The following is a 72,089-nucleotide window of genomic DNA, read 5'->3' as shown; positions in this document are numbered from 1 at the left end:
AATGAAAAAAGAAGAAAAGGGAACTCACCAGCTGGTTGATACCACTCTTAAGTAACATGTTTGATGTGGTCAAGTCACCATGGATGAGACCACCATCATGCAATTTTGCAATTGCAACACCAATTTGTAAAGCAATATCATCCAATCGCTCTTCAATAATACCATGTGACCCGAATTCAAGGAGTATGTCTTTGACAGAAGGACCCTCCACATACTCAAACGTTAGAGTGTGCAGCACAGGGTCCACAGAATACAACACTGGAGTAGAAACTCCAAGTCGTCTTGCTTTTGTCATGCACCTGGCTTCCTGTTTCAACAATAAATTTACAGAAGACATAGACAATAAGCAACACATTGATTCATTGATACTATGGAAGAAAGAGTGGAAGGTAGTCTCAAAGCAAGAAAAAAAAAAAAAAAAAAACTTACCGCATTTAAGCGCTTAAGAGTTATTTTAGAATCCAAAGTAGGATGCCTATACTTCTTTGAGAAACGTTCCTTAATAACAGACCGCCTTCCCACAAAATTTGACTCAAAAACTCTCTGAAAAGGAATGTCAAGATCAGCATAAAAATTACAAACTGCACATGGTCAAAGTTTCTCTTCTAATGGCTCATGCAAAAATGAAAAACCAGGCGAGTTAATTATTACTAGTGAGTGAGCTTTATTCAATTGAACATGGCAGAAATGCAAGGAACTTTGAGGGAGGGGGGTGAACCCATATTTTCCACACAAAATAGGGAAAAAAAATTAAGACGTATGTCTTCTTCTGTACTGGTTGTAAGTATGTAAAACCGACCAAAAGGCCTTGAGAAGTTTAAATTGTAGCTGCACTCACAGCTTCAGCTCCTTGCTTCAGCAGAATGAGAGAGCTTTCTTTTACATCTGTCTTAATCTCCATAATAAAAAACACCACAGCACCAAAATTCTGCACAGACAATTATCAGTTAGAAGAGGGGCAAAAAATCATAAAATAAAATCAGTTTCTTCTTTTGGTCTTTTTTAACATGATAAATAGAACATGACAAATCACAGGAAGCACTCAAAACACAATGAAACAATAATCCACTTGTGCCTCAATTGAGCGACCAAAGTAATTCTAGTCATGTACAAAAGACATGGTATGGAAACTGACAACAAAGTTATTTAAGTAATTTACAGAAGACATGGTATGGAAATTGACAAAAATATGTAAAGCATGGAAGAAAAAGTTTGATATCTAACTTCCAGTCAAAATGAGACCAATTTGACAACATAAAGTTAATAGATGAGACTGAGGTAAACTCATTGCATATAAACACCATAAGGTTTCAAACACCAACTAAAAATGAATGAGACTATAATGAACAGTTTAAGTGTCCATATACAAACCAATTACAATTTCTTGCATTCCAAACAAGATTCACAAAAGTCAAAGCCAACATAGAAAACACATAAAGAAACTGCATATTTAAAGTTCAAATGAGGAAAGTCAAAGACTTGAAATGAATGAGAGCCAGAACTTCCTTTGCTACCCTGGCGGTTTTTCTCTTTATAAGGAACCCCTATATTTTTATTTTTTATAACTCATAACAAATTTCATTTAAAAGGTGCAAAAATGGGAGCAACCTAACACACAGGATGTAAACTAAAAGTAACGCGCACAAAATTAACATCTTTTTTTATTTTTGATAACGTAGGGAACCTTTCTAAAGAAAAGCCCTATGAACTCGCCTCTAGCTAGTAAACCCAATGGGCAACCGACCCCACCTGCCACAAAATTAACACCTAAAATGCAAAGAATCTAACTATGTTTGGTAATAGTTTTTGTTTTCTGTTTTCAAAAACTTGTTTTTGGGAATAGAAAGAAAAAACAATTTTCTTGTATTTTTGAAATCAAAAACATGTTTGGTTAGTTGAAATAAAATAAAAATTATATATATAAATAGTTTTCTAAAGAAAAAATAGAAAATACTAAAATATGTTGTTATTAAGATTTGAACTCTGGCTCTAACTCATTAAATGAGACGGATTCATTAAATTAGACACGTATTTTCATTGGTTTTTGAAAACTATAAATTGAAAACAGTCTTTTGCATGTTTTCAATTTTTTCTCAAATTGAGTTTTGAGAATAGTTTTTGTTTTCTGTCTATTTTGGGTTACCAAACAAGTTTTTTAGTCCCAAAAATAGAAAATTATTTTTGGAAACAAAAAATAAGGAGAAAAATCAGTTACCAAACATACCCTAAAAATTCCAAAAAATTACAAATAGGCTAGGACCAAACGGCTTCAATCTTCCTATGAATAACTCTCTTCCATTAAAAGCAAGTCCACTCCTTTCTCTCTAGATATATCACATTAAACATAAAGGATTCACCTTCTACACTTCGATACATCTTTACCAAATTATCTCTTCCAACACACCAATTAGTCAACCACCCCGCTCTTGTCCTCAAACAAGCAAAACCACACAATTCCAATTCCAAACTACAAATAACACAGTGTAATAATAATAAACAATCCATCCAACTCCCCCCCTCTGAGTATGCACATACACCACAAATCCGTTATCATCAAACCCCAACAACAATTACAAACAAAGCCTTAGTACCAAAATTTTCGCAATTCTATACTATCCAAAATCATTCTCTCACTGTATCACAAGTGCTCATATGGGATTAACTCATTTTGGGTGATTTATTTGTATAAAAAAATTAAACTGGGTAAAAATACATCAGAAAAAGTAAAGCTTTAAAAACTTGTACATAAGCTGAATAAGCAGGAAAAAAAATTAAAAATATCTAAACCCACTTTCTCAAATATATATATGCTAAAAACGATTATTTGCAATGGTGCTCTGACTGGAACAGTTAAAGCTCTCAACTTTCTTCACCGGTTTCAAAGCTAAAACGGTAAATCGACGCAGTTAGTGTTTTTTTATTTTTTATTTTTGTTTTTCATGTAATTCAAACACTATCAAATATATTTCAAAATCCAAAATGGGAAAAAAGAACAAATCAAGGAAAAAAAAAATCAAACCTCTTGACCAAACCACAGGAAAACGGCGGCTCCGGCGTCTTTTTCCAGACTCCGGCGGCTTCTCTTCTTGGCGAGTTGGAGCAGACACGGCGGTTTCTCAGTCGGGGTTTTTAATTTTAAGGTTTTTTTAATTTTTCTGAAAGATTGTAGAGGTATTAACGAGGAGTTTGTCAAATGCTGACGTGGATTAAAATACATTTTTAGCCTTTATATTTTGGTTGTTTTTATTTTGGCCAGCAATGTTTTAAAATTTTCATTTTAATCCTTTATACTTTGTGTTTTCGTAATTTTCCTAACTATTAGGGTAACTGCAAATTTTTTCATTTATTTTACACTAAAAAACTACTTTTTCTATTTTACATTGCCACTTTTCCAAAGTACTCTACTCATATTAGTTCATCTATTTTACAATCCCCTCTATTTAAAAATTAATATTTTTTATTTTTATTTTTTATTTTTTATTTTATATTTTATATTTTATATTTTTATTTTGTCCTTATCTTTTTATCTTTTCTTTTGTACTTATCTTTTTTTTCTTTGTCCTTATCTCTTCTCTCGTACCAATCTTTTGTCCCTCTTCTATTTCTTCTTCTTCCTTCTACGGTAACTTCTCATTCTTCCTTTCAAGGTCACAATCAAATACCTCCTCCACAAGCATCTTCTTCTTCTTTTTCCACTTATAGTCAAATCACTTATCCACCACAAGCACCAATCTCCACCACAAGAACCACAAGAATCAAAACCCTCAAGCATGGACTACATCAACCTACAAGCATTGATCTCACCCACTAGCACCAATCCACAAGCATCAAAACCCATTCCCATTGACTTACAAGCACTGATCTCTGTCGCCAACAACAATTCACAAGCATCCAGACCCATTTTTGTTGACCCACGAACTCTAATCTAGCGCCACCAGCACCGATCCATCAATCCACAAGCAAACAACACCAGCACCAATTTGTCTTTTTGTTGGTTTGTCCATGCGGATGTGTTTGTGTATCTCTGTGTTGATTTGTCTATATGGATGTGTTTATGTGTAGGTGTGTTTATGTGTATCTGAGGAAAAAGAAGATGAGGGGAGAAGAAGTTTGAGACCGAGTTTGTTTTGCACGGAGAAGAGAGAGAAAAAAAAGATGCAAAATATGAAATTAATAAAATAATAGTATACACAGCTATAGTAACCATGTATATATATATAGTTACTATAGTAAATGTGTAAATATGCACAATTTTAGAATGCCTGGTGTGGAAGATTTTTGAGGCAAAATGTGTAAAATTTGTTACTTTTTGTATTTTGCAAAGTTTTACATCCACTGATACGAATGCTCTTAAGTGCTTTTAATCTTTATATATTAAAAAGATTCAGAAAGTTAGTTATGGATTCAAAAAATGTCAAAAATACCCTTAATCTAATTAGACAATCCTTATTCATGAAAAAAATTAAAATTAAAATGTGGTTAAAATTGTAATTCAACAAAATTCAAAAAAAAAAAATATTAGAGAAACTTTTTTCCTAAAAATAATCACACTCTCTAAAAATAATCACACTCTCTTAAGTGCTTTTAATCTTTATATATTAAAAAAATTCAGAAAGTTAGTTATGGATTCAAAAAATGTCAAAAATACCCTTAATCTAATTAGACAATTCTTATTCATGAAAAAAATTAAAATTAAAATGTGGTTAAAATTGTAATTCAACAAAATTCAAAAAACAAATATTAGAGAAACTTTTTTCCTAAAAATAATCACACTCTCTATTTAAATATATCTCACGCACGTTTGATGGTTTTTTTTTTTTTTTTCCTAAAAACTAGCATGCACTAAACCTTACTCAATTACAAATCCTAAATTTTAATTTCTTAAAAATTCCTTCCTATGTAACCTGACTAACAATAGTATATTTTATAAAGAATTTATTTGTTGTATGACAGACAAGTTATATTATTGACAAAAATGGACAATAGGACAAATATGATGTCCTTGTCATCCATTTTTGTAAGTCATATGACCTTTGTCAAGTGGAAAATTAATGTCCTCGAATGAAATATGGGGGGAGGGGGGGCAAGCTGAAACTCAACATTGGACTTTGAAATGATACTCAAAGGCTTTTTGGTATAGTGATAAGCCTATCCAAATAATAAATAAAGGTTACACCTTAGCAAGAACAACATTAAGGCGCAATAAAACACTTCATAATAGTTAATTAATAGATTAGAAGTCCTGTTACAACAATGCAAGAAAATAAAATTCTCCAGCAATAGGATAAATTAAATTGATGGTCCAGCAGTCAATTATGAAACAAGTTTAAGAAGGTGTTCACTTCAAGAAGTTCTTCTGTATCTTGGTCAAAAGGGTCTAGGGTACTTTCTGCTACTATTACATCAATTTGAGGGGAAAATTCTATTATTACAAACACATTATATCCTTTAATGGAAAAACAAAAAGTAAAGACCAATGGCTCCATTGTGAGAAGAAAGGGGTTATTTGGCATGGTGTGAAGGGAGAGAGAGATTCCAGCTTAGTACAAAAGATATTGAACCAAGATTCTTGTGGAATATGTATGTGGGGTATGAGTAGGGTAGTAAAGGCTATATTGAGTGAATGGGTGTGTAAGCTTGTAATAAGATGGTGAAAATAATGCTAAAACTAAGTCGATGAAAAGGTTTGTTTATGGCTGATTAGGGAGCATTTATGAACTTTGGATATGCAGAAAAGGAGAAAGGAATGCTTAAGGCTAGCTGGGTGTTGATTTGTATGGATTGAAATGGTTAATTTGTGGGTTGTTGGAGCTAAACTGCAAGTTAAAATATGGCAAAATGACAAGTGTGGGGCCCGGCCCAGAAATAATGGGCTACTCCAAATTCAGGCCCGTTCGAGGAGCGTCCTGTCCGAAGAGAAACCACATATGAAGCATTACTCAATCCCAATAAACGCCAAGGAAACCTGTCCGAGGAGTAACTCCTCCTCGGACATCACGAAGCCCAGACGAGGAACTCTCCCCAGCCATTTCAGTTCATCCTCCCAACATATAAAATGAATAAAATCCAAAATATCTCATGGAGAGCTACCACCACATTAATTGCGCCCCAACCACCCTCTTGGCCGCATTAATGAGGAAAAGACCCCTGAACAATACCGCCTTGGCCTCTGCAACTCACAAAGGGATAGATGAGGGCGTCTGATGGGACAGGTACTCAAGTAGATGCTTAGATGATCAACAAGTGTAAGGTTGAGATGAGAGGAGGGGAACTATATAATGTAGTGGAGTCCCCCAAAAAAGGGGACGAAGAAATTGTATTATGAACGGAAGAAATAGAATTACACGGGAGAGATCCATTCTTGTGCTTTTGTTTTCTGCAATAACACTGTCCATGTACCAGACCGAACAGGCTCACTGAGGCTAAGTTCTTTGACCCATCCTCTACAAATATTTATTGTGGGTTGCGCTTTGGACCAAGGCCTGATCAATAGAATTTGAGCCAGGAAAATCGTGCAACTACAACAAGAATGGCAAAATTTTTTAGAGGGTTTTGGTGTGTTTTTTGTGGGCTGGTGTGATTATCGTTTTATAGTAGAGTTTAGGGGGTGATTAGCAAGAATAAAAAAAAATGCGGGGCTGATCAGTAAGAAGAGGGGCGGATTGTTAACCATAGCATTTGGTTATAAATGGTAGATTTTCTTTTGGGTTGCCTTGCTTCTTTGGGCATCAAACATGGGTGAATATTTGGGTAATCTTGCATTGAATGTTGAGATTTCTGAGTTTGTATTCAGCCAATGGGATTAAGGTAGGTATTAAGGTAAAATCATGGTGTTGCAACTGAGATTTTGGCCCTAGGGAGTAGGATTCAGCACCTTAAGTCAAGTGTCAAATTTTGGACCTACTTCAAAGGGTTCTGCTAGAAATCCCTTTATGCCCTCCAAATTACATTTTCCTAAATTTTCCCCTGTAGGATTCACGGGTTTGGCATATGAACCAACTTTTGAACATTTTTGGCATTTATAGAATTGATTTGTTAAGATTTGAGTAACTTGGTTATGGCTTCCTTTCTCTGGAGATAAGGCTTTGAGGAAGATGATGAAATCCCATTGCCCATTAGACTTTAACTGCTAGTACAACATCTGGGCACTGTTCACATTAGGGAGATAGTGGCAGAAAGTTGATGGGACAACTCATAGTTCATTCTTAGAGATTTGATTGTCCCTTGAGGAAATCTCCAGCTAAACCTTGGTCAAGAATGAACAAGGAGGAAGTTGGCTGACTAGTTCAGTCCTCTGCCTTAGCTAAAACTTTGGATTGGGCTTGTTCACATAGGTTGGACCCTTTGGCTAGGCTATGCTTATGCCCCTTTTTCACTTGGGCTTGTTCTCCTTTTATCACACATTTGGACCTACAAAATGGACATCTATAACACACATTGCCATGGGTTTTCATCCCTCATGGACTCTTATTGTTAGTGAATATTCAATATAGTTTGGGTTTTGATAGATATCTGTAATGGATTTTTGGGTAATGAATGTAATATAATAGCATAAGCTTAATTATTTCAAAATGCTTTGTAAATAATATTTACTATTTTGAAATGATGAATTTCATATCATAAGTAATGTTTATGGTTCCCAATAATCATGTCATAATTTAAATGACAAGCTTTGTAGGATGAATAATTATCATAGAATCAAATAATCATAATTTCCGATGAATTTGGAAACATATGGGCATTCAAACTTCTTAAAAACAATTTTGGTTATGGGCATATGTAATTTAATCATATGGTATTTCCCAAGTATTAACAATATTGGATTTTTCACTAAATAGTACCAATATGAATTGGGCTTTTTGATGTTGCCAGTGAAAACTGAGCTTTTAATATTACCAATGAGATTTGAGATTTTTGATATTGTCAATGAGAACTCAGTTTTTTGATATTGTTAGTAAGAACTGGGTTTTTAATATTGCCTATGAAAATTAAGCTTTTCAAATATTGTCAAGTATAAGTATTCTAGGGCTTTAAAAAGAATGAGATTTGAACTCATTCAATAACTTAATTTGGGAATAAGTCTAAATTATAGGCGTCACAAAAATATTGGGCCTTATAACGTTTTATATTTGTAGTCCAATTTTGTGGTGGCAAGAAGAATAGTTTTGGGCCAGCATAATAATAGGGCAAAAATATTTGGAGAAGCCCAATAATTTGTAAGTGATGTTTGAAAATAAATGGGTGGTATTTAAGTAAAAATAGGTGTAAAAAAAAATGTACCCTAACAACCTTTAATTATATATTTAACAATTTTATGAAAAATACTAACTCTAAAATGCCTTGAATATAAGAATTTCATTATTGTGGGTTTTATTTAGCTCAACCGGTAAAGTCTCTGATAGTTGAATAAGAGATCTAGAGTTCAATTTTTATTTGCACAAAAAACTAATTGGTGTCTTAATCTAATGATAAAAGAACTATCATCAGGAATAGATACCATAAGTTGAAACTCTTAAAAAAAAAAAATACTTACTAATGCAAATAGATAGTCAATCCACCAAATGGGCGATAGATATGGACGGTCATATTACTAATTTCATCAACGATTTTTTTCCCAAGTCTATTGATGTTTGATTTCTTCAAGAATGTGCATTAATTTTGTGAGATCATTTCTATCAATAATAATTTCCCAATAGAGAATGATGAATGTGGCTTTCAATCCTATAATAAAAAACATTGATAGAATATATCTTTTAGTGATGTGCAGTCCTTTGAAAGTAGCCAATTGTCACACTATACTCCCAACTATGTATATGAAAATTTTGATATGCCTATGGTGATTTTTTTTTTTTTTTTTTTGGGTTCAATATGAAGAAAAAGGAGGAGCAAGATGCTTAGGGGCTATTTGGATTTTTGATTTTCTTAACTCATAACTCAAAAATTGTGGGACCCATGGCTGAGAAGTCCGTTTGGATTTTTATAACTCTGTTTCTAGTTTTTGTTTCCATCACTCAATTCTCTGATTTTTGAATGATAAGTTATGGAAACTGAAAACATATTTTAGGTGTTTTCAGTTTCCAAAACTCAGTTTTCAATGACTTTTTTGTAATTATACCCACATACATGGACCCATTGTTAGTGCAACACACGTGAGTGTTGCTTTTGATGCCTCTTCAACTGCTTTCTTCTCCACAAACATTTTCATCTTTCTCTCTTCTTTCTCTAGTCTACATTGCATTTTTCTTTCTTTCTTTCTTTTCATTTTTTTTTTTCACTTTCTCTGGTCTACACTGCACTGTTCTTTTTTTTTTTTTTTTTTTTTTTTGTTCCTTCTTCTTTCACTTTCTTTGGTCTACGTTGCACTGTTCTTTCTTTCTTTCTTCTTCTTCTTCTCTCTCTCTCTCTCTCTCTCTCTCTATTCTTCATCAAAAAACCCATAAAATGGTGCTACCACTAGAGATCGTCGCAGGTCCGATCTTTTTTTTTTTTTTTTTTTTTTTTTCGCCTTTCTAATCTTAGACCCATAAAAAAATCAATGATTGGGGCAACGAATTGGTTGTTGTGGGTTTGTGAATTTTCTGGGTGCTTTAAGGATGCTAATGAATTTTGTGGGTTTGAGCTTTAAGCTCAAAACTGAAGTGGTTGTTGTGGGTATTGGGGGTTGAAGGAAAAAAAAAAAAAAAAGAATGCCTGGGTTGAAGTCTCTAGTTTTGGGAGGAAATGGTGTGAGGCAGGTAGGCTAACAGGAATGCCTGACATATTGCTCAGGTATGAGTCCCACAAAAAGTAGAAAAAATTGAGTGATGAGAAATTGAAAACGTGTGCCAAACGGGTGGGTATAGAAAATTGGGGTATTTTAAGTAATGAGTAATGAGTGACGAATGACGAAAATTGAGTGAGGAGCGATGAGTGATAAAAAAATAAAATTCAAGCAGGGCCTTAAATTTCACATAATTGAATAAGGTTTTGTGTTAGGAATTTGTATTGTAAGGAACAATACATACCTTTGAATTGATTGTCGTGCATTGAATTGAAAGTTTGTGGTGGATTTGCGATTGTTGAAAGATTGTTTAAGTTATGGAGACATCTTCTATTCAAAACGAAAGAGAAAGCATAAGAAGAAGCAGCGAAAAGAAGATGTAGAGCCAAAACTAAGTTTGATTTTTTTTTTTTTTTCATTTGAAGTAAGAAAATAGATAAAGGAGGTGAGAAATATTTTATTAGATTGTGAACAGATGTATAAAATTTTAGGCTTCTAATTTTTTTTTTTTTTTTATTATTTTTTTTTTTTATATCCAAATTAGTTGAAAAACTTTTAAGTGGGTAGGATTTTCTTTGGTATTTTAGGACATCCAAAAGTTTGAATCCATGTCATAATATCCTCTTCTTATAATAGTATAAATTAGTCTAAAAAAAATCAAATACGGATAAGTCAGAGAGAATCTAGAGAATCTAGACAAATTTTATATGCAACCCAATTTGGAGGAATTCCTCCAATTATAAAGTTGACATGTGCTTTGAAACAGCCAAATTAACTTAAACCACTTAACCACAATTGGACACTTAACCTAAGTAAACAAAAGACCAGCCTGTCTTTCTCTGCCCGTCTCTCCTCTCCCTCACCCAACCCAAGACCACCACATCGATGGTGTTTGTGTGCTATCAAAACCCATTTTAGTCTTGTAAATCCCACATCACAAATCTTTTAAGCATACCAAATTTTCACCTTATTTATCTGATAACACCAATTGTACACGAAGACTACGAATCAAAACCTCACAAAGTCAATTACATATAAATAGGAAGTGAGATTAAAAAAAAAAAAATAATAATAATAATAATAATAATAATAAACAAAAAAATTCACTCAGCACAATATCAAAGATTTGAACAATTAAAACAAGGCCCACTTAGGAATTTGGATTTTATTATTATCTATATATATATATAAAACCGAAGCCTCTGCTGGCACCACAATTTTCCACGTCAGCACAATATTTAAAAAATAAAAAATAAAAATAAAAACATTATAACTCCTCAAAACCCTAGCAACCTTACCCCTCTCTCAAGTTAAGAAATATAAAGCCACGGTTTCTGCAAACTCTCTCTCTCCAGCACAATTTTCCACGTCAGCATAATATTTAAAAAAAATAAAATAAAAAATAAAAACATTATAACTCCTCAAAACCTTAGCAACCTTACCCCTCTCTTAAATTAAGAAATATAAAGCCACGATTTTTGTAAACTCTCTCTCCAAACGCAGGAAGCCCTAAACGCACGGTATAGCATTCAAGGTTAGTTTTGTTTATATATTAATTAATACATAGTACTTTGCTCACCATTGAATACTCCTATAATCAATTTCCAATTCAGTGTTCAAGAACCAAAATTCTAACTGCGCTATCATAAAATATTATTAGTAGTATGAATTTTATGGAGTTGCGGTGTTCAAGAATTAAACCAAAATTCTTTTAAATTATCTATAATATTTTGTCCTCCGAAAATTTTCTCTCTTTAATTTTATTATCTATTATATTTTGTCCACTCTTATGGACTAAATCAACTTATTCTCCAGTCACCATCATTAATAAATGAGAAATCAAATCAAGGTTATAGTTTTTCTATTTGGTTGCTAGGGTTTTTGTTCATGAAATTGCTATTTTCTATTTAAAAATTGCACCTGTGGATCAATAATTATATTTCTTACCTTGGCATTTTGCACTTATGGCTAAAATTTGTGTGGATCTTTGGAAGTTCAAAAATCTTTTCTCCATTCACCATGGTTTTTCATTGAGTAATTTCTTTCTCTCTTACTCCTCTTGACGAGTTTTGTTTTTGACTAGAAGAAAACTTTTTTGCTTTGAAGGTCATGCAGCACCTGTCTCATTTTATTTGTCCTCACCACAAGGAAAACATCTAGGTAAGGCAAATAATCTATTTTAAAGTTTGAATGGAAACTACCAAGTACAAGAGGTAAATCTTTAAGGGATAAGCTTAATTGTTTCTTATTTTCAATAATAAATCATTTTATTGCAATACCGGTAATTGTTTGAGAAATCCAATATGTTCATATCTCTATAGAATAGAGATAGTAGAAGCCAATTTTATTACAACTACTTAAATTGAGTTGACTTAATTCCGTACAATTATAAAGTATAGCATGAAAGATAATGGAATTAATTGTTGTAATTTTTATTTTCTTTCCATGTTTTGAATTTCCTCTATATTATTATTACAACTGAGCAAAGATTGAGAAAGTAACATTACTACTCTAATTTAAAGTTTAATGCGTCCTTCTCAAGTCATGGTCTTTATTTATATATTTGCAGTTTATATTTCTAACCGTTGATGAGAAATTAAGGCTCAGTTGCACAATATGTGTAAATTCTTCAGAAGGCTACTTTAAATAGTAAGTCAATGTGTCTCTTACATTTGTGTATTAGTTAGAATTGTTTTCAAATGATTGTACCAATAAAAGTGAATGTGTATAAATTTTGTTTAACTATCCCGTGCATCGCACGGGTTAGCGACTAGTTATTTTAAATCCCAAGTTTCAATCAATCATCCAAATTACTATTTTAGCACATAAATAAAATTGCGTATCAACACCATAATTGAACTTTTTTTTTTTTTTTGAGAAACATAACATTCTTTGTTTTGGTGGTTCAATTCAGGGCTATGGTGGTCCTGGGTTGGGTGAGGGAGATAGATCGACAAGGAGAGAGAGGAGGGGTAAGGGTTTTGTTTACTTGGGTTAAGTGCCTAACTGTGGTTAAATGAGTTTTTTTTTTTTTTGGAAAAAAAATGAGTTATATTTAATGGGTCAATCAAGACACATGTCAATTTCATAATATGTAACTTAATAAGAGTTAAATGATTAAATTGAAGTGTTAACAACATAATTTATACTATTATTTAAGTGGCTTTCTCGTTTGGTTTTTTTTTTTTTAATATTTTTTTAAATGCCCCTATATTTCTATGTTTAAATAAAGACAAAATTAAATGATAATTCGGTAAAAATACAACTCCAACTCTCACTAAAACATTATCTAAATAGTAAGATCATTTTCTTACAGATTTTCAAATTTTTTTATTCACTTATAAATTAAATTCTTAAAATAAAAATTATATATATAAAATAAAAACACAGTTTTTTTTTTTTTGCTACAAAATAGGATCACTAAAAAAAATGGTTTTATCGTATATGCAAAACGCGTGTGAAACGATACTAGTTAAATTTTAAGAAAAGTCAGAATATATTTTATAAGCCAGCATTTCAACAAAACAATACCCCAAAAGAGAAAAAGTCCACGTTGATTTGGACATCAATGAATTTTCATTTATGGACTTGTTTTCCTCTCAAAAAATTTATGGACTTGTTTTGTGAGACGTAACAATCTTAACCTTGTAGTATTTTATTACCAGTCTTAACCTCTACATGTTAACCACCTAACACATGTCACATGTTAATTGCACGTTGCAACATCCCGAATCTTCTAGACTTCTTCATTCAAAAAAAATCATATATATAATAATTTCCCAAACGTGGGGATATCAAATGTTGACTCCTCCAAGATCTTCGTTGGCATATTCTTGGCGCGTAATCTCACGCTCACTTAAAACCTCAAAAAAAAAAAAAAAAACCCACTGACTGTGTTCCTCGTAAAATAGTGCCACTACACTACTCCTTAAAAAAGCAAAAAAACAAAAAAAAAATCGAAAGGGGATAAGACAAAGACAGCCCTCCGCGTCACCACCAAATCAAACCACACACGTGTCCTCCTACCCACAACTGTCCACGAGTCAGTGACTCACCTACAATGACTAATCCCCAAACCCCCTCCAAAATCCCACCAATCACAGCCCCGTAATTAGATCTTCCTAACTCCTAACCTTTGATAACCGACATCCTCCACCCCATTCCCCAAAATACCCCTACTAAAAACCAAATATCCCAACACTTCCACAGCCACAAAAGAAATCCAAAAACGGGACAAAACCGTCATTTAGACCAAATAGTGCCCAATCTAACAATTCTATGTGACTGAATTAGCAAAAACAATAATTATCATCTTCCTCTACTGCCCATTCATTTTTTTTTTTTTCTGAAGCTTTCTATTTTTCGCTCTTCCTTCTTTTTCATCAATCCCATTCAAAATCTCTGTGTTGGTGTGTTTTTACCATTTTGCCCCTACTCCGCAACCTACCCTCTTCACCCCTAGATCCATCAGATACTAATTTAGGGTTTTTATACATATTTACCAAACTCCTCCTTGACCAAAAAATTTGCTTTCTTTTCTCTCGCTGATCGAATTTGCTCACCAACCTCTCCTTTTGGCAAAACCCTAGATCCTCGATCGATCCCAGTTACTATCGAATTCAATTTTCACAATTTTGAGTACCGTTGACTCAATTTTCAAGGATTTGGAGGAGACAGATTTAAAAAGGGGTTGGGTTTTGTTTTTGGTTTGACTATCTCTGTCTGACGTGGCGGTTTCTGATTGGCTGTTGGACATGTTGGGTACCGGGTTGCAGTTCGGGCGGGCCCGCGGGGAGGACCGGTTTTACAATCCGGCGAAAGCGCGTAAGGCCCACCAGAACCTGAACCGGCAGAGCGAGCAGCTCCGTAGAGCCCAGAGTGACGTCACGGCCAGCCATTCCCATTCCGTTCGCGAAAAGTCGTTGCTGAGCCGTGAACCGGAGAACCGGACCGGGTCAAATGAACCGTCCGAGCCGCCGCCGAGCAATCTGGAACGGTTCTTGAAGTCGATCACGCCCTCCGTTCCAGCTCAGTATCCCTCGAAGGTTCGTTGAATTTGATTGGACTCAGCTTTCTAATTTCGAATGCTGATTTTGCTGTTTGGTTCCTGAGAAAAAAAAATTGAAAAGCGTAGTAATTAACTCAATTATCAGTGATTAGTAATATTTGGCTTAGTGGGAAATGCAAATAAATATATAAAGAATTGTGTAAAGTCTGCATTTTTGTTTTGTTTTGAATTAATGGTAGTTTGAAATGTGGATTTGGTGGCAGATGAGGAGAGGCTTTAGGCCTTGTGATGAAGAGTGTCAGCCGTATTTCGAGCTGGGTGATTTATGGGAGTCATTTAAGGAGTGGAGTGCATATGGTGTCGGAGTGCCGCTAATATTGAATGATAGTGACTCCGTTGTGCAATATTATGTTCCGTATTTGTCCGGTATACAGATATATGGGGAGCCCACGAATTCATCTACAAAGTTGAGGTATTGATATTACTGTGTTTTTTTTTTTTTTTTAATTATTTTGTCAAATGTGGTGGTAAATGTACTTAATTGGTGCATTTTGTGTATGATTATTAGTTTTTATCGGCCCCCATTAAGTGGTCTTTGATATCGATGCAATGTTGGTTCCTTTCAGTTGAAGTATGCTTTGATATCAATGCAATCTTTTGTTCATTGGAGAGCAATTCCATTCTTGAAGGAAAATTTGTTATTTGGAAACATTAGATGATAACTTCAGGGAAAAATAGTGATTTTAAAATTATCAAGAGAATCAACTGTTACTCACTAGGTTTATGCTATGATAATTATCAGACTGAGGACCATATCTCCACTCTTGATATTTATACAGTCACAGGATAGGAACTTCCACTGCCTCCAATAGTGAAATTAATGGACTGGAATTTTTCTGTACCAACATGGCAAGTTTTGGAGCAGATTGTTAGGGCCATAGGGACTGGGGATTAGCAGTTGTTTCCTCACACACACACACACACACACACCTGTTCATGGGCCATTTTCTATGAGATTTGTGGCCCTAGATCTATTTTGTCACCTCGCAGTTCCTGATGCTTTGCAATGTATTAAAAAGATTGATCGTCCTTATGGTGCTGCTCACATTAGCATATCTTGGAGGTTAGTAGTTGGTTGTTATTGAACATGTTAGGTGCTGTCTTTTATCGGGTGATAATGTGATATAGCTAAATGATTCCATAATATTGCCAAAAGTCATATTTAGGTGCTTGTAAAGTTTCAGTTGGGCTTTCTCACTGACATCATTTAAGAGGGCAGTACTATTTCTTTACATGAGAATGGTTTCTGTTGAAGTTGTCCACTGATTGCAAGATGCAGCTCTTTTTTGGTTCTTATTGTTTGTCTTAAAAAAAAAAAAAGATAGATGTTCTAATGCATTAGTGGTGATTGAGTCTCACTTAAATAATAAATGGAATAATATCTACTATTTTTTTAGTGCAAAATTAATGGATCCATTGTGCCATGTGGTAGGCGACGAGGTGAGGATAGTGATAACGAGTTCAGGGATTCAAGTAGTGATGGTAGCAGTGATTGTGAACTTGAAAGAGGATTGAAATACACTAGGGAGCAACGGAATCATCATCATCTATCAAGTGAGATTCCTCTTAGGATTGATAGACTATCTTTGAGAGACCAGCATGTTGCACTTAATGAAGACTTTTCTAGTGATGAGGGTGAATTTGTGAATTCTCAAGGTCGCTTGCTTTTTGAGTATCTCGAGCGGGACTTGCCTTATAGCCGTGAACCCTTGGCTGACAAGGTTAGTTGCCCACCCCTTTCTTCCCCCTTGTCTTCTCTAAACTAAAATATGAATTATGAAGTAAGAAATCAACTCATCCATGTCTGTGTGCTCCCCATTTTTAAAGCCTTTTGATAATTTCCCATTGCAACAGATAGCAGATCTTGCCTGCCGCTTCCCTGAGTTGAAGACTCTTAGAAGTTGTGACCTTCTATCTTCCAGCTGGATTTCTGTGGCATGGTATTGTCTTTTAATCATTGCATTTGCTTCTGTAATTATATCATGCAGTTATTGTAGATATGACTAATTGGTCCTTATGATGTATCTGTGTAGGTATCCAATTTACAGAATACCCACAGGACCAACATTAAAGGATCTTGATGCTTGCTTTCTAACTTATCATTTTCTTTATACACCTGTGGGAGGTAAGAAACAATTTCAATCATCAAATTTGGAATTGAGGGGTTTTTCTTTTTGGCCTACAAAATATGCTACTTAAAAGCAGAAACAACTGCACACACGGCTGTACCTAGAGGGCCAAGACATGAAATTATTTGCAAATTCCAGGTGTATCTCACCTTTATTTCAGACACAGTGACACACCCACAAACACATTTGATAATGCTCTCTCTGATGCTTTATGGGGCTGAATAGAAGCAAGATGCTGAATGTGTTCATATGGGTTGGCTGAGGGATGTGTACAGTGTATTGGTTATGTAATTATTGTGCCCATGAGCATTTTGATACAGCATTCCAAATCAAGCCAAGCTTTAGTTTCGTCACATTAATGTGACTCCTGATATGATTTCTTTCAGGTTCAAAAGGTGCACAGGCTCCAATGGTGAGATCCAGCGAGATAGATGGTGTCCGTAAGATGTCGTTACCAGTTTTTGGTTTGGCCTCATACAAGTTCAAAGGGTCCCTGTGGACGCCTAGTGGGGGATCTGAGCGCCAATTGGCAAATTCCCTTCTGCAGGAAGCTGATAACTGGTTAAGACTGGTTCAGGTCAATCATCCAGATTTCCTGTTTTTTAGCCGGTGGTAGTAGTAAGTTATGACTATAACTGTTACCCTCCCACTGTTCTAGAAGAAGACTAATATATTCTCAGTACATGCATGGGCCATCTCCCCTTTTTGTGGAAATCTAGATTGCAAGTTCAGTTAGTTATGCTTTGGTTTGGTTTCCTGTCATTTACTTCTTTTTTTTTTAAAAAGAGGCAAAAATATTATAGAGAGCATAAGAACAGTAATGCTGCTGAATGTGAGGAGCACCTGTAATAATTCTCCACCAGACGCTATGAAGTAAATATGGAGTTAGAGAAGTTGCAGAAGGGCTAGCTTAAATCAAGTGATGATCGGTTTGCTATGAGTGTGAACAAGTCCCATCTTGCTTGTTCAGTTGTTCTTTTTTATGTTATTCCAGCTAAGGGTAAATTATGAGATTTCAGGCTTTTTTTTCGTCCTGATGATTAGTACTAGGATTTAGATTTATTTATAAGGGAATTTTGATAGGTTGTGTAAGTGTCATGCTCAAGCTGCCCCAGATGTGTACCGGTGTATGTGAATGCTAACCACTATCAACTTTAACTGCATCTACTGAAGAACTGTGTTATAGCTTTGATATTAATGAACTGATTATGTTTGCAGAATTGCTATATCTGATTGTTAAATTTGGGAAACTTGAGTTGCTTTTGCCTAAGTGTAGACTTTTTGTTTGTTAAGGAATGGAATGGAATGGATAAAATTAGAAAAGAATAGAATGCAAATGAAGAAAAAATAAAAAGAATGAAATGGAGAGGAATGTAAATTTCTATATATATATATATATATATAATACCACCACTATTACACCAATATAAAAGTAGAGGTTCGGGCATGTAAAGGGGGCAAAAAAAGTATTGTGGTAATTTTATATAAAAAATTCTATAAAATATGTTTCATTCCCTTTTATTTTTCTCAATTTTATACTTTTTAAAAAATGTGCCTTGACAGAGTTCTAATTTATTCCTTAATAACCAAAAATATTTCTTTAAAAATCATTTTCTTTCTATTCCATTATACCCTACCAAAGTACTGTAGTTTCCACCTGTTCCCTTCTCCCTAACAAGGAGCTCTATTTTTGGGCGTCGCATCGTTTGTTCCAAATAAAGTGTATAGTTTTGGGTGCGAGTGTTTGGGAACGTAGAAGTACATCTTTCTATGGTCTCTTTCTTTGGCTTCCAAATTTGTGTTTTCAATATGGTTATGTTATCATATACCCTTAGGACAATTGGTAATAAATTATGGGAAATGCTAAAAAATGCCTTTAGGGTATTGGTTAAGAATTTAATTAAAGAAAGTTTTTATGGGGGAAAAAAAAAAACAATTAATGTTTTGACAGCTTTTTTTATTTCCCATAAAAGTAATGTCAAAACTTTCTTTAACTGGATTCTTAATTAGTGTTCTAAAGGCACTCGTTAGCATGACTCATAAATTATAATAGGAAAGTTTAGATACAATTTTTATAGGAAATATAAAAAGCTGTCAATAACATTTATTGTTTTACCATTCTTTCAATAAAATGTTTCTAAAAATAGCTCTTAAACCAATGCCTGTCCTAAGGGCATTGGTTAAAATTTCCCTTTCAATATTTGGCAAATGCTTAGTTTAGTTGGTTGGTACGGAGATATTAAGGTTTAAATCAAAATTCTAATAAAAAATTGACTTTATTAACATAAAGTTGTTTCTTAATGGGCACTTTATGATGCCCGTTAACACAACCCATATATATAACTTGAATCCTATGAATTTAGTTAGTCTCCTCAGCAGCCCAGCTCCACATAAAGTCAGTAAGGATGTTTTTAGATTGGTTTGAATTAAGTGGAATTTAGTCCTCTATTTGTGTGAAACAGATTTCAATTCTATGGTGATGATACATTTGCTTTAATACTCTTTAATATTCTTAACTTGTAATTTGTAAAGCATATTCCTCCGAATTGAGTACCTTCAATAACCGTGGTAATGGCTAACGAAACATCACCCCCCCAAATTTTTTTATGATAAAATTAAACCTTAAAATAAATTTATTTAGCAGATAGATCTTTTAACAAGCATAGCCTCATTAAACCAAATCAAATTGAAGTTCAGTTATCTTCTTTCATTAGGTCTTGAAGCTTTGTCTCTTAACTCCTCTGAACATTTTTGGCCCATCATTTCGTATAATGACATTAAATCAGATAACTGTTCTATTGACATCTTCTCCATTATGATCCTTGCAAGTCTTTCCCTTTCCTCATTCTTCATCAGTCTCTCAAGGTACATCGATGAATTCCTCACTGTTGCACCCATCTGCTTTAGCCTATTCTCTTGCTGCAAACTCAATGCTGTGTTCGCCTGTACACATGCAACATACGTAACTATTACAAATATATCAACTTAATTCAAGTATTGAAGCCAACATATCTAGTTAGTGAAATGTTATACAGATGGTAGTGCGGTTTTCTGGAATAGTTTACTAGATATAGTTCCTCTTGAAATCAAATATGGCATCAAAAACATCTTTGGCTAACCTCGAGAAACTCAGCTCCAGCTATCAATTCGGATCCCTGGCTTGAAATCATTCCATGCCCAGAAATGTACAGGTTTTTTGCAATTGAAAAACTTCTTAGAATTGTCTTTCTCTTCGTCTCCAATTCCAGATTAAGCTTTGGAGCCTTTGGCACATATGCTGAGCAATTAAGCTTCTTCTCATGAGCAATTACTGCTTTCACAAATTCCTACATGACAAGCAGTGTTACATATTCCTTTCTGATGTTTGATAGAAGGCAATAGAAACCATTGCAATACATACAAGTAGTAAAATACAATGTAACATAAGAGTGAGTACTGCATACCTGATATGCAGATGAGCATCCTGGATAATCAAAATTATCAGAATCTGGACATCGCATTCGCTCTGGATGAAATTGAAGACCCATGATGAACTTGCCCTCCTTGGGATTATAAGCATCAGGGTCATAAAATCCTTCAACCAAGCCGTCTGGAGCAAAAGCCATGGGAACAAATCGCTGAGCTAATCTCTTAACACCTTGATGGTGATAACTATTCACCATGATTTCCATTTTTTTCATCTTCTAAAGAATCCTCAAACCAGTGATGCAAAGGGGTATCCTCCACAATCCTCACCGCGTGGCGATGCCCATCATAATCTTCATAGTTCAAAGGACTCACTCTTTCACTCCCATCAGTACATTTCTTTGATAGCTCTTTCTCTACATCTTGATAAAGGGTACCCCCTCATGCCACATTGAGGACTTGTGACCCCCTACATATTCCCAAGTATGGTATATTTCTCTCGAGGCACAGCTTTGCGAGTCTTAGTTCAATGGAGTCTTTCTCTCTATCAATGGCGGTATCACTTGCGTGTAGTTTCCTAATTTCTTCAAGTTCTTCAGGGGAAAAACCAGTCAATTCTGCATCATAAAGTGATGAATCAATATCTTCTCCTTCACAGAGAAGAACTCCATGTATAGGTTCAAAACTTTCAAGTAGCATGTGGACTCCACTGACTCTTGGGACAATCACAGGTACTGCACCATATCTTACAATGAGATCTAGATGGTATTCACCTGTTCATACATTGCAAAACAGTTATATACGTCAACAGGAAAAAAAGCATATGAAAGATTAAAAAAAAAAAAGTCACAAGTGGACTATTGAGTGATCCTAAGACATGGTACATTGTATGTAACAAACATATGGAAGATTAAAAAAAAAAAATCCACCCATAGACCAGGACCCAGGCATCAAAATTTGAAATATATTAATCTAATCTAATTAAAGGATTTTAAAATATATATATAAGATAGAAATTCTATTATAGTCTAATTTAAGTGTATATATATGTGAAGCTCCCTCTTGGAGACTTGAACTCTGACTTCTACTCTCCACACCTCATAAACACTTATATTTGTAGAATGACTACCACACTAAAAGTGTGTGTTAGTAATGACCTTTTCTTTGGGAGAACATTTGTATGTTGGTTTTAGATCTGTCAGCCAATTAAGGCCAAAAACAAGAAGAAAGAAAGAAACAAATGGTGTGTTTAGTGAGAGAGAGAACGAACCCACAAAATCAACAAACTTTTTCTTGCGAACGGTTCGTCGAGACACAATGAGAACCCTTGGTAGAATCATCGATATGTCTGAAGTAGCCATAGATTATTAAAGTTGAATGAGAGCTGCCTGAAACTTTGAAAAGCTTCCAAAGAGAGGTGAAGAGGATGAGAGTGATTACAATCTTCCAAAGATAATAATCCATAAGTAATGCCAATTTCTCTCTATATATAGAAATAGAGCAATTCATGAGAATTACATTTATATTAGTTTGTCTCACATTCATGGCATGGATTTTGTTTCCTTGTTGACAGTTTGTTCTTGTAAAAAAAGAGAGTCTAGTCTAAAAGTTGTGTAAAAAAAGACTAGGCGCCGCATATATTTTTCACACCAATTTGTTCGGAAACAGTATCTCTTCCCTTAAATTAGTTAACTCCCCTTGTTAGCGTCGCGTCACCTTCCCAAAAAAAGACAATTTTGGCGTTATCTTTAGGATTACGCCAATTGAAATTCAAACTTTGTAGTTTGCAGCTTATGTGTACGTAACATGCATATTGAAGACCAAAGTTTAGGAACACAATTTTTGTGCCGCGAGTTTTGTCAAATCCTAAGGTGGTCTGCTTTGAATATTTATATGTACAGAAATTTGAGATAGTTTTTTGATAAGCTAAATTTGAGATAGTTTAAAGGCATAATTCTTATTAAAACTTATTGAAGTGGTTTATTGTGAGTAATGGATCTATGTGAAAGTAATTGCTCATCATTTGCAGTCAACCACTTCAACAAGTTATGGTAAAAATTGTGTCTATAGAAGAATAGTAGATTCATATAAAAATTATGAAAAATGTTGTCCCTTAAATTGTTTAAAAGAGAGAAAGTACATGGACACAACTTTTGAACTCTTGCCACAACTCTAACCTTATCGACAATGAGCGGCGACGAAAAAGTGATGAGTCTATGTGAATGTAAATTTCTACAATTCACATGTTAGCCACATTAGAGTTGTGCCACAAAAGTTGTGATCATAGAAGAATTGTTTTTTGTTTTAAAAAAAAGGCCATCTTCTTGTACAATACAACACATGTTTGTTTTTGTTGATTTTTCTTTTCATGACAAGGCTTAAGAATTAAATTCTTGAAGTTGTATAAACTAGAAATCTCATTCTAATAAAAAGTTGAAGGATTGATAACAAATGATTATTTTAATTGAATTGTAAAAACAAATTGGGCAAAATTACAAATTGTACCTTTACAGAGACTATATTGTTTAACACATCTTATGTGAGAGGGGAATTCGAACATTTAATGCCTTTGTTGCAAATGGAAGATTATGCAATACTTCAAGAGTACAATAATGTTGTACTCTCCTCTCCCATATAAAAATGAGCTCTATCATGAATTTAATTAATTAGTGACACTCATTATTATGTAAGAGCAAAAATACAATATTTTTATACTTGTTCTAAATGTTGTATAATTACTTGTTCCAAATTCTTGAAAGTCTCAATCGTGAAGGTTATTGGCCAAAATGACGTAGTTTTTAGCTTTACAATTTTTGTAACTTTCAAATAAAATAAATGAAAAACCCTAAGAAACTAACATATTTCATTCAATCCAAAATTTCATTTTCTCACAAGAAATCAAAATCCTGAGAATATATCCCAACATCCTTTCTTTACAACCACTCCTTGCAACTCTTGGGCTCGAAAACTAGATAGAATAAAGCGACATTCCTGGCCATGTTCAGGTGATCCATGCAATGGTCACGGGGGCCACGAGTAGAGATATCACTTAAGCCTGAGCTAATTGATTGATTTGAATTTTGTTGGGGTGCGGGGGAGGGATTTATGGAGTTGATTTAGGAACAAGTATCTCTCCATATATATTTATACTAGATGTGAATTTTGAAAATCTAATCGTTAAATTGTATGTTCTTATTACATCTTTAATGCTTACAAAATTTCAAGAAAATCAAAAGTCAATTGCTATGTCATCAAATAAATTTTGTAATTTAAAGTTGTATATAAAAAATAAGTTAATTAATTAAATAGTAAATAATATCTGATTTGAGCGAAATTTGATATGCATGTTAAGAATATAAGGACCATGAAATTAAATGGTTAGATTTTCAAAATTCACACCCAAAAAAGAAATATATGGTTTGGTTTAGGATATTGGTGTGGGGGGTACTAGTGTTTTTTTTTTGTTTTTTTTTTTATTTATTTTAAGATATGGATTAGTAGGAGTGTCCTATTTTGTAGACATTTTAAATAGAGTTGGAAATATATTTTTATCGAGTTGTCCCTAAGTTTTGTTCCAGTTAACATAGAATTTAAGAGTATTTTTAAACCACATAAAAATACAATACATAAAGTATTGTATCTAAGTTTTGCCCACATACATATATATATATATATATTTTAAATGAAAATCATGAGAGGAAAGAGGGAGATTTTCAAAGCCATGGGAGTTGTGGCCCCTTCCCTCTGCCAGTGCACATTGGTTTCTTCGGCCGGTTTTTAAGGAATTTGGGTTGAAGAAAGATACACAGCCGATGAAAAATGGGTTTTTCTTTGGGGCTTGATTTTTGGGTTTGCATGCGGAGTGGTGCTAGTTTTTTGGGTTTAGCGTACTTAAGTCTTGCTGGCTGATTCTTTTTGTGTCTAGGAATTCTATGTATAACAAGGACAGGTATAATGCACCTGAGGACGGGGAAACAGAAGCTTAAAAATCAAATTCCTTTGCCCCCCCTAATTAGAAACCCATAAATCCGCAAAACTATGTTCAATGTTCTCTAAAAGACCACCTCTCATGAGACGGCTCGACATCTCCTTCTTTTTTTATTACATATTGCTCCACTATTTATAGTGCTGTCAAATAAAACAAATTTACTCTCTTTATAGAGATGCTATTTCCTTCAACTTTTATAAAGAGCTTTGTAACTAAACTAGCATTTCTCTAATTTCTTAAAAAAAAAAAAAAAAAAAACTAGCATTTCTTAATATTTTTAACAAAAATGTTTATGGTTCAAATCTTCCCTCCCTTAACTATCAAATTATCACACAAAAAGTCAACACTTAATTGTGGAGTCTTCTAAAAATATTGGGTGCATTGAACCTCTTATATGTTTCACGTGAGTCATGAAGCACAACAAATATGCCTTGCGTAAGTTGTTACGAATTAAGATCTTGCGGTATATTTCCATATTCCATTGCGAAAGTAGTCAAAATAACCCTCCTAACCCATATAGCCTGTTTTGAGAATAAATTGAAGCTTAAATCTAGAAATCCTTCAATGTTGTTCAACCAACACTAGTTTTGATTCACACATCATCAATTTCCATAATATTTGAAGAATTGAAATTGCCCATTTCCTACTTTGTATGTAGTAAACGACTCTATTTTAGGAATAATATGCTGGGAAGCATCTAAATCAACAATCCACTTAACATTACTATATATGCTTAACACTTTTTTCTCTTTAACAGAGAGCCACAAGACTTTGCTCATTAGTCACAATAACTATATAATATTTTTTTTGATTATCGTTTCTTTGATTTTTGCCTTCAATTTGTTCTCTGCTCCAATACTAACAATTCATTTTTTATATGACATTTTTTCCACAATGAAACTGTACGCACCAAAGACGGGTTTGCTGGACCAAACCACTATTTGGGCTCACAACTTATTTGTATGATGGGTCTAAGTATCCTACTTTGGGTTGTTCTAGACTTAGGGGCCCAATGAGATCACTTTTCTCTATTTCTCTACGTTTTCTTCCTCTCAGACTCTCTCTTTCTCTCTCCTTTCTCCTCCCAAAAATTGCATCCCCCATCCATTCATTAGTTTCTCCTATTTATAGCCCATTGTTAATGGGATGATCATCATTATCTTTTTAACTAGTGCAAAGAGAGGTCCGATGTTGATAAATTTAAGTGGATGTTTAGGTACGAGTGGCTTTGGAAATGGTTTCCACTGCAGCAAATGTGTTCGGTAGCGGAGTTTCCTAAGGTTCTGCCAAGCACTCAAATGGCGATACGACTGAGCATGTGTATATCGTCTGGGAATGATTTTCCGAGCAGTATGTGAACGGGGCACTCATAGTCCGCTTTTCAAGTATCCGGACAACACCTAGCTTAGACTCGTAGTTATTGTGGGCTTGGGGTGGGATCCTTAGTGGTGTGGAGGTTGGACTCCCGGCTCATATTATTAATTTATGGCCCAAGGCCCAAATGGACTTGGATGTTAGGTGCCGTACAGAAAGTATTTTATATGAATTTAACGCTATCATCTTGCCTCTTACTTTGCTTTACACGATCTTTCGTGACTATTTAGAGCATAAATGCATGATTTTGTGCATTATTCATAACCACGCCTTTTTGTTTTAATTTGAAATTTCCTTTGAGTGTAAGTTTGGATAGAGTTGAAAAGGCAATTTCAGTTGCGTCCAGCGTTTTTTAGTAGGTCTCATGTACTGTTTACGGGATTCACAAGTACTTTTTTATTTTTTTGGAAAAACAACTTTAAAACTGGATCTTACGGCACTATTTACACATTTAAAAATCATTTTACTACAGTATTTTTAATTCTCAGTAATAAACGGTATCTAAACAGACCTTAACCGGTGTATTTGGAGAGAAATTTTATCACCTACCTAAAAAATTATTAAATATTTCTTAATCAAGGCTAAATAATTATAATTAAATAATACGAAACATAATCACCAATCACCATGACACAACAACTCTGAAAAAGGATAAAACTTTGAACGGTCGAATGATTTGTTTGCAGCAACCGGGTAACCTGCAATATCCTGTAAAGGTAACTGGGAGCTGGCTTTCTGACAAGCCAACCGCTGTCCAGCTATTTGTTACAACTTTGTCAAGATTCATGGTCACTGAAACTAAAAGGGTCCCACCACACTCACGCTATAAATAAAACCTTTCGTGCTTCACAGACCACCAAGCATTCAATACTACAACCAATAAAAAAACGCCACGTAACCAAAAATTAACTGACCGGTGTTGTCCACAAATCTCCATGGACCGTCGGATCCTCGAGCCCACAAATCATCACCATCTTATTCGGTGACAGTGACACATTTGTATGATTAATGCTAAAAACACAACTTTTTACCATAATTTGCTCAGTGGAGGCATGTAGCAAATTGTAAAAAATAGCATTATTATAAAACTGCGTGAGTAAATTGTAGTAAAAATTGTAGTATTAAATCTTTAATATGTAAGATCTGTTTAATTTTCATAAATATTTGTAGGTGAAAAAATATATAAAAATATATATAATGTTGTTTAAAAACAAAAATTATTACTCAAAATTTCATATCGCCCTTAACATTTTCCCATTTGTTCACAAGAATCCAAAAAAGCAGCCCGAAAGTTAAAAATAAGCAATAATTGCTTATTATCGTCAAAAGCCGAAAATTTGTCGCCCAAAAAAAGAAGAAAAAAGAATCAAAAGCAGAGAGAGAGAGAGAGAGAGATAAATACAAAGTAAAATAGAAAAGAGAGAGAAACACAAACAGTACCAAAAAATTGAGTGAGTGAGTGAGTGAGTTGAGTGAGAAGAAAGCATACTAGCGGAAATGGCTGTCTCAGTGGCGATCTTAGCCATCATCATCTCTCTCCACCTCATCGCTTTCGTCTTTGCCGTCGGCGCTGAACGACGTCGTAGCACGGTAACTCTCTCTCTCTCTCTCTCTTTTACTGTGTAGTTGAAGCTAGCTAAGCTAACACTCACACTTGACTACTGTACTGTACTGTACTGTCTGAACAGGCTAAGGTTGTTCCTGATGAGTACGATGAGAGAACGTACTGCGTGTACGCCTCGGACGCGTCGACGGTGTACGGGTTGTCGGCGTTTGGGCTGTTACTGATAAGCCAAACGGTGCTTAACGGCGTTACAAGGTGTCTCTGCTTCGGTAAAGGACTTGTCACTGGCCGCTCCACCACTTGTGCCATCTTCTTCTTCATCCTTTCCTGGTAATTATTTTCATTTTATTTATTTATTCATTCTTTTTTTTTTCTCGTTTGATCGGACGGTCTAGATCAATTTGTACTTAAATCTCAAACAAAAGTAAATGACCAAGAAAGATTGATTTTTTAAAATCTTGTGTGTTAAATTTTCAGAGTGAAAAATAAGATTTGATATTATAAAGAGTTGGGTTCTCTTCAAAATCCAGATTCTGTGCATAGGTTAGGTGGTGCCAAAAACAGTAAAGCAAATTCTTTTCCAGAATTAGTCATTTGTTGTATTTAGTTCCAACCCACAAAGAAAAGAAATCCATACTCATGTAATCATGTGGCCTTGCTTTGCTTTACCTTTTTTGTTTTGTTTTGTTGCTAAACTGTGGCCTTGCTTTACCTTTCACTTTCACTTTTGTATATAAATCATATTAAAGTCGAAGAGACGTTTGAATAGAGGTAGATTTCCAAATCATGAAAATATTCTAGAACTTTAAGTTGGTTTTGGATACTGATTTTCACTACTTTAAATTCAAGTGTCTCTTAACATTGTTTGATTACAAATCAATGCATACAGGCTATTTTGTTTCTGTTCTACTAAATGCAAAAAAATGTGAACATCTAAATTAGGATTAACTTTTTGGGAGCGGAGGCGTGCTTGTTGGCCGGGTCAGCGAAGAATGCGTACCACACCAAGTATCGGGCGCTCTTTAAAGTAGAGCATTTGTCGTGTGCCACCCTGCGCAAAGGCGTGTTTGCGGCTGGAGCAGCTCTAACATTGTTGTCACTGCTGGGTTCAGTTCTTTACTACTGGGCTCACGCCAGAGCTGATACTGGTGGATGGGAGAAGCATCAGAATGAGGGCCTTGGCATGACAAATTCTAGTTTTGCACCACATCAGCAGCAGCAACAGCAAACCGGTGAATTTCAGAAGGCCTAATTGTGTGCTGTGAGTGTGTTGAAAGTCCACAGTTTTGGTGACTTTTTGTTGAGCTAGAAAATGGATAGACAAAGCCTCAAACTTTACCTTAATGAACTGGAGACGTATATATATATATATATATATATATATGTATGTCAATTTAAATGTTAAAAGAGTATAGTATTGTGTCTGTTGATATTTGTAATTGTGTTTTCGGACCGAAATTAAGTACTTTAAAATCGTACTTGGTCTTTATTTGATGGGGTTGGTTGGTTGTACCAACCAAACAAATGGCATTGGTTGCTTTCTGGCCCTTATTGTAAGCTTCAGCTGTAGGACAATGGCTGCAACAATGGAGGTGATTAATCACCAACAACCCCCAATTATCTTCCCCCAAAAACCCATACAAATACCCCACTCACGTGCATTTTCAATTTTGTTGAATTTCTTGATTTACATAATACTAATTTGTGGCCCTACATATCTCAACCAAAACCTCTATGGCTTCGTCAAACCAACATCCACATTTTTATGATTTTTACTCCAACCATGCCCAACACCACCTCCATCTGAATTAGTAACCCACAAACACCAAGATTAACAGACCATGAAAGAGGAAGAATCTCTTTGCAAGCAACTTCCATCCTCACCAGAATTTATCTCTTTGGACTAGGGGTGGTAAAGTAAGCCCAAATTCATTTGCCCACTCAAACTCATCCACTCCAATTGAACCCAATCCCAATTATTAGTTGGGTTAAATGGGTATCAATCCAATTAGACCCAATAATTATTAGATTTTAACTAAAAATTAATGAGACCCATTTAACCCAAAAACAATTTACCCAAATTCAACCTAATCCTTCCCATAAAAAAGAAAAAAGAAGAAGAAGAGACCTTAGAGGTTTCAGTGTTTAAAGGTTTTCATTTTCCTTCATTTTCTTAGCCTCCAAACACTTCTCTCTCTAGCTTGCTCTCTCTCCCTCTCTCCCTCTGATCTTTCATTATTCTTCTCTACACAAAACCTCATAAAAAGACGAAATAAAATACATAACACAAAAATATATACAGAAATGAAGCTCGCTTAATTCAAACATGAAAAAAAAACGTTTCAAAAATATCATCTTTGAAGAAATAGAGAGAACCTTTGGAGGAGGCAAGTGTGGGCTTATCATCTCGACGATCGGCGGAGGAGGCGATGGTCCAATCTTGGGCGGCATTGGCGGAAGCAGAAGCCAACATGGGAGCTGCCATCGATGCATTGGCCAAATCGAAGCAGCAGCCGCCACCGGTATACTCTTTTTGCTGTCTTTTTGAGTTTTCTGTTTGCTCGAACAGTAGCTGTAGTGAGATGTTTAATGTGACCAATAGGTTGGTCGTGTTGTTTCCGAGGATTGATGTGGACCCGGCTGATGGGTTTGTGACTGAGCACGAGTTGACTCAGTGGAACTTGCAGCAAGCTAAGAGCAGGGACGGCTCAACATAATTTGGGGCCTAAGGCGAAAAATTTATGCGGGGCCTTTAATATGTAAATATTAATTAAACAAAATTATTTAATACTAATCAAATTAAGGTTAATTTGATACATTAAATACATAAATAATACCAACTAGGCTAATGTTAATTTCATATAGAGAATTGAATATCATAGTTGAATTATAAATATTAATAAAAAGAAATAAAAATATATTGCGATTGAAAAAGATACTTTATTTTGGATATAAGACGATGCATAGTTAAATAAAGTTGTAATCTAATTTTTAATTTTATATTTTGATTTTAAGAGAGAGAGAGATAGATATTATTTGGTGTATGGTTTTGTAGGATATTAGTTTACAAAAATCAAAGTCTCAAACTATTAGGGGAGATTAATCTATAATCGATGATTTAACACATTTGCAACATCTTTTTGAAATATTTTAGGGTTTCAATTGAGTTAAGGTTGTCTCGTACTTTGATAGTCTTAATAGAAATGAAAAAGAAAAATGCGCTAATTAAAAGTACTATAAATGTTCAAAATATAATATGATATTGTTTTTCATTGATGAACTTCATCAATTTAACTAATGAATGTTTATATCACATTTTTTGTGATTAATAACATGGCAATTTGTAAGCTAATATTAAAATTTGTACATCACTAATAAAAAAAATGTACAACCTTTAGAAAAAATATATAATTTTATAAAAATTTGGGGGTTTAACTATAAAAAATGGGGCCTTTTTTTCCAAGGAAAATTTTATTTTTTAGTGGGGCCTTAGGCCTAGGCCTTGAGCCGGCCCTGGCTAAGAGGGAAGTGATGCACAGGACACAGAGGGAAATGGATGTGCATGTAAAGAAAAGTTTTTTCTTTGTTTTTTCCTTTTCCCAGGAAAGTTTTGAGCTTGAAATGACATTTTTTTGTATTTATTGCACTATTTGGTTGTCAAGAAAGAGAGAAAATAGAAAAGAAAAGAAAATATTTTTTTATATAGATTTTTAATATAATTGCTGATGTGGATGTGCTTATGTGGAATTTTTTAATCCCAAGAACGGAGATTAAAGAGAGTGAAAAAGGGAATCCAAGAGAGTGTTGAGGTTTTCACTTTAATGGCATTTTGATAATTTTGATAATTGGGTAATTAGGTGAGTTGGAGTTTACCTATAATAATTGGGTTGGATTGAATTTGGGTTAGAAAAAATTAGTTAAATGGGTTTTAATAGGTAAATGAGTTTTATATACCCAACCTAATTATGTCCACCCCAAATCCACCCATTTGACACCCCTGCTTTGAACCAACATTGCTATCAGGCTTTTTGACACAGTATGTTCAATAAGAATTGTGTCAACCATGGTCTTCTAATTAATGGATAAGCCTGTGAGTGTTAAGTGCCATTCATGGCATTGCAATCTTGCAACAAAGTATTTCAGGCTCTTGATTGTGAATGAGTAGGCCAGTGTAATGGTGGGATGGTCAACCAAACGATGGCTTGCAATGGAAATGGTTTTCTACACCGACAATGTGAATGCCCATAAAGACCAAGAACAAGAAGGCAATAGCTGAAAAAGCGATGACGAAAAGAATGCAACTTTTTTTTTTTGGTTGATAATCTGCAATTCATTACTAAAAGAAATGAATTGCACATTCATAGGTAACTGAAAAGTCATTCTGATATTAGAATACCAATTATACTGAGGTTGAAAATTGAAAATATCAAACATATAACAAATTTTAATTGATAAAGTATAAAGTAAAATGTAAAAAGTGATATAGAGAATTTATATTCCTAATATTGATACATAAACTTTTGAAAGTCTATATTTTTTCACGTTATTATTTTTTGTTATATATTTTTCTAATTGAGTTTAAACTATTTTTTTTAATTGAGGTAAAATTAATGATTCTTTATTATCTTGTGAATGCTTATTACATTGTAATTTCTTTAAAGAATAGAATAAATAGATACATATACAAACACTATATAAATACATAAAACAAATATTTTTTAACCCTGTTGGTAAGTAAGAGTAATTTTATTAAAGACAACTACCGAGAAGGGGGGGGGGGGGGGGGGGGTTGTTGTGTGGTGACGCGTATTTGGGGGAATTATCCCATCAACATTAACAATATAGCCTAGTGGGGGATAAAGCTGATGGGCTGGGGTCATCAATAGAAAACAAAAAGAAGTTCAATGGGCTAAATTATGCGCAGCTGTACAAGGCCGAAGATATTTTATATTTTGTTGAACTTTTTCATGCATTGTACAAGTCACTTATTAGTATAATTTAAAATAAAAATAATTGACTTTTTGTCAACTTCTTCTGTCATTGTCACACAAGCTTTTGTAAACCCATAGTATTTCATGTCATTATTCTAATATATTTTAATGAATTTGAAATTCTAAAAAGAATTTCTATAAAACCTCTTACTCTTCATTAAAAATCTCGCCCCATCATATTTCCTAAAATGGTAGAATAGATATATAATTTTATAGATAAATACAAAAATAATAAATGAATAGTAAAAACTAACATGCATATCAAATTACATATTTACAATTTTTCCAAAATTAAAAAAAATAAAAATAAAAAGAACAAAGAAAAAGAGAAGTTCACATTTTATTGATTTTCTCGACTGTATGGGTTATTGACTAATATTTACATAATGTCTAAAAACTAAAAAAATAACATTTATTATTTATATGTTCATATTAAGCCACATTAGCGTAGTATTTTAGTTCACTTTGGTTTATTTGGTCCATTTTAGTGCATTTACTTAGAAAAGAGAAAAGTCATGTTTGAGTTAAAAGTATTTATTCTAAATTTGAATTTATTAAAAAATATAGATCTCAAAGCTCTTTTCTTTTTTTCTTTTTTTCTTTTTTATAATAAAAGTATAAACCATTAAATCCTAGTTATTGTTTATTTCCAAAGCATTGCCAAAAACTGCAGGTTTGCAAAGAAGTTGCAAGAGAAAATGGTTATCAAACCAGGATTTCTAGAATGGTACTATCAACTGTATAATGTGTCACACCTTACAAATAGAAAAAAATCACCACAAAAGAAAATCAACCTTAAAATGAGAAACATAACGAACAATGGTATTCTCATATCGACTTTCATGTTTTAAATGTGGACATTTTCTTTTTACCTTTTAAAATGTATATATTAATGCATCAATTATGAATATTATATAAAATAGTAAATGTAAAATGATTGCAAGAAAATATTTTTCTGTTCGAAAACGCTAGAGACATAACAACTAAAACATTCTTTAGATCTGGCTTGGTCACCTAGCGTATGCATCAATATTAAGACCAGTAGAAGCAGCAAAGTGACCTTATATCAGGAAATTCCAATCCATGTCTCAACTACAAGGACAAGGGCAAACATAGCAGTACTAGTGTAAGTTTCACTAATACACATTACATAGAAAACTCCCTTAACAACGTGACATTGATACAAAGATAAAAAGCCATTTCCCCAATGATCATCACTCAAAATGGTTTCCTAACAATAACACTAGCTGCCACTTCTACTGTAATAAAAACACACCAACAGACCCACTTAATGCTGGATTTAGACACAAATTTTTGATCAATAACAAGGATAATATAATATGTGAAGTAAGCCTAGCATTGGGGAAATGGGGTGCCACAAGTGCTGGCAACAGTCCTGGCATTTGGAGAGTTGACAAGTTTCTTGAGGTTTGGATCCTTCACATACTGGCAAAGGCAAGGCCTCTGTTCCTTTAATTTACTGCAACAAGCAGCTGATGGTGCACTAGCTGATGTGATTGCACTTGCACATGCACTGAGCTCCAATGGATTGCAAGTGATCCCTGTTGACACTTGAGTCTCCCCGAGGAGCAGAACAAGCACAACACAAAATGCAACATATGACATTTTCATCTTCTTCACCCACTCACAGTCACAACAAAGAGAGAGAGAGAGAGAGAGAAATGGAGATGGGTGTAGTAGGGTGTGGCAAGCTTCATAATTTATAGCTGATCAGCATAGGAGAGTCATGAACTGTAGAAGAGGGACATATTTTCGAAAATTCAGCTTATGATCATGATATCTTTCATGGATAATGTCAATATAGCATTAAAGTTGGTCCGCCTTATCATGAAAATTGTGAAAGTATATTATGGGTTCCGCATATATCACGCAACTTTGTTTCGTCCTCTTTGCTTTTGTTAATGGATTGTGCACTGTTTAGACTAGGGACCATAGGACAATCACTACCAAAAAAAAAAAAAACTTGACTTGTTTCGATCCAATTCTTTGTACTGAATACGACCAGAGTTTCTCTCTCTCCCTCTAAAGTATAGGACTGAACATGAAAGTGATACACTGTCATTTTTAGATATATGTCCCGTCTAATACACTTGAACACAGAACACACACCAAGATTCTTGAGAAAAATATAAAATCAAGTAGTACTTTGAGCTGAGAAAGTTCATTAAACAAATGATTAACCAGGGTATAATTACCAATGTGAACTTATACGTGCTCAAGTTAAAACTCATAGAAGAGCTTAATTCCCATTGAAACATGCCTTGCACGAAGGAGCATTGATCATCTCACGTTGGGCGACAATGAACAACTTTTATGTATTGTTGATATGTGTATATATATAAATATATATATATTTATTTATTTATTTATTTACAGGGCCAAAGGCAAATTGTCATCATATATACCAATAAAACACAAAGCACAAAGTCACGTGCGGGTGATGTACGTATATTTTGCATCACGTGATTGATTTAGCGAGCCTTCACAAGCAACCTTTGGTTTCATGAGGATGTTTCTCTAAAAACTTTATTAATCAAAGTCTGAATGTCTAAGGATTACAACCACTAATTTATAATAAAAAAGTCCGATTCAGAAAAATAATAATAATAAAAGTCCTGGGTTGTTAGGAACTTCTATAAAACCCTAATTCGTAGTAAGACTGAAAATAGGTCTCAAAGAAATGAAATCACAAGAGTAAAAAGATAATTAATACCCTACCATATAATATCTCAATTTTTTTTTTTTTTTTTTTTTTTCACATACGAGACGTTTACTCCATAATGATTATATTTTATTATTAGGTTAAGACATTAATTAATTTTCAGTGTAGGCGAGGTTCAAATCAAATCCCAATTTTTTTTATTCGATGACAAAATGCTTTTTTTTTTTTGGTTGCTAAATAACCATTTTATTGAAATAAAAACAAAGGATTACAAAAGGGGATAGGGTTTGTCACAATCTTTGTCTAATGCCTAAGCCACCAAGCTAGGAAGACCAAAGAGGGGAACCGGCCTTATCCAATTGAACAAAACTGCCTATTGAGCCAAAAGATGGGCAAGAGAATTACCTTCCCTATACACACAAAAAAAAAAAAAAAAATTGTTAATAAGCTTCTTTGTATCTGCAAGAACCACTGCTATGCTCCGATAGGGTTGTTGGGTTGAGTTAATTAAGGCTCAATTACATTCCAAGCATCCCCTTCCACTATGACTTTCTTGTAGTCTTCCTAGGCTGCCCTCCTAATTGCAAAGTTGTCTTTGCTTCTCCTAAAATAGGACTTCCTAGATCAAGTTGTTCTGCCCGTGCCATTAATAAAACTCCTTTTTAATCTCTGCATGCTACTGCTATAGATGTTTTCTCATCTCTAATGGCTACATCAAAATTCAACTTCATCCATGACAAAAATCTTTATCATTTGAGTTAATTGAAACCCACATATAATGATTGACTCAATTTTGATTGAAATACTTATAAAAACTCTCTTACACAAGGAAATAAAGCCTTACTCCAGAAAATTCCGAAAATCACTAAAAAAAATGTCAAGAAGATTAATAAACAACACAAATAACATGTTATTATGTTCTACACCAGAACTTCCTACTTAGAAAAAAACTTGTCATCGAGTTAATATTTAGGGATTGGATCTTTTGTGCACGAGACTAAATACTTCAAATACCCTAAACCTTTTCTCTCTTTTTCATACTTGCAAACATCAAACTTGCTTTGTATTTGACAATATTACATCCTAGTATAAAAGGAAAAGTGTTTACTAATAAGCTACTTGTGAGCTATATCTTTGTAACAATTATCTCTATTATTTCCACGTTTTTGGTTGCTATGGTTCTAAATCACATCTAAATGTGTCATTGTAGTAATAATACATGTGAGTGTTAAAAGTAAGAAAATCTAACGGTGATGATAATGACGATGGTGATATTTGATATCTAAGTCTCGAGAAATTAAAAAAAGAAAAAGAAAAGAATCTATAATAATATATGACAAGATATTACATAATGTTGGATTAAAATCCTTTTACCTTAACTATGTATTGGCAAGGTATTTGTTGTTACTGAGACATGTTAAAGCACAAATACAAGTTGGTTACAACTGTTCTTTCTTTTTTCTAGGAGTTATAGACCATATTTAGTCCTCTTTCTCTTACTAATCCCACTCCTAATTATGTGAATAGGATTCAATCAATCCCCAATTCCATATAAGGAAGAGTTGATTTGCGATTGTTACATCATAGTCTGATGTGATGATCATAGGAAGAGTGCGACTACGTGCTATCTCCTAACATTTCTTTTAGCATAGCACCAACACAGATCTCTAGCCATTTCTTAATGCCTTTCGGCGCTCTGATGTGACACCCTATTTAGTATTTACCCTAGGTTCTGTAGTTTTTAATCTTGTTTCACAAACAACAAGATTCTCAGATCATGTATCTTCCAGTCAAAATTGATGATTACTTTCATGATTGCATTCATTATTTCTTGTGACAATCAAAGAATTGAGCAGTTTATACACAGTTACTATTTTTGGTTTCCCACCTAATCTCTATCCATTTTGTTAAAAATTAGTAATTCAATGTGTTTTAAGTCTATTTTAGCAGCTGGTAGCTAGCTTAATTATTATGCTATTTTTGAAATGACAAAATTTGAGTACAAAATTAATGGTAGCTTAAGACTAGAACTTCACTTAATATTTTCTTATAGAATGTGAATTTTGACATATCCACCATTAGATTACATTTTTTTCCCCATATATCTTCCATATTTGCAAAACTTCTAGAATATCAAAGATTAATAACTATATCATTAATCAATTGCTTAAATTGCAAGTTTTGTTGTTTAAAATTATACATTAAAAAAGGTTTATGAATCATATAATAAATAATATCTGACTGACACAAAATTTGATATGTATGTTAAGAGTGTAAAGAACATACAATTTAACGGTTAAATTTTCAAAATATATAGCAATGTTAATTTTTTAAATTTAAGTTGTAGCCTTAAATTACAACCAATTTTATAGTTAAATTTTATTCTTTTTGAAAATTTTTGAAATTATTATTATTTTTTAAATGCAAGCTGTACTCAAATCCCTGATGATTATATAAATTTTTATTGAGAGACCTGATAATTAAGAAGCTTTAAAATTTGGTTATAGAATGGGATGATACGAACCTATTGATTTATATAATAAGAAGTTATATGAATTTGTTAGAGTTTATGACTATAGAGCCATATATATGCAATTATGCAGTAAGAACGAAAATATTTTGTTTTACTAGAAAAACTAAAACGGTTACTAGAAATAAATTGATAAGTTTGATTTTACATAAACAATCTTATCATACTTTGTCCTAGCATATTATTATTATTGAAGTGGGAGTTACGTAAAATATTTTTTTTCTTTCATTCTTATAAATGAGTTTTGACCCTAATGACATCAATTTATAAAAAGAGAGAGTAAGACTTTCGTTTTCGCTTTTAGAAGGGAGAGTGTATTGCAACTGATTTACCAGCTATATAATAAATACTATGTTGAACTGATTCTTAAAAAAAAAGTTTTATAAAAAATGATTTCCAACTACTTGCGTTATCTCTTGAATTATTTATTTATGTAATTAATTAAGATTATTACTCAATTCCACACTCATAAACAAAAATGATATATAATGGATATATAGACATCTTAATTATTATTTTTTTTGAGAAAATATAGACATCTTAATTAGATTCTTAAAGTCACTATTGTTTTGACTAAATGAGTATGATGACTTTGAAATATGAAGACTTTCATGTGGAAAAAGATCAAAAGAGATCAAAATAAGGGTCTTCCTCACATAAAATAAAACTCTGGTCCAAATGTCTCAGTTTCTCACACATGCATAATCTATTTTGGACACATATGTATCCGCATCCAGTGCATTCAAACAAGGGAGATGCCCACTCCAACCTAATGATGTTCCCTCTTTGTATGATTAAACATGCTCAAGCCTCTTGAAGATCACATCACACATGCTTTTCTATTCTACTCATATCGCTTTTTTCCTGCAAAGTGTGATTATTTTCTCTTCCACAGTGGGTTGCATTGATAAGCCCTAGACCAAAAATAAACATTTAAATCTCTTCATGGCCCCATAAGTCTCATTGGTCAATCGTCAAAGATTTGATATATATGAAAGGAAACCAACTTTGAGACATAGATTTGTGTGTATATATAATTAACTAGATCTCTAGATTGAATAAAACTAATGTTTAAAAAAGAAAGGACATTGGTTTTTACCCTCTATTAGTGCATTAGTCATGATTATTAATGCATGATTCACCCAAAATATGATTATCAATCCGCATGCATATCAGTGGCTAATGTGATTGACATCTTGATTATCAAGTTGGCATGCGGTTCAACTCAATTTGAACTAAACTTAATCTTCTACTAATTTCATCATGAGTTTTTAACCTCTTACTAATTTCATCAATTTTTTTTTTTTTTTTTGATATGGCAAATGTGGTTAGTAATTAGCATTCTCAAATAGCACTTTAAGTATACATATAACCAAGATTGTCAAAATCGAGATTCTACGTAGGATCGAATCGTGGATCGTAGGATCGGATCGTGGATCGTAAGATCCTACCTATTTTCAGATTTTAAATAAAAAAACCTATTGATAGTGACTTTGTATGCTATATAATCACTTAAAATATGAATTCATCCATTAAAAAAAAATTGCATCATAAAATGTAATTTGCACACACTACATTGTTCTTATGTCATTCTAACGAAATAAAATATATTTAACTTTTGACATAATGTATCTAAAAAGTTCAGTACATGTTTAATTAGCAACTAAGTACCAAAATATTATCTACACATATGGAAAATGTTTTCCAAATTCTAAGTTCCAAATCCGAAATAAGTTAAGCTAGTTAGCATATAAAAACTAGCTAACTACAAATTTACAATATGTAATCCAAAAGAGAATTCACAATCTAAGGTAAACTAGCTAATTACAAATATAAAATCCAAAAGAAAATTCTCATTCTAAGGTTATTCTAATCTAATCACTGTCATTTTCATATCCCATTTCATCATCTATATCCTTCCTAGTATCAACATCCAAAACGTTAAACTTAAGTACTATAGGTTTTTTTAAGATTTTATGTTGACATAGGGGTAAATTTGGGACTTCAATTCATTATTGGGCTTGTGGATTTAGGTAGATTATCTTACCCAAATGAATCCCACTTAAAAAAAATAATAATAAAAAAAAAAATTTAAGCCAAATGGTAGGATCGGTAGGATCCCACACGATCCTACGATCCTACACGATCTTATATACGATTCTATCATTTTTGCGATCCTGTTACGATTTTAAACTTTTTAGTGATGTGAGATAGTAAAATCGTGCGATTTTACGACCCGGATCGTGATTTTGATAACCATGCATATAACAATCTCCCGCTTGTACAAAAATTAATATTTATTGCATATATCCATGTGCATAATTTTGGAAATGGTGTATTCAAAACATGATTTTAGTTATAGTTTTGAAATTGTAAAATTGTGTTTTGAATCCATAAATTCTGATGATGTAGTGCACACGCTGTACACACAGGTGTAAAATTCACAGCTCTCCTTGTTGGAATATCTAAATCTTGTTGCTTGAGCCCACTTGGATATGTGTCCACGCAGGGTCAAACGCCCTTAGAATATCTTTCGAATATCCATGCAATACAAACGAATGGGCAATGGCATTTGGCTTTTATTGTCTCTCTCTTCCCCTTAATTAATCAGTTTCTGGGAATGACAAAAATGTAAGAATGTAACAGTGTCACTATTTTGATCAACTCAAAATATATATTTCCTTCTCGCAAAAATGAGTAAGAAAGTTTCAATAGAAAAAGAGCAAATTTCTTATTAGAAAAGAGGAATTTATGCATCGTTCCATCTTTTATAACAAGGTGATATCTTTCCCTTTGTTTTTCTTTTTATTATTGTCCAATTGTAGACCATTCGAGTTGACCAAGGAATTAAAATTATAGGCTAAACACTGTTTATACTTCTACTACAGATACACTAACCAAAAAAAAAACCCAGTTTAGCAAAGCCTTAAACTAAGTACTAAAATATATTTATTAACTCCTAAAAAAAGCGAGACAGAAGATTTGGACTCCACTTTAAATCGTTGGATTCTTGAGTAAGAAAGGCACATCATTGAACATATTATAAAGGAGATGATACTGAATCCTTTTTTTTTCCCACACAAAAAGAACTATATTTTGTTATTTAACCAAGAGATCCTGATCGATCATGCAAATACCGACACCTAAATAACTTCGACAGTAGGTTGTTCCATTTTGCGTGATGCTGAGAATTCATAGATAAATATTAAAACTGCTTGGTGGATTCGTTGCATGAAAGTGGAGATGAAGTACTGCATGGATGAATTGACTATATTGTCGAAGTCGGCATGTGAATAAACCCTCTAGGCCAAGTCGAAGTCATTCCTTTCTTGTAAAAAGTTTCTTGGCCACAAAGCTTAGAACCTCCATATTATCCCTTTTATATAGCCTTGTTAGAGCGTCAGAGGCAACAGTGTCAAGAAAGTATTGAATCGTTTTAAACTAGAAAAAAAAAAAAATTAAGAGTCATGCCAACAAACTATCAATCTGATTCAGAGGACCAAGCTTTTTCATTGGGAAGATTGTTTGGTCGTGAAAAGCCTTTGCATCAGGTCTTCGGAGGAGGAAAAGGTAATCTTCACCTTTTAACTTGATGCATTTGATGATTTTTTTAAATATTTTTTTTTTGAGAAACAAAAATTTGAGGAAAATAATAATTAAATAGATGCAACATATTAATCCCTTCTTTATTCAATAAAAATTTTGTCACAAATATTGTCCTCAATATTGCCTTCAGAATTTCGAAAAAGCTCCAAAGTGTAATGGAATGACCACATGAATGCCTTACATTTTCTTAACCTGCGCGCATTGCCTAGTTCCACACATCATGAACATAATATTCTTTAATTCAATTTGCACAGTCATTTCTGTTATTTTTCTCAGTGAATTCTATTTTCCAAAATCATGGAAATTAATTTCAATTTACTACTTTCTATAAAATGGGACTTGCACCGTGATAGCGGGCCATTGCTATTCATTGCACCATGTCATAGCAAAAAATTATATGGTGCCTTTAAAAGTTTATTCATCATTGGCCATTTGGCACGCGCAAGATATATATAATTTTTTTTCTTTACAACTTATTAAAAGGTGTCAAATTGTTACAATATTACTTTTATATGGATTTATCATTAACTTCACATCAATTATAATTGTGGAACCGGGGCTAGAAATAGAATAATGAAATTCATAATAATTAATATACTACAAGAAAGAGTTATGCTTCATATTATGTTGGGTGTATTTTTGCAGTTGCTGATATACTATTATGGAAGGACAAGAAACTATCAGCTACAATCCTGATTGGATTCACGATTATATGGTTTCTTATTGAAGTTGTGGAGTACCATTTTGTTACACTTCTTTGTCACAGCCTCATCCTCGCAATGCTCATTAATTTCATCTGGACTAACGTGTCAAGACTAATGGACTGGTAATCACTAATAAATTCTTAAAGTTTGTGTATTCATCATCACCTAGCATCCTTGACTAGTAATCACTCAAGCTTTCTAATAAATTTTTGTGCTATATCTCAGGACTCCACCCTATATCCCTGATATTAGACTTTCGACAGAATCGACATTTAGATACTTCATAGCAAAACTGAATTGGTTCTCGTACAAATTCTACGAAATTTCAAGTGGGAAAGATTTCATATACTTGATTGTGGTATGTAAAGCTATGTTCCCTCCACAACTCCATTTGACTACTACTCTATGAAGATTTGACATATATAATATACTTGAGTGTTTGATATGTATACAGGCAATCGCTAGCCTTTGGATCTTGTCTGTTATTGGGACTTATATGAGCTCTTTGAATCTTCTATATATTGGTAACATCCTAGACCTTTCTTTAACAAATATGTTGTAGCTCGTAACTTTGTTTGAGGCTAATTGCTAATGTGTGTTTCTCTTTGCTGTTTTGAAGTCTTTCTCTGCGCACACACACTACCTGTTTTTTACGAAAGATATGAAAAGGAGGTGGATTATTTTGCTAACAGAAGCAACCGAGACTTGAAGAAATTCTACAGGAAATTTGATTCGAAAGTTCTTAACAAGATTCCAAGGGGACCAGTGAAAGATAGGAAATACAAATAAGTACTAAAAAGTTGTGAATTTGAAGATAATTTGTAAAATGAGTGTGAAAATTCAGGAGAAACATCTGTAAAAAAATTTATGTGATGCTTAGTATAAAAAAATATTAAATAAATATAAACTGCATATGTTTACTAAAGATTTGCTTTTGCACAAGAATTATCTCCGGCATTTATTTATTTTTTTTTATATTAATTTTCTCTTGCATTTAAGACGCAAATCCATGATAAGCATCAGAGCCTCATATATAGTTTGAGTTGGCTAATTTAAGGAATTATACCTTATATCATGAAAATGTGCTTCTTTTTTCTTTGAGTAAAATTTAAGCGAGTTCATTGGATATCTCATTTAATAGAAAAATAGAAGTGGTCTTGGTCTTCTTCTTCTTCTTCTTTTCCTACGGTTTATGGTGTCACTTTTATTACATCAATTTGTATGTCATATTTTGTCACCAAATTTCCAAAAGTAAAAAATGTTAAGATTTAGATCTAAGTTGGCATGGTAAAAAAAAAAAATCCAAGTTGGCTAATTCCAATATCAAAATATGTGTTTATAAGGATTACAATTATTGCAAAATTACTAATAGAAGTATGGAGCTTAGCTGTTGTTAAAGATTGAGAGTTTAAGGAGAATCAATTAAGGTTGAGTTTGGGAACTTGGATTTGGATTTCAAATCAAGGGATTTCAAATCCATTGATTTTATGAGTTATTTCAAATCCAAGCATTTTAAAGGTTTAAAATCCATAGTAGATTTCTCAAATTCAAATCTTTGATCTTTTTTAAACTTTCCAAAAAAGTTATTTGGATTTTAATCACTCAAATCCAAATTCAAATGCCTTAATTATATCATCCAAACACCAATGAAAATCCGAGTTAAGCAGATATTTTGCTCGACCCTTGCTTGAGCAAGATTGCGGGAAAAATTATGAATTTGTTGCACCGACTGGTTTGATTTAATATTATTCTATATATAACCACATCCCTTGTGACGCAATTTTCATTGGGAAAAATAGTCGGTTTAAACCTATTGAAAGATCTTTGATTCGTTGAGACCAAACGTCAAAAAACCTCTTCCGGGTGTTTCTCTTTGAGAGTTCCTATGTATGAGCCTTAAAAATGAGATTGTTCTTGAGTTTAACACACAATGAGTGTTGTTAATCCAAACCATAGAAAAACCTACCTCTAGAGTTATTTTGAGTTCCATTCAGGATTTGTTGCAAACGAGTTCGTTCATAGAGGAAGTTTTATGTGAGGATTTCAAAATTCTAGGGCCATTATAATGAAAGTCTTTTGTTAAGGTTGCATAAGACTCTAGGAATACAAAGGTTTTGTAAGTATAGATTGTTGTGATCATTTCTTCTATAATAATTTTTTATACAGAGTTTAGTAATGTCGGACATGGCTTTTCCTTTGAGAAGAATTCTTAAATTTTTTCACTTGTCACCAAAATCCTATTGTGATATATTAATTGATTGTGTTTATTGCTTTTAGATTATGGTAATTATTATGGTATATATAATTATTCGTGTTTATTTATTTTGTTAACCGTGAGCATAATTCATAATTCATAATTCATAATTCATAATTCATAATTAATCCGTTACTTAGAACTTGAGTAATACTATACATATAAACTATTTTACAACACTTTTACAAAATGATGATGTGGCCAACCTCTTATTGGTTTTTATCTAAACCTACCATTAATATCATTTTTTTCATTTATTAATATTTACTCACCACATCAGCAATTTGTAAATTTTTTTGTAAAATAGTTTGTATCTTTAACATTATTCTTAGAACTTTGGAATCCAAAATAAAATTTTCATTTTGGTTAAAGCAATGCTATATACACAGAATTTCACAATATTTTTCACAACAGTGTTTTTTTTTTTTTTTTGGGAGAGAGTTTCAACCTATGACATCTGTTCTTAATGATAGCTCTTTATCACTAGACGAAGACATCAATCGATTTTTGGTGTATGCAAGAATTGAATCCCAGATCTCTTATTCAACTATCAGGGACTTTACTTGTTGGACTAACTGGAACTCACTTTAACAATTGAGTTGACACAGTTCTACTAATTCTTATTTGAGTCTACTATTGACATTATCTGCTTACCTACCACTAATGATTTGTGACATCATCAAGTGTGAAATTTATTGTCTATAGACTTTCTCCCTTGGATTCAAGTTACAAATTTATTCCTTATTTATTTTCATAAGGGAAAAGCTCTTTCGTACCACATCATTATCTATCTCTCTTACACCATTTTGCATCCTACTTCACCTCCCATTTTCATTGGGGAAACATAATGGTAGCAACTACCAAACGACTCATTGGCATGAACTCCAGACTCAACCATCCCATTAAAACAGGTTATACCTGCCAAAATATTACTCTACAGGTTGAGAGAATGGAAACTCATATGGCCACTGTCGAGAATTTCTTCCATTACCCTGCAAACATCAAACACAGTCACCCATTTTTATGTAAACTTTGAACTAAAATTAGATTAAATTAAATTTATAGGTGAAAATATAAAAGAGTCATGCCAGAGCATAGAAGCTTAAAGTGACTACTTCACTGACTTTTAACAGTTGTGGCCAGCATCATGTTTGGAGGAGGTAGCCTTCTCACTCATTGATGGCATTACTGCATGACTCACTTGCAAGGTCAATGATAATCCACGAGCGTTATATTTCTACAAAGATTTAAAGATACATGTTGGAATTATGGTTAAGTGATTAAATTCATTATTATTATTATTATTATTATTATTATTATTATTTGGATACAAGATAGAAATTCTACTCTAGCCTAATCTAAGTGTATATGTGTGTGAAACTCCCTCCTAAAGACTTGAACCCCGGTCCTTACCCCTCACACCCCACAAGCACTTATACTTGTGGAGTGACCATCATACTAAGGGTGTGCGGTGGTTAAATTCATTATTTCTAAATGACTTAAACTTTGGGAACAATTGATAATTTAATATAGTATCAAAGTATGAGATCTTGCTCATGAGTTTGATATTTGTCTCTACTCTACCTTCCCTTTAAAATGTTAAAACTTAAAAATCTCTCGTGTTGGGCTCCACTTATTAAGGAAGATTTTAGACCTATACGTTAGGGAGTGTAAGAATTATAGTTAAGTGATTAAATTTACCATTTTTTAACAACTTAAACTTTCGGGACAATCGATCATTTAACAATGCACAATATATAGTTGATATATAGCATCAGAAGTTGTCATTACAGACTTCTGGTGAACTTTTAACTAAAAGTATGACACTGACAAAATCTAGAAAATTTAAAGGTTGAAATGAACCTGGCGTAAAATTGGCAATTGTTGAGATTCAGTAGCTATTCTTGGTACATTTTGGGAGGTACAATTTACTTCTGTATTAAATTGTGGAGGCACAGTAGATGTAGCAGTGTTTGCAGGCGGTGCCTGTGAGGCAATGAAAGGCACTTGCATTTGAGGGACTGGAAGAACTCCTGATCCAGGAATCAAATGCATTCCTGCTGTTGCTGAGGATAATGGATAAAAAGGTGCAGGAACTGGCATCATGTTAAGGCTTGTTGAGTATGACATGCTCATCATTCCCATGCCAAATCCCGGCATTGGTTGCATTTGCATAACTGGTAGAAATTGGGGAATTTGTGTGCTTTGGATTCCAGTTAATTGCATATATGGTACTTGGCACAGAGCTCCTCCCCCAGTAGACGTCATCTAATTTTCATGAAACACAAACAAAAGCAGCACATCCAAAAGAAATGTCTATCACCATGTGTATATATATATATATATATATATATAGAGAGAGAGAGAGAGAGAGAGAGAGAGAGAGAGAGAGAGAGAGAGAGAGATGATAAAGTTAAGAGCAACTGAAAGAGAGATACTTGACAATGATGCTTTAAGGCTTTAAGATATTCAATGGTATTGTCCAGCGTTGAAGCTCTGCTAGACTGAAATCAGATAAGCACTCTTGGTTAAGTGATTACATAGATAGAGGGGAAAACAAAAAAGCAAATATTTACAGAACAATCTCAATGACATGTTAAGTATCTCTCATCTGCAAATTATTTTATAAGACATGTATCAATGACACTTATTCCAACATTCCTTTTGATGAATAGCAGTCACTAAAAACCTGTTTAGTCCTCTTATGCGAATAAAATAGTGCACTAAAAAAGGTAAAAGCTTGTAGCAAGTATATGATATTCCGGTCATTAGAACTACTAGTCCATCAATAAGGAAAGTCCGGTCTATGTCCTCTATGAAAGAGTTCTAAGATTCTTTAGAGAGAAATTCTAGAAGAAGAAAGAGTAGAAAAACTGAATTTCATTATATGAATAGATTACATCAGATCCCCAATTATATAGGGTCAGTAACCGTAACAGATTTGGAACTAACTACTCTAACAGAATACATACACGTGGACTGTATTACAACTAATCCTATACTTAAACCTGTGGTGCTAAACTACATACAAGATTACAATAGTATTGCTAAACTACAAGTCGTTTGTGCTCTGTTTTATATCTCTGTTGACAGAGTCACCATCATTCTTTACATCCCCCCTCAAACGAAGGGGAGGAGTCCCCATGAGTTTGTAGGACAAAGCATGAAACCGAGGAGATGGCAATCCTTTAGTGAATATATCAGCCAGTTGATCCAAGGTAGAGATGTACTTGAGAACCATATCCCTATTCAACACCTTTTCTCGAACAAAATGATAATCAACCTCTATATGTTTTGTGCGAGCATGAAAGATAGGATTTGAGGCCAAAGCAAGAGCTGAAACGTTATCACACCATAAAATAGGAGGATGATGCAAATAAACCCCTAAGTCCTTGAGAAGCATACGCAACCAATATAACTCAGCTGTTGTATGAGCAAGAGACCTGTACTCAACTTCAGTGGAAGACCGAGACACAACAGTCTGCTTCTTAGCGGACCAAGTGATAGGAGAATTGCCTAAGAAGACAACCATACCCGTAATGGACCTCCTATCAATAGGATCTCCAGCCCAATCAGCATCACAATAAGCTGAAAGGGTGAAAGAACCAGGCCTAAAGGAAATCCCTTTGTGCAATGTACCCATCAAGTATCTCAAGATCCGTTTAGCAACAACAAGATGAAGTTGAGACGGCTTGCTCATGAATTGACAGACCTTCTGGACAGCATAACACAAGTCAGGCCTAGTGAATGTCAAGTATTGTAAAGCACCAACAAGACTTCTATAGGCTGTTGGATCAGAGAGAAGAGGACTAACAACAAGAGTAGAAGATTGAGAAGAGGCACACGGATTAGAACAAGGCTTACAGTCCATCATATGAAATCTAGACAGCAAATCTTTGGCATATTTGGATTGATGTACAAAAATACCATCACCAGAATATTCAATCTGCAGCCCCAAAAAATAGTGCAAAGGACCTAAATCCTTGAGAGCAAATGAAACCCCAAGCTGAGTAATAATATCAGCAATAAGCACCTTATCACTGCCAGTAATAATGATGTCATCTACATACAAAAGTAAGTAAACAACCTGCTATGAATGAATGAGAATGAACAAATTACTGTCCGCACAAGAAGCATGAAAACCCAAATGGAAGAGCTGAGTGGTAAAGCTGTCAAACCAAGCCCTAGGGGCCTGCTTCAGACCATAGATTGCTTTGTGCAAGAGACAAACATGATGAGGCTTGGAGATATCCTTGTAACCAGGGGGCTGACTCATATAAACCTCCTCTTGCAACACCCCATGAAGAAAAGCACTAGAGACATCTAATTGCCTTAGAGACCAACCAAACTGAACAGCCAAGGCAAGTATAATCCTCACGGTTGTAGGCTTAACCACTGGACTAAAAGTTTCTGCATAATCTAGACCATATTGTTGTAAGTAACCCTTAGCAACAAGCCTAGCCTTGAACCTAGCAATAGAACCATCACTATTCCTCTTAACTTTGTACACCCACTTACACCCCACAACATTTTTATCAGGTGGTAAAGAAACCAAGGACCATGTATGCTATTGTTGCAAACTAGTAAACTCAGAATCCATAGCTTTAACCCAATGAGGATACTTAGAAGCAATAGAATAGGAAGGGGGCTCAGTGCAACTGTAATCAGTCTGAACAGCAAACACCTTAGGCTTGGAAATACCATTTTTGGACCTGGTAAGCATAGGATGGGCATTTGTATTCACAGGGACAAGGGTAGGGACAGAAATAGAAAGACTAGGAGCAGTAGGGGAAACAGGTAGACTAGACTCGAGAAACAGCAGAGGAAGACACATGTAATACAGAAACAGGACAAGGATTTGGAGATGGAATAGAAGAAGAAGGCTCAAAACAAGAAGTAGACTCAGCTAAACCAGAAGCAGCAGAAGAAATGGGACTGGACTGAGTAATACTCAAGGAAGAAAGTGGAATGAAAGAAAACCACACATCAGAGGAAAAAGAAGTAGGAGAAGAGGAAGGGGAATTAGCACTAGAAGTAGGAAAACTAGGAAAAACGGATTCATCAAAGACACAATGACATGAAATGTAAATTTTGCCAATAATAACATCCAAGCAAATATAACCTTTGTACTGAGGAGGATAACCAAGAAAAATACATTGCTTAGATTTAGGATCAAACTTATGAGAGGCATAGGGTCTCAACAAAGGGTAACATGCACAACCAAAGGTTCTTAAAGCATGAAGGGAAGGTGTGTGACCATACAATTTCTCCCAAGGAGAGACAAATTGCAAAACAGAAGTTGGAAGTCTATTAATTAGGTACACAGCAGTACTAAATGCATGAGACCAATAAGAAGTAGAGAGGTTGGAATGGTGAAGCATGGATAAAGCACTCTCCACAATGTGTCTGTGCTTCCTCTCAGCAACACCATTCTGCTGAGGAGAGTAAGGACAGGAAAATTGATGGAGAATACCATGTTCTAAGCAAAAAGACTTAAATTTGGCATTAACAAACTCACCCCCACCATTTGATCTTAGTGTTTTGATTTTGGCAGAAAATTGGGTCTCAACCAATGAATTGAAATGTAGGAAAACTTGAAACACATCAGACTTCCTTTCCAACAAGAAAAGCCAAGTGAAACGAGTAAAATCATCAACAAAAATCACATAAAATCTATGATCAAGAACAGAAGTCACAGGAGCAGGACCCCATACATCAGAGTGCACTAATTGAAAAGGATAGTCAGTATTTGATACATGAGTAGGAAAAGGAGTCTTGTGCATTTTAGCACTTATACAAGAAGTACACTTAGAACAAATGTCACTAACACAGGACACTTTGACTGAAGGAAAAGAAGACATAGCAGAATGTAAAACCTTAGCACAAGGGTGACCAAGCCTATTATGCCAGAGTAAAGACTGTGGAGACAGTGCAGCAAAACCACTGGAAGTTGAATGAGAAGGAGATGAGGAAGGCAGAGTGGAAGAGGGTATATGATAAACTCCATCCTTACTCAGCCCTCTGTAAAGAACCTTCCCCGTAGGTAAATCCTGAATTGAGAACCAATATGCATCAAAATAACAAAATGCATTATTTTGAAGACATAGTTTGTGAACAGATAGTAAGTTGGAAGCAATTCTAGGAACTCTAAGAATATTATTTAAGTAGAAATTATGAGAGGAAGTGATGAGCTTACCATTGCCAATATGTGTTACTGGTAAATCTTGCCCATTGCCAACTATTACAGACTCACCAGTTGCAGATTGTTGAGCAAGAGAAAGTTGAGATAAATCTGGTGTGATGTGATCAGAGGCACCAGTGTCAGTCAACCAATTCTGATTCTGAGTAGCACCTGAAGTGGCAGCCATTGATCTTGCAGCCATGGAAGCAAGCTTAGCTGGAGCATGCCTACCTTGATAAGCAAAATTCATTCTGTGATAACAGTCCAAAGCAGAATGGCCATTCTTGCCACAAATCTGACAAGTAACTTTCTGTCCTTGAAAAGAAGGCTTGTTCTGTGTAAATAATTGAGATTCCACTGGATTATTAGTGTTCTGAAATTGACCACTACCACTACCAGGAAACTGAAACTGATTGTGATAGAATTGACCACCACCAGAAAATTGATTTCCACCACCTCTTCCATTTCCACGGCCTCTGTTATTCCCAACCTTGCCTCTTCCTCTTGCAAAGTTTTGATTGAATTGATTGACTGCCATAGCAAATGATGCAGAATCTCTAAAAACCGAATGATTAGACCTTTTCTTAATTGACCTCTCTTCAGCATTTAAGAGTGTATTCAACTCTTCAATAGTAAGAACATCATTTCTGGTTCTAATTGCATAACAAAATGCATCATACTCTGGAGGCAGAGCTTCAAGAGCTAGATGAATTAACTCTTCCTCATCAACACAGACTGCTACAGCTCCAAGTTTATCTCTAACCTCCTTGATTCTTTGAAAGAAAGAATCCATTGACTCTGAACCCTTCTTGATACTCATTAGCTCATCCCTCAAACTGAGCACATGAGATCGTGATACTGATGCAAACCTTTTCTCAAGCACTTTCCAGACACCTCTTCCAGACTTTTGACCCACAGTAAGAGCCAAAATTGACAGAGAAAGAGTTGAATTAAGAAAGGTGAACAAGGCTTGCTCACGACTCCTCCATTGGAAGTACTCTAGATTAGCCACAGTTGTAAAATTACCTGAGCTATCCTTGAGAAATGGATCCGGAGCTTGATCATCATCATTGATGAAATTGATCATTGAATATGCTACCAAGATCACTTCAATCTGATGTCTCCACACCATGTAGTTGTTGTAATCAAGCTTCACAGTAGCCATACTTGCCATATTTGACAGTAGCAGCAATGAAGGATTGACACCATGAGTGATTGAAGAACTCGTGGTTGATCCTGTTGTTGCAGAGGATGAAGACGATGAAGAATTTGTAGAAGATGCCATTGTTGGCTCTGATACCATGAAAGAGTTTTAAGATTCTTTAGAGAGAAATTCTAGAAGAAGAAAGAGTAGAAAAACTGAATTTCATTATATGAATAGATTACATCAGATCCCCAATTATATAGGGTCAGTAATCGTAACAGATTTGGAACTAACTACTCTAACAGAAGACATACACGTGGACTGTATTACAACTAATCCTATACTTAAACCTGTGGTGCTAAACTACATACAAGATTACAATAGTATTGCTAAACTACAAGTCGTTTGTGCTCTGTTTTATATCTCTGTTGACAGAGTCACCATCATTCTTTACACTCTGAACTAATTTATAAAAAATAATTCAGCAGGAAAGTAACTTTTCTTGTCTACCCAATAGACTATGATATTTTCCCTTAGAGTGAGTGTTTCTTTAGTATAATAACACATAGCACCACCCCATGGTGAAGTACATTAGTTTGTGCATCCAATTCCCAGCTATCTTCATTTTCTGAATTCTTCATCACTGCAATTTTCCAAATAGTGTTACCAAGATTGAGACCACATTCACTTTCACCTATTCTATACCAAATTTTTTGTACCAAGACAATAACTAATCATCATTAAGCAAGGAAAAGTAATTGTGAGTCGTGACCTTGTTACAGTTAGGAACCAGTTCCTGCAAATCTCTGATCTTCCCCTTGATCCAGTCCCTACGCCTCTGTTCAAAACAAATGTAATCTAGTTGATCATAAGAAGTAAGAGAAGGGTGAGGTATAAGATAACCCTTCCAAGGAAATTTAAGATCAAAGTTGATTTGAAATATCACCCTCTCAGAAAGATTTGTGTATTTCAGCAGAACGAGTTCTTTTTGGCCGTTTATCTTCATTTGTCTTCATATCTACAGAGACCATAACAATCTCCTAAAACAGGAATTAACATGACAAAACAAAACACACCCATGTAAGAAAATGACAAATATAAATCCATGTTATTATGTTAGTTCAAACTTGGCATTTATTAGTTCAAATTACTTCGCTTCTACTTCCTCCATAAGTCAAGTCATCAGCTTTCCTTTTTCCCCTACTTGATCTTCCTTCATCCAAAATCTCCCTCTCTATTGAACAGCTTGATGCTATTGTTGAATGAAGCTGAAGATCAGGTAGAATCTCAAAAATATCTTGAAAATCCTCTGCTTCTGTGGCACCAATGCTCAAAGAACAAGAAGAAGCATTAAGCCAATCAGGATTGGTCTCAAGGACACCAGGTTGACCAGAATCCACAGAAAAATCTCCATCATTTAGAAAGGACTCCTGAAGAACATCCACCTCGTTGGAAGTGGTGAACTCTCACTCTGGGAATTGTTGCCTCTTGTCAAATTGTCAATCTAAGTGGGTACTCTCACACGATTAAAATTCACACACAATGGGACTTGGAAGTTGGAACTAGCTAACTAGTAAGCGGTGCAGTTTGTAGGTGGTGGTGTTTGTGGTTATATTTATATAATCCAAGACCACCCCAGTACTAGACCTGTACTTTAAATCCAATTGAACTAGCGGGAACCAACAGAGTAACGACTTTTGGAACGTTGGAAATGAAGAAAACAGCCACTTTGTATGGAAACACTGGAAGATTTTGGCGGGTTGCCCTTTTGTGCATGTGTACTATCTCAGTTATTTTGTATTTGTTCCATGTTTTTAGTGACTTTGTGCTATACTTTGTCATTTTAATCAGTGGGAACCTGTCCACTTGTACCTGTGTTGTTATGTAGTGCATGTAGAGCAACTGTTAAGCCACCTGGACATATGTGACTCCGTGTCTACCTCGTTTACCTCTTCGAATTTGGAAGTATAGAAAAGCCTCGAGCTTGCTGCCTCAATGTCCAACAGCCATGATCAAATCTTGATTATGCTGCAGCTAAAAAAAATGTCCTGATCATGCAATCATGCGTTTGCAGAGTAAAGCAGTGTGCTACAAAAAAAGAGGGGGAAAGGCAAGTATGCAGTGTACTGCATATTTGGATATGTGACAGCAAAAAGAAAGGGATATGTATTCAAGGGTCACGTTCACTTTTCTCTTTCTTTTTGCTGCTTGTAGCAAAACCTTTTCCTAAAGAAAGGTCAATGTTAGCATACATTGCAGAGTATAATGGTCAAATGAGTAAGAATGTAATTGCTTAAAAACCATGATCTGCTTGCCATTTTTTCAAAAAAAGAACCATGATCAAGTGCATGTTTTCTTTCTTTTTGGCTGAAAAATGAAATATAATCAAATACATATTGTTATTGGCAGAATCAGAAATTTTTGTGGGTCAAGTTAAATGCATAAAACAAAAATTTAACAGAAAGAATATAGCCTATTATATATCAATACTACATAGATTTTGTTTAAACTTTCTCTCCTTACCATTAACTCTTCTTTTTACTTCATAATTTCTTGCTCTAACCTTATCCTTCTTGCAACTATTTCTCTTTCATCTTATTTTCTACATAAATTTCTTGCCACTCTCTTTGCCCCCCCTCCCCTCAGTCCATTCCACGTTCTGCCCATAACAAACAAATGAGGAAAAAAAAATGTCAATACTCGCACTATTTCTTCTATTTTGTTTCTCATTTGGTGGGTTTTTTTCATTGTTTCTACCATTTTTTACACTAATGTTTCTTTTTAATAATATTTAGGTAAAAATGCAAAATTAACTCCCTAACTTTCACTCTTTTTCATTTCAATCCTCTAACTTTCAGTTTTGTTAATTTAGCCCTTCACTTTTTTTCATTTCAGTTCTCTAACTTTCAGTTTTGTTAATTTAGTCATCTAATTTTCAATTTTTATCGATGCAGGATTCCGTTAAGGCTGCGGTTAACTTTCAGTTTTTTTTTTTAAATAAATTTCGGAATTAAAAGAAAAAAAATAAAAAGAAGAATCTGTAAAAAAATAAAAAATAAAATAAAAATTAAGGGGAACGATTCGGTTTTCAGAAAGGGAACACATTTAAGATGAGGAATCAAAACCACTGCCGCTCCAATTTCGGATCACCGATCGAAAACAGAAACAGCCGATCGTTGGAACAACCTGAGCAGCCGATCGTTGCGCAGAATTCACCGTAAACAGAAACAACTTGAGCCTAGTAGGCTTAGCCGAACCGCGAAGCAGCCGATCGTACTCCAACATCATGTGCTCGAGATCCTCATCATTCGCCACAGAAATCAAAGCGTCGAGATCTTCGCCAGGGAGTTGGTACTTGAAGCAAAGATCAGCGTCGTTGCAAATCGAAGAAAGCTTAGACTTGATAGCGTTGAACTTGATGCTGCGATCGACGGCTAGGATTTTGGTTTCGCCGCCGACATAAGCGAGCTGGTTATCGTGAGGCCTAGGTTGAATCTTACCATTATAGCTGCACATGAATTTGACTTTGTAGTTGGAATAAACACGTTTTTGAATTTTTTTTTTTTTTTTTTTTTTTTTTTAGCATCTTTGTTACTTTTGCTATTGGGGAGGTGGGTTCATCAAATTTTAGATCCCACCAGATTGTAGCAACAGAGAGATTGAAAGCTTTTAGGATCACGTGGTGATGCCATTCACTTGCAATATGTTGTGATTCCTCGGTTTTGGTTTCAGGTAAGGAGAACGACCTTAAATTTTTTTTTTTTTTTTACAAATTTTTTTCTTTTAATTTCAAAAAAATAAATATAAAAAAAAAAAAAACTGAAAGTTAACAGTAGCTTAACAGAATCCTACATTGACAAAAATTGAAAGTTAGAAGATTGAATTGGCAAAACTGAAAGTTAGAGGACTAAAATAAAAAAAAATTGAAAGTTAGAAGATCAATTTTACATTTTTACCTAATATTTATTTAATTGCTGCATTAAATTTGCATATTACAATATAGTATTATCAATTTTTTATCCAATAAATTTATAAACTATGAACTATCCTTTCAATCATAATGATTAAAAAAATTTAAACATTTCATATCAATATTTTTTTTGTTAAATAAATTAGAAATTAAGCAGTTAGAGTACATTAATAGTTTTAAAAATCATGAAACACGTAGGAAAATTAATCAAATTTTAAATCATTTAAATAATAAACAGTATTTTGTATACCTGAACATATACAAGTCAATATAACAAAAAAATAAACTAAATAAAAAGTTTATTTTCCATTTATGACAAATGCAATAAGGATCTTTAACTCCTAACCATAAAATCCACAATTGTCCTTTCATAAAATAATAAAAACCATAGTATCCATAGTTCTTATTCTCCAAACTCAAATTTAAAAAAAAAAAATTTATTATCTATTTTAGGAATATATTTTTTGAATATGCTTTGGTTTAACTAGGTATTAATTAATATTATAAGAGTAATAAGAATAAAAAAATCATGCATAGTCATATATATATATATTAATATATATATATATATATATATCTCGTATTGCGGGGGGGGGGGGGGCATTAGCTAAATTTTACACGTGTCTACACCTATTATTTATAATAAATAATAGGAGGTATGAGGAAATTTAAAAGCCTGAAGCCCCCCCTCCCCCCTCTCTCTCAAGAAGAATATATTTAGTTCTATATCTTTTCTTCCTTTTTCATTTTTGTTAATCAATTATACACGCCTTAGCTAGTAAATCCACAACTCTACCGCTACTCTCATTTCATCTTCTTAAAAAGAGAGTATTAGGGTCCGTTTGGATACAGCTGAAAACTGAAAATTGAAACTGAAACTGAAAAACACTGTAGCGAAATAATTTTTAAATGTGTAAATAATACCGTGGGACCCATTTGTAATAAAAAATTGCTGAAAAATGAAATTTGTGGGTTCATGAACAGTACACGATGTGCATTGATTGATAAAAAAATTTGAAAAGTCAAAGTTTGTGGCTACTGTTCATTGAACAGTGCATGAACAGTAGCCGCAACCCTCAAAAAGCTCAAAAACGCGAAAAAAAAAAAAAAAAAAAAAAAAAAAAAAAAAAAAACAAACAAACAAACAAACAAACAAAACGCAGACGCAGACGTTTTCATCCCAATCCAAATGCAACCTAAGAATCATTTGAGTCGGAGCTCATTGAAGTAAGGGATATGGTCTAAACAATTTATCAAGCAATGTCCTGCAAAGAGGAAATAACTGGTCTTAGCAAAAATTGTTGACAATGCTTGATGCTATTTCTTTTTAACCATAAAAAGATTCAATGTCGTATGTTGACAAGGGCTCAAAGTTGCACTAGGGTACAATTATTGACTCTTTTAAACTTTAAACTGTCTCTGCGAGTGCCACGCCTACTTATATAAGCTTATGTTTTCAAGCAATGAAGCTATTAGCATCAAACTCAAAAACTGTCACTCATTTGTGCTTGTGAATAAGCTGCCCCGCTTACTATGGAGAGTTTAAAGGATATATAATCGCATGCGTGTTTCGTGTCATTGAATACAGCGTCTTCAACTTTGAAAACTTGGGTCAATCTTTCGATCAAATTCAAAAACACATTACTTAATCAAAGTTGATAGTAGCAAAATTAAAAAACAGAAGTCAACTTTGATGAATGCATGCATGTGCTCTTTTTTCTTTTTCTTTTTTTTGACTTGTCATACTAATCTGTGTGCCTACTATGCTTCAATCTAAATAATCTATATATATATATATATATATAAAACCGAAGCCTCTGCTGGCACCACAATTTTCCACGTCAGCACAATATTTAAAAAATAAAAATAAAAATAAAAATATTATAACACCTCAAAACCCTAGCAACCTTACTCCTCTCTCAAGTTAAGAAATAAAACCCTAGCAACCTTACCCCTCTCTCAAGTTAAGAAATATAAAGCCATAATTTCTGCAAACTCTCTCTCTCCAAACATAAATATCAAATTCAACCCCTTTAATTTCTCTTTATATTTTTTAGGCTTCTATAGAGTTATAGTGAGTTATGCTGATTTTGTTTTTTGTGTATGTGTGTATAGATGGTCATAATACTCCGGTATTTCAAGAGAAGTTTGTGTTTTCGTTAATTGAAGGCCTTAGAGAGATAAGTGCTGCAGTTTGGAAAAGCAATACAAAAGACGATTTCATTGGCAGCGGAAAGTAATTACTTTGTCTCATATTTTTGTTTTTTGAATTGATTTTGTGTGCTTTTTAGACCCTTTTGGATCAATTTTGTTAATTGGGTGTTTTTTTTTTTTTTTTTTTTTGATAGGGTCCAATTGGGAAAGGTTTTTTCAAAAGGCTACGACGACCGCACTTGGTGTCTGTATACTAATAGTGGGGGGTAAGTACTATAAATTACTAACCCTTTTAAGTGTATTAGTTAGAATTATTTTCAAATGATTGTACCAATAAAAGTGAATGTGTATAAATTTTGTTTAACTATCCCGTGCATCGCACGGGTTAGCGACTAGTTATTTATATCATTATTGCCTTAAGCTTCTTGTAATTTAATGTGACATTAAACCTTGCCACGTCAGTTTTTTTTTTTTTTTTTTTTTTTTTATATATATATATAATTACAACAATTTCCCCCCTAAATTCCACAAATACTTTATCTATGGAAAGGTTCCAATTAAGCTAAAAGACTTTTGACTTTTTTTTTAGATAAAAGATAGAACTCTTGGCTTTGCTTCTTTCTTTCTTGTTTGGCATTTGGCTGCTAGTTTGGAAATTTTATACTCCACTAAATGCTTTTAAACAAATATTTGCGGAATCCACACATAAACACCCAAACAATATAAAAAGGCCAAAGAAGATAAGGAGCCCAAATGAGGGAAATGAAATGAGAGCCTTAGCCTACCCACTGATAACCTGCCTTATCAATTATCCTTTTTCTTTTCTTTTTTTGGTGGGTAAATTGCCTTATCAATTATCATTCATGACAACTTGCAATAATTCCGAATCCCTTAGTGATAAATAGAAATCTCTCTCTCTCTCTCTCTCTCTCTCTCCCCTCACTGTCTTTCATTTTTCTTTGTCACTTTTCGTCAACAAAGCTGAATTTGATATGGATGAGATTTTTGTTTAATTCCTCCCTAGCCAACTATTATGACTTTCCTAGTCATTGTGTTCGAACTAAGATGTGTTTCATTTGTGAATCCACTGAAAAAATGTAGGCCAATTCATAGTTAATTCTCGGTATTGCCAAGTGGCGCAATTTGATTGTTCAGTTGGAACCATCGTTACTATTAAAAAAAACGCCGCCTTGTTTGACAAGTAGTTAGTATAAAGAGCAAAAGCCTCAGCATCGTTTATAACTTTATATTAGTCTATACTTTTTTTTTTGAAAAATAGATAGGATATATTAGTCTATACTTGACCCTCTAGAACTCAATACAATTGCCACCATTTCTACAGACTAAAGAGAGGGTGTGAAAAAAAGCTTGATTGAACATAGATGGTGAGGGAATATTGGAGGGAAGTGGTACCAAGGGATGCAAGCGGCAATGGCGAAAGCTTGAGCAGTGAAGTAGTTTTTATCATCTGGGGTGTCTTGGTCATGCTTTCTCTTATCACAGCAGCCATCTTTTCCTGTGCAGATGGTGCATCCAAAGACAAAACCTCAGCAACCCACAATGATGCTTATGGTGCTGCTTGTGCCGCCGGCTGTGGTGGAGCTTGCGGTGGTTGAATTCATTCATTCTCACCACTCTCTTCATCATAAAAGTCACAAGAATGAACTTCATAATGTAATAATTCAGTGTCAAGTTATGCTTCCTTTCAGTTTTAAAGTAATGTTGAAGCTACTGTTTGTTCAAACCATTCTGCTAGATAGCAACCTAGAAGAATTTAAAGACAAAAATAATGATGATATTAATGAAACAGTTACAGTTTTTTCAGTTCCTTGATTCAATGGATTGTCTTCTCTTTTTTCTTATATCTTTTTTCACTTTCTTAGCAAAATATTGAATTAGATTATGTTGAATTCATTCATTCTCACCACTCTCTTCATCATAAAAGTCACAAGAATGAACTTCATAATGTAATAATTCAGTGTCAAGTTATGCTTCCTTGCAGTTTTAAAGTAATTTTGAAGCTACTGTTTGTTCAAACCATTCTGCTAGATAGCAACCTAGAAGAATTTAAAGACAAAAATAATGATGATATTAATGACACAGTTACAGTTTTTTCAGTTCCTTGATTCAATGGATTGTCTTCTCTTTTTTCTTATATCTTTTTTCACTTTCTTAGCAAAATATTGAATTAGATTATGTTGCAGTAGAGCTATACTAACTTCCATATATCATAAAGGAGAATACAGTGTGATCCTTATCTGCATTCTAGAATTTAAGTGGTTAATAGTTTGCCACAAGTTGTTAGCAAAATGTTTCCCATATTTCTTTGTAGACATTTAAACCACACACCTCACTGTTTGCCATCCCCATCCCTGAAATGTCTTTTAGCACTTTCCCGTGACAACATGGGCTTCTTTAAGACTTTAACAACGTAAAGGTGTATATATTCTTTTTCAAGATAAGCAAGGCATCATATATATTCACGTACACAATCGTTGCTAAAATTGCCCAATCAAAGATACAATCTTTAATATTCCATTGCGGGGCCCAAACCTCAAATATTGTTGGGGACTTGGTACATCTAAGGTGACCCTTGTGGATTTCATACTTGATACCAAAGTGAGCCCAAGGATAAAAAGAAACACAGCAATGTGATTTCTGAGTTGTGAACCATCCAGAATTCCTAAAAGTAGGCGGCTTATTTCCAGATACTGTGGAGATGTCAATTACCTTGGGTTGGATTACAACTGAAATTACATACAAATTTACAAATCGAATATATTATTGTTTGATGTGCTAAAAAAAGAGGGGGAAATCCTAACATATTGTTCAGATCACTCGTTCAATCATTCATGTGTCGAAAGAAAATTCAATGTTTATTCTGCTCGCCTCGTGCTGATATGTTCGTTTGTTCGCTAGTGGAGAATGCATTGGGTCTGTACATTTGCTCTTTATAAAAAACTCGGGTTCTGATTTGATTCATCTATTTATGTACATACATAGATTATTATGAGTTCAACATACAAGGGAATGTGATTATTTTCTTTAGCATTGACACGATCATTCATGCTTAGAATGTGTAGTCAAGTGTAAGAAATTCACATTCCAAAACTTTTCCTTAAATCAGTGGAAGATATATCCACGCGGAACTTGTCTGCTGGTATAGATATAAACATGTCTCTTAACTCCTCTGGAATGTCAAAATCTTCAAGAACCTGCATGTGTTACACAATGGAATTCAAAACTTCGCCAAAGGAAATAAGATCAACAAGAAACAATCAGAGCCTTAATGAGCTTTAGTATGCAAGCCTACCTTGAAAGCACCATCTACATTACGACCGCCCACAAGGAAAATGCATCCTGTTTTCTTACATCCAATGAGTATCTCCAGCATTTTCTTATAGTCCCCGTCATAGTATTTGGGCTGAAAAGGCAATAGATATATTTCATAAATACCAGCTAAATTATCATACAATGTGATGCTCCACACTTGCCATACTGCGTCATATACTATGAAACTACACCAAAACATAGACATCTTAAAAATCTAAATATCAAAAGTTCGATGTTTTACTATTTCTTCTAAACCACCGTCACTATAAGTGTCTGTAAGCATTGGTGATTTAGGTGTGAGTGTGGCCAAAGCAACCTACCCTGTTTTGTTGTAATGGTAAAGCCAGGATCCCTTAAGAGAGTGCAGCTGTGTGCCTAAGGATCTTGTTTTCGAAAAACAGAGGCCTGTCCATTTTAGGCTTTGTGGCATACTGTCCACATTATATCCAAATGCACAATACAAAATAAATAAACTAGAGTAAATAAGGGATTTGGCTACACAGTAGCATTTCTATTTGCAATTTTGATCATAAATCATTATGTTTTACACCAACCAACAAAAGAATTGTATGAAACATACACATACTGAGCTCCATATAAGACAAGCAGTGCTTGAACAAACACAAAGAAATCAGTGCATACAATTACAATACCACTGCACCAATTTAATTTTAATTTTTTTCTTTTTCTCTCTCCTTTTGTTTCAAACAATTTGCTTACACAATGTTTGAGTTTTTAAGGAAAGATCATCAAATATAAGATCATCAAAAGGACTGGATGGGATAAGACCTATTCATGGGGAAAGGAAAAACCTGGGTAATGTCACTCTTTTATTTGGACTTTCATGATGAAAATTTAGGAAATAGATCATCTATTGCTTGGTTAGTGAGATGAACGGAAAGGGAAAAAATGTATTTTCATTTGACCATTATGCCTATATATTTGATTAGGAAGTTATCTTTTAAGAATTTTTGTGATTGAACAAAATTTTCACTAAAAATTTTGGTTTTCGCCCAAATCTGTCCATTTCTGGGTGTAGCAAATCCCTTAAAAGAAGGTGTAATTTTCCTCACAAATTCATAAATTTCCCTGCTTAAAAAAACTACAAAACAGCAGAAACTATCAACCTGATCAAGTTAATATTCTTTCCCTAGTTATTTTGAGATGATAATCTCTCAAGTATGCTACTCAAATTTTATCATGCTATGGGCCTATGGTCAGTTCAGTTCTTAAATTTATAGGGCTTAAAATGTTTCTACCTTCTTATAAGGGAAAATCTCCAGGTTTTGTCATTACATTATGTAATAGAAAACCTTTTGCCTTCAAAATCATAAAGCAGTAACTGTTCTGGAAAGTTTAAAGAAGTTTCTTGTATGAACTTTAATTTTAACAATTTTCTGCAATATTTATATGGCCTGGCCTGTTTACACATAACAAGTCTAGTAAAAGTTGAATGCCCCTTAGATTCTGGAAAGGTTGTTTTCATGACCTTCCTATACTCAAAACTCCAGTCTACCTCTAAATGAGAGGAACATATTGGGAAAAACATAGCAGACCAAAAGTATAATGTCCAGCAGAATATTTATCACACAGCCAAGCTTGGAGAACAAAAGATTCAGTATCCCTAGGCACCAAATAATACATGACTAATTGCAAGATTAACATTAATTCATAAATCAAACACCAGGAATTGATTTCATGGTAATGAAATTCAGAATATGCACTTTTCTAGAAAATTACAGCTACATGGATATATTAGAGAGCACGCTTCAACAACCTACACTATACTTTCATTGAAATTAAAATATAATGATGATGGTGTTGATATTAATAATAGTATTTCAGATTAAAATTACGTACATTAATTAGTCTCACTGCTGTGTCAGCACCAATTACAAAAGTACTGCCTGGAAAAATTTCAGCTTTCTTATAAAAATAAGGCTGACTGGATATAATTACTGTCTTCCCTGTCATTCAAAGAGAAAATCATTAACAAGTACAAGTTATATATCATATAACAAGCTGCTATCCCACACTACAAGTCAGCTTAAAGTAATAAATATTTTGCTAGTTAAAAAAATATGCAAACACAACCTTCACCCACAGAGGATTTAAAAAAGATAAATCTTGGAAAAATTTATACATTTTATAAATCTTGGAAAATAATACAGAGAATCAACCTCACCAACTTTTTCGAATTGCTTGACACGGTCTTTGATTTGTGATACCGTTAGTGGTGGTTTGTCTGCGTTGACTGCAGATATTTCAAAGCATGGATACGCATCACCACAAATGCTGCATAAAAATAAGTAAAAATGATGAGAAGCATTTCATATAAATTCTCAATTGGCATTGGTGACAAACACAGTGCTACATCCACATAGAGAGGGAGAAAAGGGCAGTATAGCACAATTGATGTGGACAGATTTACTTTCCTGAAGCAAGAATGCATACACAACTTTCTGGCAACTAAATGTCCAAAAGGTAACAGGTCTATGAGACAATTCCAAAGTGAACAAACATTTCACAAAGCTACCAGATAATTATTAACGTACCTAGCAGCAACTTCCAAGAGCTTGAGGTGACCATCATGTAAGGGATTAAAAGAACCCGATAATATAATCTTCCTTTCAGCAGTAGACATATCTGTGCCTGCAAAAGTTGCTACATGATTGACTGAAAAGAATAAAATTCACACTGTTAATTGAGGTTGATATGAGCAAAAGGTCAATACCACTTGCAAATGGGTAAATTTTAAAGTATATTTGCCCATTTATAAGTTGCTCTAATTCTTGATCTTCATCAAATTGCTTTTCACATTCATCAGATACTTCAGATTCTGTCAACCCCGAATCAAATGTTGTCGGAACTCTGCATGCATTTGCAATTGCCTGTAACCAAAATATAAAAGGAAAATTAAAATGCAAGAGAAAGTAAGTGACAACCTAAGAAACAAACTTGAAGTTCTAGATATAACAAGTCAAATTAGCAAAAAAAAACATGCAATGTAACAAAGCGAACACACTGTATTGCCAAATAATCCTTTTCTCTACTTATTTTGAAATCTCAGGAATTCTTAAAAAGTAATAGACAACAACATTTTTTTACAAAGGAGATAGAAGCAATTAGCTCTTCTCAAAAATTATATATTTGAATGGTTAGACCTTTTTCTGGCAAAGGAAATACATGCAATTAGCCATTCTTGAAAACTATATATTTGAATGCTTAGACTTGATAATCATTAATATTTTAACACATACCTTAAGTAAAATATGACTTGAAACTTTGTCTTCCTGCTCTCTAGTCCGCAAACCCTACATTAATCAAGTAAAGAATATAAATAAACATTACAACACATTCAATTAAATAAAAGCCAAAACAATCCCATAACTACCTTTGACAGTGTAACTGTAGATACCCAAAGCCGGTCAGCTGTCCTTGTTGACAAGTGAAACCTGCAAATGATTATGAAACCAAAAGGTAAGCAAAGCCAAATTGGGGGAAAAACATTATGTAAGGAGGAATCTTGCAAAACAACATGTGCAGACTACAAGATCCAGCTTAAATGATAGAAAGTAATTTCAGAAAACAACTTGAAAGCCCATTAGTCTTTCACAAACTTTGAGCTCAAATTGCAATCTATAGTCAAGAGTATCCTTGTCAGTTCCTAAAACTGGGCTTATGCAGAAAAAATTGACAAAAAAGAGAAACACAGAATGTTGACTACTTTATAAATAGGAAGTGGGGAAAGGTTTTTTGAAAGTCATAATGTGTATCATATAGCTAGATCCAGAAAACAATGGTAGAATGATATAGTTATATCAATCAGTTGGATCCAATTAAAATTCATGATCAATCCCTTGGCTGGATCCTTTGATGAGAAATTGATAAAGGATCTTAAGCTGACTTCATGTTCTGGATTTGCTCAGTGCCCTTCAATTCCGCCTCCCCTTACCCAATTGACTGAGACTAGGTTTGAAGTTGTCATGACAAGGCAAGGGCAGAATTGTAAGACTATTCCCTGGGTGGCCAGAGTTCTATTATGCTACTAAAATCTGTGAATGCATTAGGTTACCAGTTTGTATCAAGAACAAGATGCAATTCCCTTACTATAAAGAAACACTTATTCATAAGATGAATTGTGTGTGTTCATCAACTTTCTTGTTAATACTGAAATTTTGATCAAAGATACCTGTGGTCCCCAAGTTTCGGCCTTGAGCTAGCCAAAGACCCAGTAAAACCCACACCAAGAACTGGAGAACCTATTGAAGGGACAAATAGAAACCATACAAAATCACATTAGTAAGGCTGGATTTCAAACATATAACTATTATACCCATCAAATTTGTCGTTTTGACATAAACATCCAAAAAAGGCCTGCTCATTATTAGTGAGGTTATTAAACAATCAAATATCAAGCTAACAATATCTTCTTCTTTTTTTAATAAGTCAAGCTGACAATATCATTGTATAGCTCTCAATCGACTCTAGCATTATTTATAATTGCAGTCAAGCACATTTTAAAAGAGAGGGAAAGCAATGAAGATACCAAATTATGTGGAAGTCGCAGGGAACCATAGATAGTGAAATTTGAGAATTTCAGTCATAATCATAGTCCGGTATAAAAATTGCACAGAAGTCAATCAAAATACTTCAGCCATAGCTATTGTTGAATCATCTTAATTATAAAACCATGATAGGTTGAAACAAAAACAGAATTCCAATATTTTCAAAGTTTTTCCAAAACTAGGATAATCAATCAAAATCAGGGTTCAAGGAATACCCCAGTATTTCCAGGGCACTGGAGTTCGAACGCTACTAACCCCCCCGCCCCCCATCCCCCTATTTACCTAGCCAAAAAAAAAAGAAGGATAATCAGTGTGCGTTTGGGTAAGAATGAAAAATTTAAATTATTTCACTATTCAGCTTATTTTTGTTACTATTCATAGGCCTCACTGCACTTTTTGGCACTATTTATGAGTCACACTGTACTATTTCAACTAACTTTTATCTTTATCTACAGTACTTTCAGCAATAATTTTTCAGTTTCAACAAAATAAGTGGTATCCAGACACACCTTCAATCAAAATCACAGCACTACCATGCAATAATAATTGAAATAGTTTATAATTTCAGCATCATGTACACTAGATCAAACAAATGACAATTACGCTTTCACTAGCTGCATTGCTTCTAAGATTTTCCCATTTAAGCAAAACCACAAATTTTCAGGGTCAAAACAATCTCAAATTCTTGATTATTAGCACACAAAAAAAGAAAGTCTACAATTACTATTGGCAAATCAAAACAATGCATTAAAATAAGCTCGGCGTGACAATGCACTGTCAAAATACATACCACTTTTCTCAAAAAGGTTAATCAAAGCCATCATCATGTTCTTGAAACAATTAGTACTTAAGAGCACAAAAACTAGCAACAAATACACTATAAGCTGAAAACCCACAATTAGTAAAACTATGGAATTGTTTTAGAGGAAAGTGGAATGAAGAAGAACCTGGAGTAGAGAGCTTGAGGGCGCGATTATAAGCCAATAAAGCCATGTCTTCAGCGGTGTCTTGGCTACAAAACTTGCTCGGAATCTACTACAACACAAAAACAAAAATGAGGCAATGAACAAGAATCTAATAAGAAAGAATCTAAGAAGGGTGGGTGGGGTTTGCCTTGGAGAGTAATTGGATCATAGACATTCTGGAATAAGGGACGAGAGTTTCAAGAACAGTATTTGAAGCTCCGGGCACCGAAAGCAACCACCCTATAATCTGAGAGGCTCCGCCGGAGAGAAAGAGGACGGCCTGAGTGGGACTGGAGTGGATGCCTTCTACCACTGCTCGGATACCTGCGTCACTCATTTCTCTCTCTCTCTCTCTCTCTCTCTCTCTATCTATCTTTCTATCACTACGAACTACGATTCATTGATTGATCAATCAATTCTACACTCGTTAGGATTATTTGATTTCTTTGGACCTTGGATTTTTTTTTCATTTGGACTTGGAGACTTTTAGAGATTAATCTTACGAGCGTAATTTGAACGCACGGATTTTGATTTTTCTTTTCCCCCACTGTAAATTTTGATTTTTTTTTTTGCGCCACTTAAGTTTTTGTTAATTATCATTTTTGTTTCTAAAATATAATTTCTATCATTTTCATCCCTAACATTGATATTTATTATTATCAAGGTGATCATTCTGTCTATTTTCGTTTCAAAAGCTTTTGTTAAAACATTAAAAATTCTCTTTTAATACTAAATTTTCTTTTGAATTAAAAAAGATATATAATTAAATAACAAATAAATGTACTTTGACTATCCATAGAGATTTTGTTAATGGTAAATTTTAGTGGGTGAATAGAGATTTTCAAAGGTATTTTCTCAATCCTTCTTCTTCATTCATTGGCAGAATCCAAGCCACACAACTAAAACTCAATCACCAGCAGCCACAATTGCTCAACCAAAACCCATCATTGCCTCCAACTCCACCTTTAGAACCTCATCATCAACTAAATGGAGGAGTTGAAAAGGAGTTTATCTCGAAGCAGTGTAGTTAAGCTTCATGTGTGGATGGAAGCTAAGGAATCAGGTGTACTACAAAATAGGCATGTGGAATCGGAGAGCATACATTTCATACTAAAGCAGATGATAAAATGTGTTGATCAGTTGGAAAGATATAATAAACTAGATGAAGCCAAGAAAGAGACATGGGAAACTTGGTCAAGCCTCTAACTTGATGGGTTAAAAGTAATTTAATTTAATTTTTTTGATGCAGTTGTCAATTGAAGTGGGCATGCCTCGTGTGGGCAATGATTGTAACTTAAGAACTAGGCTTTGTGGGTTTCAATTAATTTAATTGGTAAAATCTTTTGTCATCAAATAAGATATTTAAGGTTCAATTTCCGCTTACATCTAAACCAATTGATTTTTTAGTTTAATTATTGTAGTGGGCCTTTTTGTAATGTTGGGTTGGGCTGCCTCCTGTTGTACTGGGCCCAAGTGTTTTGAGTAAGAGAGTTGAGACTGGTTCAACTGCAACTCACTTTGGTTCGGCTTATGCATAAACTATACCCCTTTTTGCCAGACTTTGATCACATGCTCATGGTAGGCAGAGCCGCTATAGGGAAATTATGACAGACAGATATAATAAATATAACACAAAAAATACTAGACAAAATGAATAAAAGGGAGCAACAAGAAACACCCCGTACACAAACAATAAAGAAATAAATGGGGGAATAATAATAATAATAGGCTTGTTTGGATCAAAGAGGGGAAAATCAGTCTGCCATGCCAACTAATGCTGCGGAGCTGAAACCAAAAAGGGAAACCAAAAAGGGAAACCACTTCCTCAATGTGAATAATCTCCCTAGGAAAAGAAATTAATTGCTTTGAGGGAATGGGCCTGAATGGTTTATGTCCAATGAGGATCCTTTTGTCTTTAATAGAGAGTAGGGCTTTAGAGGGAGAGAGAGGACAACCTATTGGTGCATGCCTGCCATTCTATACTCATCATTTTCTATTCTTCCTAGTTTTTCTTTTCTTTCTTTTCTCTTCCTTTTCTTTCTTAGTGTTTACTTGTTTGTTGCGATTCTCCCCTAAAGGTTGTTATTATCGTGCTTGTGATTATGATGGTGCCCCTTCTCCTGTGCATGGTAAAAGTCCCTTATATAGTGCTTGTTGTGACCAGATTTACCATTTTAGACTTTAACAACCTTTATCTAGTTTGGGTGTCCTTGCCAACCACTTACTAGTTTGTCAGTCACTTAGCCACTACCACTTACCTGTGCTGGCTGTGCCACCATACAAAGAAGACTATTTTGTTTGTTTGTTTGCCGTAGCACTCTTATCTGCTATGGTGTGGGTGCTTTCTCTCTCTTCCTATCCCTCATGGCATGCACTTAGTGGTTCTAACTCATTCTTGCTTCTTTTGAGTGGTATGTCATCCCAGTAAGACATTACCCCCAAAAGATCCTGAGCAGGAACCCCAGAATAGGTTTTCCCTTCTCCCCACCGCCAAACCATGCCCTCTTACCTCTGACCCATGACCTCACCACGTCCTGTATTGGCTGGGTACAGGCTGGTGATATCTGGGCCTTACGCGTGCTTCACTTTTATGTATGTCCGAAATTTGTCTGCTGCTCATGCGTTCGCCGTGGTCTAGAGGCTCGTTTGCACAGTCTGTCATTCATCTTTGACTTCTTATGGCGTGAGCTATTTTCTGATGTCTCATCCTTTGATGGCTTGCTCCCCTTAGGGGCCGCGCCTTGTTTGATTGTAGGTTTTTCCTTCTTCAACCCACTCTTTTGTTCCTTCCTGCAATCTTGCTGCCCTTTCTTACTGTATTGTTATTTGACCATAGCCTGCTAGGTTTCTTTAGGCCTGTTGCTTGTCCTTTTCTCAAAGACTCAATATGGTCATTGGGCTTCTTACTACATCACTTGCGGGCTCTTGTGTCCCATTTATTTCTTCTTGGGCATCCTTGGCCCATTTATTTTCCTTGGGCTTTTTTGGCCCTTTCCTAACTCTGCATTCCCATAGGCTTTTACTAACTCCTTTGGGTTTCCTTGACCCAATTACATTATCCTTCATCCTTGGAGCTCATGGACTTGCCATCAACCCCTTACTTTCTTTGCTAGCATTACTTTGGACTTGCTATGGCCTATTCTCACTTTTTTACATCACATACTGCCCATGGGTTTGCCACTTCTCTCTCTCTGAGCTCCTTCAGGCCCATTTGCTTCCTCAAGGCCCACTTGTTTATTTCATGGGCTTACGATCCATTATTCCTGCCGCTTGAATTTGATGGTTTCTCCATCTACTTACTAACTCTTTTCTGCCCATATTACTGGGCTTCTTCTTTCTGTTGGGCTTTTTCTTTCTATTGGGCTTCCCAAAATGATCATCAACAATTATAAAGAGTATTCATAGACATCATAAGTTGAAATTATCTCTAAAAAAACAACTAGGCCTTTTACCCACGTAATTCCTACTACCTAAAGTCTTTAGATGGCCAAGAACTACCTCGACCATGGAACATAGAACATTTGAAGTGCTACCAGTAAGGAATCTTTTACATTTCAAGTTGCCCAATCTTCATCTCAGTATGTACGTCAGTTATTACTTTTGTCATTCATAGATCAATAATACACAAGAGCATTATCCATGCATATTTATCAATAATTATCCATGAGTTATTTATCAACAAAAACATGTGCAACACTCAGGAGCTATTCTTGGGAGACGTCCCAAGAATCTCCGTCATTAAAATTTCTAATCAAAGGCTATTCATACACAGCCGACACCATCATAACCATCAAGGTTGTTAATACACAACCACCAAAGTCAACTAAACCAAGAGTTGTTCAAACGCAACTTTTGTCATCAACATTCAGACATGACCCAAAAAAAAAAAAAAAATGGTTAACCTAAAGACGCTCCAATAGCGTGACTCCAAGTCATGCATACAGCGCAACATTGTTACAAATAACATCATCGCATATTAAAAAAAAAGGAGGAAGTTGTTCAAACACAAATTTCTATCATCGTCATTCAAGCATGACTTAATGAAAGTTGTTCAAACACAACTTCTATCATCGTCATTCAAACATGACTTAAACATGACTTAATGAAAGTTGTTCAAACACAAATTCTATCTTCGTCATTCAAACATGACTTAATGAAAGTTGTTCAAACACAACTTCTATCATCGTCATTCAAACATGATGTAATGAAAGTTATTCAAACGCAACTAAACGAGGAGTTATTTAAGCATAACTTCTAAACATGGCTTAGTAAAAGTTGTTCAAATACAACTACACAAGAAGCTGCTCAACCACAACTCCCATCACCGTCATAACTTAATGAGATCTGCTCAACACGGCAAAAAACCTAACGAAATAAAAGGTTACAAACACACTTCGTTAGCCAATTAGTTGTCAGAAGAGAATTGCATGCCCAAAACACACGAGCCTAAGTAAATTGCTCAATAAATATATGCTCAAAACAACGAGCTCCATAAAGACATTGTTTTCATCTTACAAAAAAGAGATAAAACAAAAGAAAATAAAGAAAATTATTGTCTAGCTGGATTAGAGGGGGACGGATCTACAGAAGTGACGGTCGTAGGTTCTTCTACTACATTCTCTTCCGTAACCTTGGAAGGACAATCTACTACAAACTCCTTCTCCATCCATCTTCTGAAGAGTTCAAAGCCCTCCACATAGTACTCACACAGGTCATCCGAGTACAAGTCAGATTCCTTGAACTCCCGTACAGTATTAGGACCAGCTTTTTTCAGTTTAAACTGAAGATCGCCTATCTACTTGTCCTTCAACTTAGAAAAATCCTTCTCCACTTGAAGACTCTTCTCCAAAGTTGCCACATGTTCTTTGTCATTCTCAGCTTCAACAGTTAGGATGGCAACCTTGTTCTTAAGCGTCTCATTCTCAGCAGAGAAGGATTTGATCATAGGCTCAATTGTGGCCACCTTCTCCTCCAAATCCAGAAGCTTCCCAGAGATGAATGAGGACTCCCCCAAAGCCTACATATGAAAAAAAAAAAAATCTCTCTTAGTAAAAGCAAAACAAAAAAGAAAAAGCAACCTACGTCGTCATAACACATCTGCACCAATTTTTGAATTTGAGACAACATCACATCACCAGACAACTTCAACATTAGAGGATTCAGACATAGGAGTTCCCTAACTACAAAAAAAATTAGAGGCTTCGTCCAGGCCCTCACCAGGGACGAACTCCCAACCACTGCCCGAAATAAAGAAGAAGTTTGGTTTCCAATTGCCGAGGGACGATGGAGAGTCAAGTATTAACTTAGAAGCCCTATCTCATGGCTTAAATTCCCAATAGCCAGGGTCTTTGGACTTTCTCAGACGATAAAAATGGAGAAATTCGTCTTTTTTGCTGACATTCCCATCATTGGCAGACATCCACACCACTATACAACAAATGACGATCTACCAAGAATTAGGCACTAATTGTGCCGAGGCAAGGTGCAGATAGGCGAAAAGTTCCCTAACAAAGGGATGGACGGGAAGACGAAGACCACTAGTGAAATCCATTTCGTAGAAATAGACCTCATCGGCATATGAATGACAGGCCCTATCCTTGTCACTCGGAATCCTAATTCGAACCGAATCAGGAAATTGAAACTTATCCCTGATTCACTTCTCATCTTTCTCTAAGATGGCACATTGGATGTTCCAAGCTTTATAGGGAGTAGAAGGGG

At 34.3% G+C, this 72,089-nt stretch overlaps 5 protein-coding genes and 1 pseudogene across 6 annotated transcripts in view; 3 read left to right on the top strand and 3 right to left on the bottom strand.

Annotated features, from left to right (window-relative positions):
- The window catches only part of LOC115978564 (EKC/KEOPS complex subunit TP53RK-like), a 5,170-nt gene extending 2,005 nt beyond the window's left edge, over nt 1-3,165 (bottom strand). The window contains exons 1-4 of one of the 2 annotated variants that reach the window (XM_031100450.1): nt 3,020-3,165; nt 839-928; nt 430-543; nt 29-307 (exon numbers count right to left, since the gene is read on the bottom strand). In XM_031100450.1, the coding sequence (XP_030956310.1) occupies nt 29-307; nt 430-543; nt 839-901 (456 nt within the window). In that variant the 5' untranslated portion in view covers nt 902-928; nt 3,020-3,165. Of the gene's footprint in view, nt 1-28; nt 308-429; nt 544-651; nt 724-838; nt 929-3,019 lie in introns of those variants that run through there. The other variant, XM_031100451.1, reaches the window with a different exon arrangement.
- Nucleotides 3,166-14,095: 10,930 nt separating this feature from the next.
- Nucleotides 14,096-18,183, top strand: LOC115978548. The gene is made up of 6 exons (XM_031100449.1): nt 14,096-14,805; nt 15,032-15,240; nt 16,261-16,549; nt 16,683-16,768; nt 16,862-16,953; nt 17,344-18,183. The coding sequence occupies exons 1-6, from the start codon at nt 14,515-14,517 to the stop codon at nt 17,571-17,573; spliced, it is 1,197 nt and encodes a 398-aa protein (XP_030956309.1). The 5' UTR covers nt 14,096-14,514; the 3' UTR covers nt 17,574-18,183.
- Nucleotides 18,184-19,654: 1,471 nt separating this feature from the next.
- Nucleotides 19,655-21,723, bottom strand: LOC115994952 (annotated as a pseudogene).
- Nucleotides 21,724-27,082: 5,359 nt separating this feature from the next.
- LOC115978532 lies at nt 27,083-28,818 on the top strand. Its single transcript, XM_031100448.1, has 3 exons — nt 27,083-27,314; nt 27,413-27,618; nt 28,231-28,818. The coding sequence occupies exons 1-3, from the start codon at nt 27,222-27,224 to the stop codon at nt 28,538-28,540; spliced, it is 609 nt and encodes a 202-aa protein (XP_030956308.1). The 5' UTR covers nt 27,083-27,221; the 3' UTR covers nt 28,541-28,818.
- Nucleotides 28,819-40,907: 12,089 nt separating this feature from the next.
- LOC115977467 (reticulon-like protein B14) lies at nt 40,908-42,706 on the top strand. Its single transcript, XM_031099368.1, has 5 exons — nt 40,908-41,062; nt 41,744-41,924; nt 42,028-42,160; nt 42,257-42,326; nt 42,422-42,706. The coding sequence occupies exons 1-5, from the start codon at nt 40,960-40,962 to the stop codon at nt 42,589-42,591; spliced, it is 657 nt and encodes a 218-aa protein (XP_030955228.1). The 5' UTR covers nt 40,908-40,959; the 3' UTR covers nt 42,592-42,706.
- A 17,749-nt stretch (nt 42,707-60,455) lies between these two features.
- Nucleotides 60,456-66,858, bottom strand: LOC115978516. Its single transcript, XM_031100447.1, has 11 exons — nt 66,520-66,858; nt 66,354-66,438; nt 65,031-65,100; nt 64,233-64,293; nt 64,099-64,152; nt 63,573-63,729; nt 63,394-63,490; nt 63,024-63,133; nt 62,699-62,805; nt 60,819-60,929; nt 60,456-60,720 (listed from the first exon to the last, which is right to left on the bottom strand). Exons 1-11 carry the CDS (start codon nt 66,706-66,708, stop codon nt 60,604-60,606), a joined length of 1,158 nt encoding a protein of 385 aa, XP_030956307.1. The 5' UTR covers nt 66,709-66,858; the 3' UTR covers nt 60,456-60,603.
- Between the last annotated feature and the right edge of the window lie 5,231 nt (nt 66,859-72,089).

Source organism: Quercus lobata, chromosome 1 (assembly GCF_001633185.2).
Source record: "Quercus lobata isolate SW786 chromosome 1, ValleyOak3.0 Primary Assembly, whole genome shotgun sequence".
NCBI classification, from domain to species: Eukaryota; Viridiplantae; Streptophyta; class Magnoliopsida; order Fagales; family Fagaceae; genus Quercus; species Quercus lobata.
Note: the sequence above shows the minus strand (reverse complement) of the source record. Positions and strands in the feature narration are given on the sequence as shown.

Excerpts from the sequence above, each read along its gene's own strand:
- LOC115977467 (XM_031099368.1), top strand. The coding sequence starts at position 40,960 with ATGCCAACAAACTATCAATCTGATTCAGAGGACCAAGCTTTTTCATTG. Across the intron at positions 42,161-42,256 it reads ATTTCATATACTTGATTGTG|GCAATCGCTAGCCTTTGGAT; the intron begins GTATGTAAAGCT and ends ATATGTATACAG. Across the intron at positions 42,327-42,421 it reads TTTGAATCTTCTATATATTG|TCTTTCTCTGCGCACACACA; the intron begins GTAACATCCTAG and ends GCTGTTTTGAAG.
- LOC115978548 (XM_031100449.1), top strand. The coding sequence starts at position 14,515 with ATGTTGGGTACCGGGTTGCAGTTCGGGCGGGCCCGCGGGGAGGACCGG. Across the intron at positions 14,806-15,031 it reads CAGCTCAGTATCCCTCGAAG|ATGAGGAGAGGCTTTAGGCC; the intron begins GTTCGTTGAATT and ends ATTTGGTGGCAG. Across the intron at positions 16,954-17,343 it reads TCTTTATACACCTGTGGGAG|GTTCAAAAGGTGCACAGGCT; the intron begins GTAAGAAACAAT and ends GATTTCTTTCAG.
- LOC115978532 (XM_031100448.1), top strand. The coding sequence starts at position 27,222 with ATGGCTGTCTCAGTGGCGATCTTAGCCATCATCATCTCTCTCCACCTC. Across the intron at positions 27,315-27,412 it reads CTGAACGACGTCGTAGCACG|GCTAAGGTTGTTCCTGATGA; the intron begins GTAACTCTCTCT and ends CTGTCTGAACAG. Across the intron at positions 27,619-28,230 it reads TTCTTCTTCATCCTTTCCTG|GATTAACTTTTTGGGAGCGG; the intron begins GTAATTATTTTC and ends CATCTAAATTAG.
- LOC115978516 (XM_031100447.1), bottom strand. The coding sequence starts at position 66,708 with ATGAGTGACGCAGGTATCCGAGCAGTGGTAGAAGGCATCCACTCCAGT. Across the intron at positions 66,439-66,519 it reads TGATCCAATTACTCTCCAAG|ATTCCGAGCAAGTTTTGTAG; the intron begins GCAAACCCCACC and ends GTGTTGTAGTAG. Across the intron at positions 65,101-66,353 it reads CCTCAAGCTCTCTACTCCAG|GTTCTCCAGTTCTTGGTGTG; the intron begins GTTCTTCTTCAT and ends TCCCTTCAATAG.